The following is a 72,089-nucleotide window of genomic DNA, read 5'->3' as shown; positions in this document are numbered from 1 at the left end:
AGGATCCTTATATACATGCAATGTACTCTTAGAGCTTAACTCATCACTACACAAAACCAGCCACAGTTAATTTTTTTTAAATATTTAATAATAAATAATTAAAACCACAAGACAATACTTTCTACTACACAGTCAGTGCTAGTCAAGAGTTCAGAGATTACACAGAAATACTTAAAATAAATCAGTAGTACATTTCTGACATCACAGAAAAAAAACACTTGGTCTAATATTTATAGTCCGAGCTATTTCTACAAGAAAACACACTTCTAAGATAACTTATTTAAGACAACAGGCAGGGCTGTGAGTTGGATGTTCAGACAAAAATGCTTAATAATCTCCGGTTCTTACTGTTTAAATTAAAACTGCAGTTCTGATAAAACATTACATAATTTCACACTTTCCTGGTATTTCCAGGCTGACAGAAACTGCATTTAAATTTTTTTACACTTAAAGCAATAAAGGACATTCCACATGTAAATTCTGGTCATTAACTTTAGCATTAAAACAATAGGCAGGAAGCCTTCATCTGGCCGGACTGCAGCCGACTTTAGATCAAAGGGTCACAACATGCTTTTACTGGGTCAGTAGAGAGCACTGTTGCCACATTTTTGTAACAGCATTTTTTCATTTAAGACAACAAGCTTGTGATTCACATTCATATTTATAAATTATAGAATTATGTATAAAATTCTATCTGGCTAGGCTGACAGTCTTCACCCATCTCTACCAGTCTTCACACATATCATGTCTTACATTTCAAAAACAAAATAAAACAACTTTTTTGCAGGGGGACAAGCTCACCTGCATCCCCCATGTGGGAGTATTTGCCCTCTACATCCTCTGTTAATTATACATACTAACTCTGAGATCCCACAATCATGGGGTAAGGACAAATTTCTGAACCCTGAATTTGTGTAATCTCAGACACTGTCAATCAGTTGCACGGTTGACCATATGCGCTGGACTAGGCAGCTGTTGACCTAACAACCTAACAGTCATTTAACTGGATGACTAGAACCTATATATATATATATATATATATATATATATATATATATATATATATACACACACACACACACACACACACACACACACACACACACACACACACACACACACACACAAACTTTGAGAATAAATGCAAAGCAAGAATAGAAGCTTAAGAATGTTATGATGTTCAATCAATTATGTACAGTATTTATGGTGCCTTACATGTTCAGGTGTCTGTGTCTCCCCTATGCATTTCTTTTGTTGATTCCATTAACCTGTGCTACCTATAGTTGGATATCTAGCAGCAAGTCTGGTCTGATTGATAACTACATTTCCAGGAAGTGGACTGCTTCCCTGCCTTTCATTTCTTTACCTCGTCCAACAGGTCTTACATTGCCCCTTCTGTACCGATATTCTCTATCCTCCTAGTGGATTTTAATATATAACATTTTATTCCAAACTCTCATTTCAGTTAGTTAATTTTTGTGGGGGTTTTGTAGGATACTTACACACTTTCAATGGCAGGTTTGGTAAATTTTTACATCTGAAGCCAAATCAGAAAGAACACCCAGGCTGCCTCTGGGGTAGGCAACCTATTTTGTAAATCTTCTAATTTCACTAATATTAGGGCCAGCATGCCATCCACCTTGATTATCCTGGTTTTAAAATCATAATTTTTAAAAATTATACAAAAATTTATCCATTCATCCACAGATATTACAGTTAAGTAGAAGGTCTCATTTTCAATAACCATTCTTTATAGCTTCAGCAGTGGTCCTGCTTTTTTCTGTTAAACAATGCTTAAAACTTAATACTTTTGCATTGCTTATAAAAACTTGTATCTGCTTCCATTTTTTTTTTCAGAAAGCACCTGAAGCCTACTATTTATATTCTAATTTAAACTACTGTGGGTATTGTGGCATTCTATAGTGCTGGCCATAATGAAACCAGTTCACAGAAATATCTTAATCCTGCATTAGTTAACATTTATTTACAGAGACAATGAAAACATGCTTTCTTGTAGCAAAACTGAAAGAATAACAGAAATAAAATCAAGTTCATTCACAGCAGCCTTTCCAGAATCCATTTCATAGTTGCTGTATTCCTTCATACAAAGCTTCTCAAACCAAAATGGTACTTACAGTTTTAAATATTTTTATCAATGTTTTATCACACAGCTGTGGATATCTCTACTAGTTTCTCAATAACTTCTTTCCCTAAGGGACACCTATCAGATTTCAGGTTTCACGGACACCTTCTAAACTGGCTTCTTCCCACAGATGTAGGTCACTGGATGTGGTCTACATCATCAGCATAGATGGATACACCCCTTACTATGGCCCAGGAGACCCAAATTAGCAGTTTGGTACTTGATGTTGCAGGCAGGGAGGATGGTTGTGCTTATCCTAGGTTGCGAGGTAACTAGCTCAGGTCACATTTGTAGATCAGTGTGTATATTGAACCTAGTCAGCCACTGTAGCAAGATAGCACTTGCATATACTTTACTGATCACGTGCGAGATAAGTGCCATTTTGTGTACTCAGACAGTGTGGATTTAAGCTTGAATGGAGATGGACATGTGAGGGTGTTAGAAGTAATGAATCAGTCAGTAAGCATGTGAAGGTTGAAGTATATGTACAAATCACAGCTACTGATGTGTGTTTGTATAATAAGCAACTTAAACTCATTCCCTGCCTCAGTGTCTCATTTGAGTACATGAGACGTGCGACATGGTGTCAGAATAGGATCCAAAGATGAAGCAGCTCACACACCATGAGGCATGCGGTTATAAGTAGAAAAATATCCAGGAGTGAACTCGCAAGCAGGTCATCAGTTATTTGAAGGTACTTAAATTCATTTCAAATAATTTTCAGTTACGAAACATGTGGCATAGCATTCAGTGTTCAAAATAATTTCCAAGATACTAGAAATGTCCAAAATAGCAAAATAATGATTAAAGTATTTGAAGTAATCTGTGAAGTGTTTAAAAGGTTTGAAAAGGCTAAAATGTCAGAATCTTTTCACAAAGTATGACTTATTTTGCAGTAACTAAGATGTTTTGATGTGTCTGGTGTCTGAAATGTTTAAGATATTTGCAATGTTAAAATAAAGCATTTTCAGAGATATTGTTTAGCATCTAAACAAAATTATAAGTACCAGTTCTACACTTATGTTTAAAAGCAATTTGTTGATTTCGCAGAGGGATTTCACAGACCTGATCTGCTGGTATTTGATAATGATATTGCTTAGAATTGGTGAGTGTTTGAGCAAGAATATTGTGTTTTCATACAGGCTGCATTTTCTGATAAAGACGCACGTAGAAAAGCATGTATACTTCGCAATTTAGTTGGCTCAGAAGCAATTGAGCAAGAATTTTCATTTGTGTATGCACCTGCCATGTATGGAGAGTGAGAACTGCTATATTGTGATACAGGTTCAAAAACAGGAAGACCCCGAGTGCTTAAATGTAAATTTAGAGAAATATGTAGCACTCAAAACAAATATTACAATGGAAAGGCATACATTTTACGTAAGAAATCAAAAGCCTGGTAAAACTATTGCTGCATATATTACTGACTTGAGAAATAGAGCAAAAACTTGCATATTTGGTGAACTAAGAGATCAGTTGATAAAAGACTGGCTTGTATCTGGTGTTAATAACAATGCAGTGAAAAAAAATTTGCTTCGAGATAGTGAATTAACATTGAAAAAAGTCATTGAGATTTGTCAAATATATGAGATGACCGAAAAGCATACGAATATGCATACAAATGAGAAAAGCATGTCTGTAGTATCTGTTAGTGCAAATGTTGATAGTGTACAGCAGAATGATAAGATGAAAAAAAATACAAATTGAAGGCATCCATATCCAACCTCATTGCTATCTGTCACAATTGTGGAGGCAGTCATGAACCTAAATGGGAAAAGTGTTTAGCTTTTGGTCAGCAATGTCACAAATGTAAAAAGTGGAATCATTTCAAAGGGCTTTGCAAGTGTAAAGTGTTGTAGACTTATATTAAAAGGTAAACACCTTAACAATTATGCCAACATCCTGAGAGTATCCAAAGAAGCAAGTAAATCATATAGAGATTGTAGCAAACTCTGAGAGCTGTGAGCAAACTTTCTATGTTGATGGTGTCTCTGTGCTCGATGAAAATAATTGTTGTTGTCAGCAAAGAATTAAATATTTTGTACTGTGCAAATTAATGGGAAACCTGTAGAGCTTAAAGTAGACACTGGATCTAAGTGCAACATTATGTCCACAAAAATGTTTGCTAAAGTAAGAGCTAGTGAGAAACTTGATTCAGCAAATTGTACAGTACTAGTAACTTATGGTGGTGAAGACATTCAAACTGATGACACAGTAGTCCTTTTATGCCATTCTGCTGGAAACAGCTATGACTTGCAGTTTTATGTAGTCAAAAGACACGTGCAGTCACTGTTAGGCCTCACAGACAGTCTGAGAATGGGACTAATTTCATTTATTGAAGAGGTCCACCATATATGTATGAATACAATAATAGTTTTACACAGAATATTTTTAGTGAATATGCTGATATTTTCAAAGATGAGCTTGGTAAACTTCCAGTCACATATTCCATGAAATTAAACCATGAAGTAAGTCCAGTTGTCAGACCAGAACAGAAGATTCCAGTAGCAATAAAGAGTAAAGCAAAAGCAGAACTAGGCAAAATTATGCATTTAGGTGTCTTTACTCCAGTGGAAGACCCGACTGAAAGGGTATCCTCCATGGTACTTGTGTCCTTATCATCTGATGTGTACAGTAGAAGAGGTAACTGCACTCATACCAAATTCCACTGTTTTTTCCATCTTAGATGCATATTCATCTGGCAACTTTCTCTGGATTGTAAATCATCATTGCTAACTACATTCAGTACAACATTTGGTAGATACAGAGTTTTGAGAATGCCATTTGGAATTAATTCTGCCAGTGAAGTCTTTCAACATGCCACGGAACAAATTATTTCTGGTTATCCGTGTCTTATTATAGTAGATGGTATTATTGTTGGAGGCAATGGTGAAGACGAACATGATAAATATCTCAAGAAATTTCTAAACTGTGCACGTGAAGTAAATCTTAAACTGATCCTCAGCAATGTAAATTCAAACTGAAAAAGTTACTTGTGTGGGTCATTTGCTTCCTAGTCTAGCTTACAACCAGATCTATCCAAGCAAACAGCAATTGTGGAAATGCCAGTTCCAGAGAATGTCACATATTTGCAATGTTTTCTAGGTATGGTCAACTATTTAGGAAAGTTAATCCCAGACTTGAGTAAGCTTTCCGCACCATTATATGAGTTGACACTAAAAAATGTACACTGGTCCTGGTTGGAACAACACCAAAGAGCATTTGATATTCTGAAACAGAAAATTGCCAGTCCACCCACATAGAGATATTATGATATTCACAAACATCTTACTCTTTCTTGTGATGCTTTAAAGTATGGCCTTGGTGTAGCATGTCTTCAAGATGGCATACCAGTAGCCTATGCATCAAGAACTTTAACTCAAACAGGATGCACTATGCAGAAATAGAGAAAGAACTTTTGGCAGCAGTGTTTGCATGTTTGAAGTTGAATTATTATATTTATGGCAAACCTATCCAAATAGAGACCGATTACCAACCTCTGGTGACAACTTTAAAAAAGCCAATGCACACAAATCCAGCTTGATTGCAATGCATGATGTTAAAATTGCAAAAGTACAATTTCAATATTGTTTACAAAAAGGGCAAACATGTGTACCTTGCTGCTGCTTTGTCACGGCACCCAGACAATCGACAAAGTAGCATAAAAATGAAACAGCAGACTTTGAAGTTATGGAAGGCAGAACATTTTCATCATAACGGCTTGATGAACTAAGAAACTACACAGCTTCAGACCCAATGCTCCACAAGCTAAACACATTATCAGTCAAGGATGGCCGACATGACAAATCAGTTTATTACTTGACATTCAACAGTATTTCCCTTACAGAAATGAGCTCATCATGATGGAAGATGCAGTCATCATAAAAGGTTCAAATGTGGTAATTCCACATGCACAAACCAGTTATAAAAAGGAAAGGAAGAAGTCTTCAGAGTGTCACAAAAAGGCTTTATTTACAATAACACAAGTTCAGCGCTTTCGTCTGCAGGTAATAGGACTTCAGAAGAAGAAGTCCTAGTACCTGTGGATGAAAGCGCTTAACCCGTGTCATTGTGAATAAAGCCTTTTTGTGGCACTCAGTTCTGAATACTTCTTCCTTTCCTTTTTATTATGAAAAATGTTAATTCCTAAAAACTTACAACATGAATATATCAAAATCTCTCACTCTGGTCAACCAAGTACTGATTCAACCAAAACAAGTACAAGAGGCTTTGTATTTTCACCTTCTACATACAAATATATAGAGAAGGAAACTCTAGCATGTTCAAAACTGCATCAACAAAAAGAACCACTTCAGCTATATCAAATTCCTGAATTACCATGGTTGATAGTTGCCACAGCTATTTTCAAATGGTATGGTCCCATTACTTGATATTAGTAGACTCTTACTCAGATTGGTTTGAAATTGACCTACATCCTAACTTGACATCCAATACAGTCATTACAAAATTGAAGAGACATTTTTCTGTTCATGGTAGTCCGCACATGTCTGACAATTGTGCACAGTTTACTAGTCAGCAGTTCAAGTGATTAGCTGAGACGTGGGACTTTGCTCATATTACCAGTAGTTATGAGTATCCACAAGCCAGTGGTTTAGCTGAACAGAGTGCAAAGCAGTTGTTGGAGAAATCCAAGAGAGATGGTATCAATGGTTTTCTTAACTTACTCAATCTCACAAACATTCCTTGAGACAACTTACTTGGTTCACCTATTTACAGATTGATGTCCAGCCAGGCAAGAGCAACTCTTCCAATCAGCAAAGAATTGTTAGTACCAAACGCAAAAAACAACAGAGTAGTCAAAGCTCAATTTTTGAAAAAATGTCACTCACAAAAGTTGTACTATGATAAGACCAGTAAACCCCTTAGACCATTACTACAAGCAGAAGGTGTGAGAATGTAAACATCCAAAGGATATGACTGAGTAGGAATCGTGAAGAACATTTGTGAGGAACTGAGATCTTACATCATACAATCTGAAGAAATGGATTTCAGAAGGAATCGTAGACGTGTGTTACCTGTCGCCGAACCAGTAATGCAACAGATTGCTTGTGCTGATGGCTCTAATTCCCAGAATCACTCATTAACTGTTCAAATTCAAAAGAACAGTGTACTTTCTTCAAACAACTTTGATGTAAACCCTGATGTTCCAGTTTTGAAAGAATCCCCAGAGGCTATCCCTGTTGCTAAATCCAGTCAAAATTTCTATGTAACTAGGTTGGATAGAATTTCCAAAATGAATCTCAAATATGCAGTGACTTGTACTTGAAGTCAGTTTTGCTGAAATGTTGAAATAATGTCTTACTCTTAAATATGTCTTTGTTCTCATATTTGCAATGTTGAACAAAACCAAAGAAAGAGGATGTAGATCAGTGTATATATTGAACCTAGTCAGCCACTGTAGTTAGATAGCACTTGCATGTGAGTTACTGAGCATGTGTGAGATCAGTGTCATTTTGTGTACTCAGCCAGTGTGGATGTAAGCTTGAATGGGGCATGCACATGTGAGTGTATTACAAGTATTGAATCAGTCAGTAAGCATATGAAGTTTGATGTATATGTACAAATTACAACTCCTGATGTGTGATTGTATAATAAACAACTTAAATGCATTCAGTACCTCAATGTCTCATTTGAATACACAAGACATGTGACAACATTTGTGTTGTTAATTTCCCTTGTAGACATGAGGTAAACATTTTTTTGTGGAAAGGATAGTCCTGCTGACGGCAGCCCTTTGCAGAAGTGAAGAGTGAAGTGGTGCTGCTATTCAGTTGCCAACCTGATCCACAGAGTTTTCCTAGGCAGGCTGGTGGGGGGGATTCAGGATGAAAACACTCTTTGACATCAGTATGATATTTCTTCAGGGGCCTCAGTCATCTCACCATCCACAAACATGACTGGATTTAGTACAAGGATTTAAAGTTTAAGTCAGGATTAGTGGATAAGAAGATGCTCTGAGATTAGCTGATGGCCAGCTTTGGGTAGCAAAAATATGATAATGGGTGATTTCAACTACCCCACAATTAACTGGGAAAACTACTCATGTACCAACTTCTTCACTCAATGCTTTCTGGAATTCATAAATTCCAGTGCCCTGGATCAACCTATCCACACCCCCACCATGGGCAACAATATCCTAGACCTAGTCATTACCAACATGAGTGACACCTGAAGTCAACTCCTCATTGGTCAGATCCAACCATAAGCTAATCACCATAGATATCCGCATCCCACCCCACCCACCATTAAGAAAACCACGGTAAACAATTTCTCCAAAGCCAACCTCATGCTTCTAAAGACATAAGTGGTGAACTTCATGACACCCATGCAGATGGACAATACAGTTACAACTGCTCAATCCTACACAAATGCACTCTATAAGCACTTACACGAGTGCATGGATCGTGCTATCCCAAACAGAACCAAGATGCTATCCTCCAAAAATGGAAGCCAAATCTGGTGGTCCCCTGCCATAAACCAATTCTACAACAGAAGGAAGAAACTGTTGCAAAAGAGAGTAAAATCCCATGAGTGGAGGAGCTCCCTGGTCAGCCTCAGTAAGAAGCTGAGATCCCTTATAAATCCTCCAGAGCTAGCTATGAAAACAAAATCGCCACTGATTATAAGGGCAATCACAAAGCATTCTATAGCTATGTCAAGAATCTCAATGGGAACACACAGATCTGCTCTGAGTTACAGCACAACGGCATGAAAATTACAGAACCAACTGATATTGCCAACATCCTGGCAGATAGGTTCAGTGCTAACTTTACCCCCCCTCTCACCCCGTATAGGGCCTATATTTATACACGAAGAACGCAGAGTCCCTGTAGTCACATCTATGCAGGTAAAAGCTGAACTCTCTAAAACCAAAAACACAGCATCCATGGGATGGGACAACATCTGAGGCTGCATTTTACATGAACTTCAGAACTAACTGGCTCAGCACCTAAGCACCATGTGCAATCATAGTCTCACATCAGGCTTTGTGCCCACTGAGTGGTGCACAGCAACAGTTATCTCACTCCACAAAAGGAGAGCCACCACTGATCCTGGGAGCTATCGCCCTATTAGCCTGACAAGCCTGGTGTGCAAGGCCATGGAATGTATCATCATGGAACTCAGAAATAAAGGCATTGGTAACCTCTAAACTCTGGACCCCACCCAGTTCAGGTTTGTGAAAGGTAGATCATGCCTTCTGATCCTGATCGACTTCTTTGAGGTAGTCACCAAAGCCGTAGATGAGGGTAAGGTGGTTCACACAGCCTATCTTGACTTCACCAAGGCTTTCTACACCATCCCCCATTCTGGAATTAGAGCTAAACTCACTAAACTAGGTATAAATTCCTACATCACAAGATGGGTTTCCAACTGGCTCATTGACAGAAACCACATTGTAAAAGTTGCAGATTCCAAATCTGACTTCAAACCAGTGACAAGTGGAGTACCAGAGGGTTTAGTCCTGGGACCTCTCCTGTTTGGTATCTACTTCTCTGAAGTACAGGCTAATATAGAAGGCCTCTGGCTAATGAAGTTCGCAGATGACCGTAAACTAGGAGCCATAGTCGAGTCCCCAAATGATGAGGACATCCTACAGAAGGGCCTCACTGAGACAGATGCCTGGTGTCAGAGGCATGGCCTCAAGCTCAATGCCAAAAAGTGCATTGCCATCCTCTTTGGTAAAACCTCTGTACCCATGAGCTACCACATAAACAGCAGTCTACCTAACACTGAATGTGTGATAAGAGACCTTGGGACCCGGGTGGACAGTAGTCTCTCCTTTGATAATCACATCACCACAGTAGTCAGGAAATCATTCTATGTGGCACACCTCATCACAAAAGGCTTCTCATCCAGGAAAAAAGAGGTCATTGTTCCCCTCTACTTGGCAATCATTAGACCCATTATAGAGTACAACACCGCTTTTAGAATGTACCTCACAAGGCAGCTGCAGCAGCTGGAAAGAACACAGAAGTACCTCACAAAGAGGATTACTGGCCTCAAACAGATGCCCTAAACTGACCGTCTCAAAAAAATTCAGCTTTACTCTGTAGCATATTGCCTATTCAGAGGAGATCTCTGCCTAACATATAAAGCTAGGTCAAACCCAGAGCTGTTGGACATGCTACACCTTAAGAAATCTCAATCCTTCCGAGCTACATGCTCTAGGGACCTAAACCTTGTCACCACAATAAACAGGACATCCTGGAGGGATAGATTCCTATCCCTGAGACTTCCTATACTCTGGAACAAGCTACCCATCTATGTCAAGCAAAGTTCCTCATTAGTACTCTTCAAGAAAATCTTGATGAGTGGATGGGAAATAGGAAATACACCACTTCTGTGGCTCTGCTCGACAGGGGCACTGGAAATTAACTTTCTTGGGTGGCTTAAGCCAGGGTACCTTGTTGGCTAGGCTTACTTAGGCCCTAGTACCTACCTATGAACAAAAAAAAAAAAAAACAAGACTTAACCTACTGGATAGTCCTCTGTGTAGTTCTACTCTCACCACCCCCCTCCCCAATTCAGAAATCTGATTTCTTAATTGTCTGTTATATACCCAAATATTCACCTTCCCTCAATAGTTGCTGTGGAGTTTTGTCTCATTTCTGTTAGCCATCCTGTTCTGTACTTGTCTGTCATGATCACCCCCTGTTAAAGGCTAACCTAGCTGATGGAATCTTACAATGAGCACTAGATTATCCAGATTTAGCATTCACTATGCTACATGACCAGCATGGTATAGAAATTGCTTTTAGAAGTTGCTGTTGTTGTTTCCTACCCTGATATTCACCCTTACTCTGTGTTCAAGTTTTTGTCTCACAGATTTTGAAATATACATACTACAGATGTGTTTGACCCAGTTAAAAAGATTTATTTCTAAACAGATTGCTGCTGTTGCACCAGCTCAGGCACTTGTCTATATTCGACCCAAAGGACAAACCGTTATGAAAACCCAGCACTGCATAATATGGTGAAATGTAATGCCTCCTGACTTATTATTTCAGAAGGACATGCCAAACATTTTATCACTGTGCAATTTTGTTCAGCACAAACAGTAAAATTGTGTGAGGTTGTAGCGTCAGTACAAAATTGTATTCCATACTCAAGCACATCAAACGTCATAGGATACTATTAACAGATGATGTCTATAAAAATGCTGAAAGTGAAAACCACATCTTTGTATGTGATTTCTGATTCCAAAATGCAAATTTGCACTTGGGAAGTCTTTAAAGCACCTCTTATCATACAAAACAGTTTGGCCCACTTTACTGTCGATATAAAACATTGTTAGATCCAAATCGTTTTGGCTCAAAAGGCAAATACATTCTTTGTACTGAAAGATTTCATATTCTAGCTTTAAGATTGAGACTGTACATTCCTGCAATGGAAAATATTTGATGTACTGATTAATCACAGAAAATTAAATTCTGACCACAAATCAGTTAAGGGCATCCTATAATTAAACAGTACAAGCTTTAGCAACAAAATGGTGCAACTTCTGAGTAATTAGCACAGTCAGATGCATCACTCAAAAAAAAAAACAAAATATAACATTATAACTTCATACTACTCAAATTTGCACTGTGGGTTCATTGGACAAAATACATCATTGTTAAAAAAGTCAGATCCAAATGGTAAAAATGATAAATTTTACATGTTGTGCCATTAAGATAAAAATGCATACAATCAGTGTACAAAGATGAACCGTGTGCCCTGAGCATGTACCTCCTGGGAGAAACAACTTCCAAGTCCAAAATATATGTGCTGAAGAGCAACAGATGTCATTTTTTTATACTGGAAATCAAATAGAAATTCCAGAAATGCATTATCATGCTAGAAGGGAAAAAAATCCACCCTTGGACCATATATATTCTTTTTTTTTTTTTTCAATAATAAATCTTTATTATTTTACCAATTGTTCATACAATGAAAAAAAAAAAAAAAAAAAAACAAGCAAGAAAAACAAATAATACACAAATTAAACTACTAACACGCATACTACAAACTATGTACACTATTTACACGAATGCTTCCAACAGTTAAACAAAATCGATAAAGAAGAGAAAGGAACATCTAACAACGAGAATCAAAAGATCTAATATCGTTAACATGGATTGTTACTCCCAACGTTCAAATTAAGTATGCATGTCCTGGGGTTGAACTGAATTCCGTACATTAAGCTAATATAATATTGAAAATTTGTTCCCATACTTTTGGATTATTAATATTTCTTTTATTATCCTTAATTAAAAGTTTGTGTGCTAGAATACGTTTCATCGCTAAACTTTTAAAGTTTTCCCATGAAGTTTGAGATGGAGTCAGCCAATTTGTAGCTATATAGAGTTTCATTAATAAGAAAATACTTTTAAAGTTCCAATTTGCAGAGTAGGTTTTCATTTGCATAAAAGGACAATAGTCAAGGAGACAGCCTTTTTAGCATACATAGACAGGTGGAAAGACAGACTGAAAAGGAAAGGGGATATGATTTGTTTCTGACTTCATGCACAGAGAAATAAATACTTGAAAGGCAAAAGAAGGACATGCAGCCTAAGTAATAGGGTGAACTAGACAGGTAAGAAGTAGTTACGAAATCTGGTTATTGAAAGGTTAGTGCAGAATTTGCAGGTGAAACAGAATGAGGTCATATGTTTTAAGGACAATAGTAATCCATCTCAGAAATTCAGATGTACAAGAAGACCATGGACAAGGAGGATAAGGTAAAACGAAATGAGGGGAGACACTGTAAGCTAATAATAATAATAAACTTTAATGGTTTCACTTGCATTTCTTTCATCTGCAAAACTATAGAAAATAATTTTCTTATTATCAATACAGAAAATAGTTATAAAAACCATAAAGCAGTTATACATGTTCACATTTCTCTTTTTTTTAAAGTAATATCGTGATTTCAGATCTATTTTTATCCTTCTTAGGCATATTATAATCTAGTAAGAGAAATGGACCCGATTCCAAAATTAACAACTTACAGTGAGTGCAAGTTGAGGCCAGTTGTTTTGGAATCTGTTCCCCATAGTAATCGTGTTTATAAATAGGCCTTACAGTGAAGTAAGTCGCTTTCACTGAGAGCAGGTCTTTCAGAAACAGGGCAGACCTACACTGACGGTAACTCTTTTGGAATCTGGCCTGGAATTCTGTCGTATTTAGTTATACTTTGCAGAAGATTCTACTAACCTTTCTACCCTTCTTTGTTGTTGCTTGTGATTCTTCCTCAGCTGTGATGAAAATAAAGAAGACAATTTTAGTTTACCTGTACATTCACATGTTATATCTACATCTATATATTCTATATGCATATATGTGTGTGTTCCTGTCTAAGCGATAACTCCTTTTTGTTTTTATTTTTTTATTTTTTCCTTACATATCTGTAGTTATATGAATTTGGACAAGAAGGTGCCAATATTCCCTGTGCTGCAAAAGAAACATAAGTTTGAAATGTGTGTAGAATGTTGTTTTCAGAATAGTGTGCTGTCCATGTAACACTGTGTTCATGTATAACTCATTCACAAACACAGACATGGAGCAATTCGTGGAAGTTTGTTTTTCCTTTGCTGTACAAATGTATCTGATTTGATAGGTAATGTGGAAATAAAACAACATTTCTCAGTAAAGTTTGCGCTGGTCATTCACTTGGCACAGCAACCCCCCACGCCCTCCCCTTACCTCAACGCTAATTATGGTGGACTTCAGGCATTTTGTATGTGCAGGTAGAAATACTTCTGAGCAAACTTCAGCAACTGTATTACTTAATATATTTCTACGTCCTACGCAAAATTGTCTTCATATAATTTACTAGGAACTGAATTTGTCAGTGCATTTTTGTTTTGGTCAAATGCATTTTAGACAACAAATATAGACCAAATGAGAATTTTATTCTTAGCAGTACATAATAATTCATTTATCTTGGCATCAATAAATGCAAGAATAAGAACTTCGGTTTGGTATACTTTGAATATGCAAGAGCTAAGATTCTTTATCATAGTAGCACATTCCCATAGTTTGAAAAGATGATACGTCAGGTAATACTGTTTATAAAATAGCATTTATGGGAAAACACGGATTATACATCTATACTGTTTTGTCTTTTTTTTGTTACTTGTTTTAGGTACTATTTCCATTCAGTATGTTCAAATAAATTATTTGATGAAGTTAAATAAAATAACACTGCATTACTCTTGTACAATAAAATAAATGTTTGAACAAATTATTTCAATTAAATTATTAGCACCCTTATAAGTATTACTTAGGTGGAGGTCTTACCTATTTTTGAGATATTAACGCAATTTTATAAAAAAAAAACACTTGTATAAAAAATATATAAAAATGTGTAAAAGAGTTTGACTTGATCTACAGTTATAAGACAGGATTAAATGAAAGCTATACCCCAGGATTTACTAATCTTCAGTGTAAGACTAGATTAGACTTACACGGAAGCACCAGTCTAAGAGTATGATGGCAGCGCACCATGCATATTAAAGAGGGCTCGCTGCCTCAACTCTAAAGCTTACACGGAGTATGGACGAGTGTAGGGGACGTGTCAGACTGCTGAGCAGTTCAAAAATCCATGCCCCTGCAATGAAGAAATGCTGCAATGTCAAGTTACATAAGTGAGTCTGCTCACATGTGCACAATGTAACACTACACTCCCCCATATGTTAAACAACTGACAAAATTAAAAATAGAAAGATTTTTAATTTTTTAAAATTTCATCCGATATAACTGCCCGTATTTGCACGTGTTTGCGCGGGTTTGCCCATTGCTTAGCTACAGTTAGCAGTTTAGACACCAGAAGAGAATAATACGAAAAATAAATGCAAATTAAGCAAAATAGCGATAGTGTAGTGGTTAGAGCCTTTGCACAAAAACGAGGCATTCATGATTCAAGTCCCACTACTGCATGTTCCATTTTCTGTTGGAAATCTGTATACAAAAATATTTCCTGACATTTTTTATGTATAAGTTTTGTAAAAAGCATTGAAAAGGTAAATGTAGTAGTGAAGGAATTATATATATATATATATATATATATATATATATATATATATATATATATATATGAAGGTGAAATGGTTATGCGTTCTGAGACATGGGTACCCTATTTTAAGCAATATAAAGTACTGCTAAGCACATTTTACCAGTATTGAGCATATTTAAATACAATTCTCATAGCTGTGCACCGCGTTAACCAGCACAATGTCTGTGTACATAGCTGTGCACCGCACTAACAAGCGCAATCACAATGTAATTGTACATAGCTGTGCACCGCACTAACCAGCGCAATGTCGGGCAACGTCGAGCAATGTCGAGCAATGTTATGCAAAGTCAGGCAAAGTTGAGCAAAGTCAGTTAAACATGGCCACACCTCCTTTACTGTACCTTAAACAGTCAGGTCTGCCTAGTAGTAAAATAAAAAGCAGTGACAGGGCTCAAACTCAGGATACTGAGCATTATAGTCATAGTACTTAACCACTAAGCCATGACAGCATTTCATAAACATGCACTTTCAACAGACACATATCTATCAAAGGAATTTTAAACATTGCCAACATCAGCTAAGCAGGTGTGCCTACAGCTGAGTTTCTTCAAAACTGGCCAATCACAAATAAGTGCGAGAAATGAGGCATATTTAAGCTCCACAGGTGGGAATACTTGCTATAACTGGTTGTAGCTTCCTTCTGCAGTTAGCATGGCCGGTGTTGGAGAAGGCACTCGATTTAGAGCGCAACTCTGGGGCATTGAGGAGTCCAAAGTAATGGTTTGGCTCCTTGTCCACAATCATGAGGAAAGACTCCTGCGGGGCCAGTACCAGGGAATCCAATATAAAATGGAGACCTGCAACAGTCTTGCTCATGATCTCACCAGTGCCACTGGTGTTCCTCGGACTGGTGAGCAGGTCAGGTACCATTATTCTGACCTGAAGCGATGTAGGGAGGATCAACTGGAACCGTGGATCCAGGAATCCCGTGCGATGCCTAATGCCCCAGTACTGAGTAAGTAGCCATTGTATTAAGCAGTTACAAATTGCTATGCTTGTCTATACTACGGATAGGTATGTCTCAATATCACTGCATTTACTTCACAGCTGCAGGTGTCTGGGCTATGAATCAGCAAGCCCATGAAGAGAGGCTGCAAAGGTTGCATCATCAGACGGGTTAGTAATTATTCTGCATGTACTGTTATATAAAATAAATGAGAGAGCCTTTAAAAAGTGTTTTAACCCAATAAATAAAGGTGTAATAATCCTTTAATAAATGTATAATTCCTGGAGTGCGTCTGTGTCATTTTGTTTGATATGTTGTTGTACTGTTACATTCTACAAATAGTAGTGTTGTATTAAGCAGTGTCAACCCACACTTGGGTAGGCCCATATAACGTGGATGAAGGGAGTGCCAGTAGCTTTTATGCATATTTACAGCCCTCAACTGTTGGTTCATGCCCAGCATGTACATGTTAATCTGGCACATGAGTAGCTTGGTATTGTGTTCCCCAGAAATGTCAGTGTGCTGCCAGAAATGTAGGGAGCTGTTAACATATAACTGATACTTTCACCTGAACATATCTAGATAATTATATGAAAGCAGAGCTGTCTGTGTACAATCTTAGCAGTAGTGTGTGTGAGCAACTCTCAAAATATGTAGCAGTAACATCTGCATCTTGGACAGTTTGTATGTAAGATACAGCTTATGTATATAATTATCTAGCAAAATCCAATTGCACAATATAAGGACACTGGGTAGTGTAATAATACATGTAAGGGACATATAACTGCAGTTAATAGGAATGTAGTGAAAACTAGAAGGATATATAAGTTGTTAATTGAGCTATCTTTTTCCACCCTACTCTATGTGCATAAAAAATGCAATTCCACACCTCAATCGGTATCTCTAATCTCAAAACATTTGTTGGGACATATGTCCTATTGGTTTATAAATATTTGCATTTATTTCTATGCATGTGCCCTGTTAAAATGCTACAGTTTGGTGGCCTGTTGCCATCAATTCAACCTGCATGCTGTTTTAATGTCCACTTTTATATATATATATATATATATATATATATATATATATATATATATATGCATGTGTTATGCTTGCTTTTCAACTGTTGAAAATCTGGTGTATTGGGTTCATGGGAATACTTTTGCATGCTGTTATAACTAATTGGGAATGCTGTTGACTGTTACTAACCCATATCTTTATTAAACTCTTCAAAATATTGTTCGTATGGGAAGGCCGGTCCCAGCGGACCCACCTGTCTCACCTCAGCTGGCCATGGCACCTGGCACCAGCAGATCCAGTGACCAGCCTGGGACCTCCTCCTCCTCCACTGGCCCTGTGCTACCTTTGGGTGGAAGCACTGCAGGGGATAGGGCTCACCCCCCCGTGCAAGCGTGGGTGGACGAGGGCCACTTATTGCCCTTCCAACGGTCTGGGCTGTGGTGCGTAGAGAGATTGAACGTTCTGTTGCAGAACCTCTATGCCAGCTTGAGGCTTGAGTGACACAACTCCCAGGTCAGCCTGCCCCTCCTACACAGCCTCCAGCACAGCCACCCTCTGGGCCGTGAAGGTGCAGTGGTGACTGCCCATGGGTGGGGACCTCAGTGCCACTGTTTCCATCTCAGGACTCATGGGCTTGCTATTTCCAAACATCCCTCCCCGTCAAAGGTATTCACCCACCACATGTCATATACCGCCCCTGTATGCATCTTGGTTGTCTTGTCTGTTTACCTCCCCAACCTACCTCCACAAATATACCTACTTCCCCTACCCCACATTCCACTCACCTGAAAAAAGAAAAAGGGCAATCTGCTCCCAAAAAAAAAATTACGCCCCATACATAGCTGCCTATTTTGCACACATGTCCACTGGACACATGAAATGTTATTTAATTGGCATTACAACATACTTTGTTGTCCTCACCCCTCTCTCAGGGGTTGAAGGTTTCATATCTACCTCCAAATTTATTGCATATGCACAGCTGTTGCTGTTGACCCGTCCTGCACATCCCGAGCCATTTTCCATACTGTCTTTCCCTCTTTGTGCCTCTTTTTCACCATTTTCTTATCTCCCCATTTTTCTTTTCTTTCAAAGAAATGAGCGCAAGGGTTAGCGGGAGTAAGCACTATTAAGAGTAGTTAGCAGGTTTGTGCGAGTTTGCGCTTGGCTAAGTAATGTGCAAACCTGCTTACAACTGCTTTAAAGTGCCTTAGTCACTCTATATGTGAGGGCCCTTGTTCTGCTCAGGAGCAAAATAAAACACCGCTGTCAGTCTCGAACCACAGACCTTGCACATTGTACACAACATGAAGTACCACTAAGCCACAGTAGATATACAGCAAGCTGGTGCTTAAATAAATATATCATGCATCAGAATGAGTGAATGTAAAGGGAAAAATAGGAATACCATACCACACAACTTGTTCTGTAGATGTTGACCAACAGTTGTTGTAGCATTACATTACATGACTGTGATAAGAGAAGCAGCCATTCTACCAGGAAATAATGTTACACCATCATTTTACAACCCTACACAGTATCACAGCAGGACAAACACTGGCATATCTGTTTAGGGCAGAGGCCATACCTCCTAACTGTCCCTAATTTTCAGGGATGTCCCTGATTTTGAAACAAATTTTAGCTCTGTTCCTCTGAATCTCTTCGAAAACTACTGCTACACTTAATGAATAATGACAATAATTAAGAATCCGAAAAATATATATCACTGCTGAGACGGAAATCACTTGAATTTTTATTGACAAATTTACAAGTTAAAAAATAATAAAAAGCTAATAAAAGAATGACTGGATTGAGCGCTTTCTTCCCTCACATAGGGATTTCATCTGATGATTTCCATCTCAGCAGTGATATATATTTTTCGGATTATTGTGGACTTTTGCACTGTTGGGTTCATTCATTTGGTGACAATAATTAAGAGTTAGACACTTCTTTTACTTCAGAAAAGGTGTATTAATTCATATGCTCTGATTCTCTCAATGTCTCAACTTAATGGCACTGACTTTTTCTTTACTTTTCCCTGAGTCTGTTCAAATATGTACCTGAGTGGTTGAGAGGTCTGGTGGAGGCAGAAACACAGAGGCATATCAGCCTTTCTGCTGTTACACACTGTGCAAATAGCTTTGGAAGGAGTTTCGGAATTATACCCTTATGTAGGACTACAACACTGACATACAAATGGATGTAGCCATGTACTGGTAGCAACCAACTGTAAGAATGCCATTGCTCTATTGCTGAAAAGACCTGTGTGGTGCTCAGACAATAAATAACAGGCTATTCCCTGGCTATCATGTGGATAGGTCCACAGTTGGGAGTTACGCAGAGAGACTACTTGCCTTAATAAATTAACATGTATACAGCAACCCTGTAAGTCCAGCAAGATAAAATCCACACAATAGTACGCTCTCTGCACTTCTGCAATCCTACCCAAATGTAGAATATACCTGTGTGTGCAGGGTCGACCAAGGATGTAGGTAAGCATACTAACAGTACTGAAATGTGTCCAGTTTTTCTGAGCAGCTTGTGCTAATGTCAACACTAAAAAAGCACAAACTGTTTAGAACTGAGTAAATGAATATTCACAGTATAGCAGTTTACAAACAATTCTTATGCCAAAGGAATACATCTCAATAACTAGCTTTGTACGGCAGTTAATTGTAACAGTTGAAAAGAAAGTACATCTTTCCATGTATCTTGGGGTAGCATTTTGAGAGGTGAGTACATTTCTACACTGACAAGTGGGTACTGGAAGCAACAACATTAGGTCTGAGTACAAAACATAAATCTCTGGCTACACCCCTGGCTTCTGATATAAGAACTATACCAACCTTCTGTCTTAAACAATGATGTCCACAGCAAACAAGGATGATCTACATCTTGGAAAGCTGAAAGAGCCATGCCTACATGAGTTAGCAGTTTATATTACTGGGTTGCTATGACAGTGATTACTGCAATTACTACACAGCAGGCTGCATGCAATTAGCAAATGGTGGCCACTAATTGGTGCAGAGACCATCACATGCTTGTGTGCAAATTCCTACAAACTCACTCTATGAGAGAGAGAGAGAGAGAGAGAGAGAGAGAGAGAGAGAAGGAAATATTACCAAATCATACAAAGGAAAGAAAGGTATGTGACACATATGTATTTATTGGTATGTAGTAGATGTTATTGAAGATTATACCATGACCTCCCCAAAACGTGCACGCTGATTGGCCAGCGTGCACATTGTAAATCGAGTTATACTAATGGAAAAAGGTCCGGTCACCCGGACTTTTTTCCATTAGTATAACTCTACTTTTAAAACACTGTCTCGCTATGTTAAATGGGTTTAACATAGGCGAGACTTTAAAATAAGCAACTGAGATCTCCGTGCTTATTTTAAAGCTGTCTCACTATGCTAAACCCATTTAACATAGCGAGACAGGTTTAAAAAAAAAGCAACGGAGAAAGCAAGATCTCCGTTGCTTTTTTGCTATGTTAAATGGGTTTAACATAGCGAGACAGTTTAAAATAAGCAACAGACATCTCTGTTGCTTATTTTAAAGCTGTCTCGCATGTTAAACCCATTTAACATAGCGAAACAGTAAAAAAAGCAACGGAGATCTTGCTTTCTCCGTTGCTTTTGCTCAACTCTGATGTACTGCGCAGGCGCCAGTACATCAGAACTGCCGCGGATGCCAGACATCTGCGGAAGGGCAGTAAACAGGCATTATACTATGCCATTATTTAAGAAAAGTAATAGTTTCTTTTCTTAAATAATGTCATATAATAGCAATAACCACTTCTGGGTGTGGGTAATGCTGTATTTACCCACAGTTGGCTTTGTTTGGTCCCTCAGGCTTCCCCGGGACCAAACCATGCCAACCGTGGGTAAATCCAGCATTACCCACACCCAGGCGTGGGTTATTGCTATAATAGTCTACATAATGTGAACTATTCATATGTGGCAGCAGTACTTCTTTATGCACAGATGTTCTGCTTAACTACTGCTATGGACAATACTGTGTGTACCTGTGGGCAGTGGGACATACCTGTGAAATGTGTAGCTCAGCATTAAATGTCAAAGATCTGATCCATGTTATCTGTGTTCTGTACAGTAGTGTGGCCAATGGCTGTTGGGGAGATTAGCGCTGACATTATATAAACATGGGTGTGACATAACAACACATGCATGATAGTCATATTAAAGTGTAGCTTAGCATTGGCAACTGCTGTAGCAGTCTGGTATGCTTATCTAGCATCTGTAGCCATATATACCCCCTAATGTTAGTGTGTGTTCATATGTGACACCTGTTTATGTTGCAGCAAGGCCCAACAGTTCAGCTGTGAGGTCCAGGGACTTACAACAGTGTGGACCTTCTGTGTGTATGCCACACACTTATGGAGACGTATATATGTGTCATATATATTCACATCTGTATATGTGCATAGACCAGGGGACATATTGCAACTGTTTGTGACGGGTGGAGCCATATATGTTGGTGAAGGTTAGTATGTGCATATTTGTATGAAGGTTTTAGTGTGTGACAAATAAGACAGCATACAGTGCTGGAATATGACATGTGGTGGTTAAACACTGTGGGTAGTTTGTTCAGTATGCAATGTTGAAGCCAGTAAGGCCTGCTAAAGCTACCTGGGATGTGAACACCTTCAATGCATTTATCCCAAGACTGTGCAATTTTATTACATTACTGTACACCTTACATCATTTGTATAATTGATATTCTCACTATGAAAGGTGAAATGTATATGTGCCTACATATATATGTATATGTAGACCAATGGATGTGTATATGTATACATATATATATATATATATATATATATATATATATGGGTACATGTCAGTCGACCGACAAGTCGGAAGACCGACATTCACTCCACCGACACATGAAAACATCGAATGCGCAAACATGGACAGTTAACAAGTAAGACTTTTAAATTCGCTAATCATGCCTACCACACATGCATAACACTGCCACACTTACTAAACCATGGTAGGCATGATTAGCGAATTTAAAAGTCTTACCTGTTAACTGTCCGTGTTTGCGCTTTCGATGTTTTCATGTGTCGGTGGAGTGAATGTCGGTGTTCCGACTTGTCGGTCGACTGACATGTACCCATATATATATATATATATATATATATATATATAGAGAGAGAGAGAGAGAGAGAGAGAGTTATATATACTCATACATACCTACATCTACTTGTTGCAATATATTCTCTGTAATGTTGACTGACTGTGATGGTCAATATGTTTGTGAATACGTCAAAGATATGCATCTGTGGGATAGCTTAGTGGGAAACTGTTTATGTCATGGTATTATGGGTCCTTGCTTTGATCCTAGCAAAAGCTGTGTATTCTGTTGCTAGGCAGAACAAGTGCTATTGCATACAGTGTGATTAAGTCCCTTGGTTTTAACTAGGGTGTGTCATTGGAGGCTAAAGCATTACATCTATGATTATTGATTGGTAACGATGTTGAATCCAAATCCTGTGTGTACTGTAGTACTACTTGAATCTCTGGGCCTGTACAGAAAAGTATGGTGTATGTCCACACTGCTTGCATCCACTGTTTTGTGTGGTCCCTGTATTCATCACAGATTACATTTGTCAAGATTAAGGTTGTGTAAGTACTGACACATGGTACTGTATAGTACACACTGAAAGCTTATCTGGGTTGTCATACCTTTGTGTCCTGTAATTATGTCTGATGTGTGTGTGGGTATATCTGTAACATGTCCTTTGACATATGTGTGGTAAAACATATAACTGCGTATCTAGCAACATTCATAGTGTACTACAGCAGTATGCGACCTATATTCCCAATTGTGCACATATTTTGGCAGCTGGTTTGCCATTAACAAGTTGTGTGGTATAATAGTAATACATTTACTGGACCTTACACTGATTGTGATGGATGACATATTTCTTTACACATCAGCTTGATGCATATCTGCTGTGGCTGGGTGGTGCATCGTGTTGAATACAGTGTGCCAGAAACTCTTGTATAGTCTTATATAGTGATTTTATTTTGTTGCTGTGCAGAACATGGTTCATTAGATAGAGAGTGAGCAAGGCACTTTCAAGCAGTTGGGTGACCAGTGATAAGTGGAAGTTACAGTGTTTCACTCTTGGTTAACTTATAGGTTGCTATATATATATGGCAGTTCAGTGATATCTGTACTGTATAATGTTACATATGCCATATGACTTGCTCAGACATATTTTTGTATTTATGTCTTCCAGGGATCATGGCCCATCGCAGGAACCCCAGTTACAGTAGTGCTGAAGATGATATCATTACTAGCAGTATGATTCAGCACTACCATCTGATGTTCTCACGAATCAGCCAGGACCAGCAGGAGCGTACTGCAATGTGACAAGATGTTGTCCGCAGGGTAAATGAGGTAGGCCTGCATAACCGGACATATGAGCAGGTACGCCACCACTGCAGTGATCTTCTCAGACATGTCCGTCAGTGTGCTGCTGATGTGCGTAGACAACAGCTTGCAACAGGAGGTGGTGTTAATATCCATCCCCCCATCACCAGAGTGGAGGAGCTGATCCTGAGCCTGGTGGCACCTGCCCAACAACAACAGCAGCAGACATACACCATGATGGAGGTTGGAGCCACCCAGCAAGCACACATGGAGCATGCAGGTAACATTGCATATCTGTAGACTACTGTTATCTGTATTGGTAGAGCATGCATATGTGAGATGGGGAGTGTGTCGTTCAAAGATGTGGAACCTGTTGTTGTGCAATACTGATCATTTGGAATATAATCTGTAGCCCTGTGAATGTAAACTGTTGTTGTACTGTAAGATTGCAAACACACAGTAGCAATGCCACAGTTGTGGCCACTTACAAACTGTCTCATCTTTATGTAGTTCCCTCTGGAGTGACATCAAGGCAGTGGACAGATAAAATGTGCATGTCATAGTTAAGGTGTAGGCCATGTACACATGTAACACACCCACCCATAATGCATGCTGTGCATGTTTGGTGTAAGAGCACGCACATCTCATTAATGTGATTAGCTGCCTCAAACACATGCAATACCCAGACCATCTCAAACAAATGTGGCTAGACTGTAGTGGCCATTTGATAGGCACAGTTGATACTCAACATGCACATAACATATACATCTATGTCACAGAGAGCTACACATAAAGGATTCCCAAACCCTCTGTAAAGACACACTCCAGTATCCAAAATCTCATCCATACATTACACATAATATACCTGAGGGGTAGAGGCCTATCATGGGGCATTTAAACACTCTGCAACACACTACACATTCATGTCAGGAAATGCTCCTTATTGGTCTCCTTATAAACTCACGTAACAGCTGGTTGTGAAATGGTGAATTTAGCCAATGTAGTACAGTTCCAGCACAGCATGATTAGTGCTGGTTTGGGAAACATTTGTAGCCTTGAGTGACTACATGATGCTTCATGATGATGGCCTATGGTACTATACCCCATACAGTTATTGCAACCACAGTACTACACTAATCTTTCATTGCTATACACCTTAATGTTGCATGCGTGCACACATATGCACCTCCAAACAGTATGCATACCAATCACCATTTGCACAACTGACACATATATGTCTTGTGATGCTATTGAGTGGCTAGGTCATATGACACACATTGGGTATGTGTAGTGTTTAAATATGCAGTTGTGTTTTAGCATGCTATGTCATGGATGAGACTGGCATGTCCACAATATGATCTACACTCACCATAAGTACCGTACATTTGGTATGTGGCTGAATGGTATTCCATCAATTATCCATGCACAACTGATGATGTTGTGTGAATACTCATCATGCATTTGCTAAAAATGTGTCCACAATTATTTGCTAAAGACACAGAGGCTGTAATCAGCATTGGATACCTATCTGACACATAGATACACATCCAGCAATGGTATGTACACCTGTGAATTATGGTGCACAGTACATTACAGGGTAATGAATGCCTGCACCCCAATGTTGTGCCCATGTATGCATTGTGTTCCAGGGGGAGGGCCATCACTTAATAACAAAACACATGCATCAAAGCCATGTATACTGTTAGTAACAATGACTGACTACACTTGCACTGCATGCTGTTGAACAACACATGTCCTGCATGCTGACATGTGTGATATGACTGTTTTGCTTGTGATACAATACCCCACCATCACCTGGTATTATGTATGTTCTGAGATTGCTGGTGTTGTGTGTGTCTGCTTTAGGGAGGAGTGTATTTTTGTTTGTGTGCATGTGTGCATGTGTGGATGTGCGCATATGCACGTGTGCATGTGTGCATGTGTATATGTGGTCTGAAGTCTTGTTCACGTCTTAAAGTGTGTTTCCTGTTTCCCTCTCACAGGTGCCACAGTGGGGTTGGTTCAGTACAGCAGGGAACCTGATGTCACTGAGACAGACAATGATGAGGAGGGTTTGTCAGGGTCTGTTATTGGGCCACCCCATCCATGCACACAGTCATACTGCCTGTACATCCATCATCACCATTGCCCTTAGCTGAGAGACAGTGTATCGTTGGCACTGGCCAGGACAGTGTGGTATATATGGTACATGTATCAGGACACAGCAGCCATAGCCAGATGTCTGGAATGGTACCACATAGGCAGATGCCCAAGGGTTCTCGTCAGAGCACTGCTGGTCATCATGCCCCTGGCAGACGTGCCACACCTCTTTCTACCACACGCATGTTCCAGGCTGTCATGGAGGCACAGACATGAATGGAGCAGTACACCAGACAGGGACTAAGGGCACAGAGGGCTCATAACACCTCTGTAAATGACAGTATCCATGACCAGCAGTTGCCATACATAACTACACTGAGGTCATTGATAGATGTTGGGGTGAGACATTGGATGTCCTCCACAATGTCATGTCCATGTGTCAGGACAGTGCGGGATGGTTGAGAATTTGATGTGGATGTATGCCAGCAACACCACCAGCTGGAGGTTGCCATGGACTTCCAACAAGTCACAGCCACTCCTGTATTGCCAGTACCAGCCCCAGCAATGTTGGAGGAGGCTGTCCATAGACTGTCCTAGCAGACCACATGCACATGGCTCTGACCAGTCCCAGCAGGGACCTGAATCCAGTGGACATATGTCAACCTCTTCGGATAGTACCCAATCTGGATTAGTACCTGATATTGTCTGTAGCACCCCTGCCAGGCACAGGTTCCATATCCATGGTCAGAGATGGTGATCTGTAAAGCCTGCCAGGTACAGTCTGTAGCTGTCTCACAAATCCCCATATATGGCAGCCACATAGTAGAACTGTGTGCATGCAAACACACACACATAAACCAGAAACCTAGGGCAAACACATACTCGCACACATTACATCAACATTGGCCCATAACAGTATTCATAGCCTTCACACACACACTCACACACACATGTCGATTATATGGCTCAGTGTAGGCCTCTGGCAAGCCAACAACACACTCTGCACATATGATGAAACCTGTGCCACCTACTGTCATCTGTAACATTGATGCAGGAACAGGCTAACATGGTGCTGTTGCACAGGGTGACTTTAACAAAGTATAGCAATGGTTGGATGTGTAGCATGTTGTCAGCAGTAAAATGTAATGATATCCTTGAAGGTGTAGCTGAGCAGGCATGATGCATTAAAGCTGCAATTAGCAATGTTGTATTTATTTCACCAGTATTTATTCCAATTGTGTTTTGTTTGGCCATGTGCCACTTGGCTGATGTGTGTAGTTGTGTCAGCATGCGTTATACAGTGGACAGTAAGTGTGGGGTGTGTGCAACACAGGTTTACAGGTGTCCTTTTGTGAACATGGTGGAGGTGCTCTGTCTGCATGTACATGCATATTGGACACATGGGCAGGGTGACATGCTCTGTATTGGCCAGTGTTAACACTTCATAGTTTCTATTGGTAGGCAGTATGCATTGTACTGCACATTTTGGAACTTGAGTACGCATGTGTGTGTATGACACAGGTTGACACTGTGCTGTGGGTGATGCTGTTTTTGCTATCTGTCATTGGTTTGCATTACTAAGGTTAACACTGCCCCAGCTGCATAATCCTTTAGTAATGCACACTGTTCATCTACAGGGTTGCATGGACCGTGCTATCACAAACACAAGAAATTCTCACTTATACAGTAAAAGTGCATTAGTCTCATGGACCCCTGTCATAAACTAAATATATACTAGAAGGTGTGAAGTTGTACCAAAAAAGTGTTACATACCAAGAAGGGATAACTTCTCTGGTCAGTATCATTGGGAAAAGTCAATCCCTCAATAAACATACAAGGCAATCTTCAAAATACAAAATGGCAAGGATTCCAAAGACAACACTAAAGTTTTCTTTAGTGTTGTTTATAATCTACAGGGGAACTCTCAGATCAGGTCACAGTTAATGTAAATGGTCACAAATTACACTTATCTGACTGACATTACCAATTTCTTGTCAGACAGTTTGAATGCGGATTTCACCACCCTGTCATTACACAAAGGCCACATTTCCAGACCTGAAGAATGTTAAACCTGATGATTCACAGAGACTCTAGTTAAAACATCTCTTTACCAAAGTCCAAACCACAATGGCAATGGTACTGGACAGTGTCCCTGGCTGTGTCATACACAAGCTGACATATGAAGTCACCACTCACCTAAACACTCTGTCCAGATGCAGCCTCTATACAGGTTACATACTTGTGGAATGACACATGGTAATGGTGTTCACAGTTCACAAGGGTTGAGCTACAACATCTTCTTCTCCTTTTGGATGCTCCCATTAGGGGTCGCCACAGTAGATAATCTGTTTCCATTTCTTCTTGCCCTCTGCATCTTGCACCATCACACCATTCACCTACATGTCCTCTCTCACCGCAACCATAAACCTCATCTTAGGCATTCCTCTTTTCCTGTTACCTGGCGGCTTCATCCTTAGCATCTATTTCACAATATACTCAGCATCCCTCCTCAGCACATGTACAAACCAACTTAATCCTGCCTATCTGGCATGGTCTGCTACCCTTCAAACCTGGGCTGACCCTCTAATATACTTATTCCTAAACCTGTCCATCCTCATCACACCCATTGCAAATGTTAACATAAATTGATTAAGGGTAGAACTTCAACAAATCCTGGAAACTCTCACCCTATAAGCCAGACAAATGTTATCTGGAAGGCTATGGAGCACAGTATTATGGAACTCAACAGAAACAATATGAACCTGCAAACACTGCACCATACCCACTTAGGATCTCTAAAGGCCAGTTCATGGCTCCTACATCTAGTAGACTTCAAGCCAGTTAACAAGGTTATAAGTGAGGGAGGGGAGGTCCACACAGCCAAGCTATAGCTCACCAGCAATTCATACCCATCCCACATTCTGGTATTATACATAACCTCAACAGACTGACCATAAACGATAGTTAGATGATGGATTGACAACTGACACACAGATGTAGGATACACAGTAACATTTTCAGCCTCCATGTACTATTCTATACCAGTAACAAATGGTATTCACCTGCACTCAGTCCTGGGACCACTCTTGTTTGGCATATATCTTTCTTAGGTACAAGCAAACACAGTAGGGATATGTCTGGCCAAGTTTGATGAAAATACATACTGTGGGCTATAATTTATTCTCCAGATGACACACACATCCTCAAAAAGGGTATCATAGAGACAGATACCTGGTGTCAAACTTATGCTGTAAAGCTATAAGCCAAAGAAAGCATAGTTATCCACTTTTAGAAAACAAAGTATCCCCACAGTACCACATAGGTAGTAGCCCCCAAAATGTTGAACAGGTACTAATGTATACATAGAGCCATGTGTTTAGTCATCTCTCCTTTGATAATCACATTACCAAAGGGTTTTGGAAATCCCTCTGTGGAGCACATAAGCAATAAAGGGTTTGCATGCAGATCCACAGAGGTTGTTGCACACCTATAATTAGTCATCTTTGCCAGACTTTGCTTGCTTTGGGATATGATTAAAATATACCTCAAGCATAAACCCTCACTCACACTCTTCAATAGAAACCATGATGAGTGGATGTGTAACAGAAGACGTAGGCCAGGGATCACTGCAGTGGCTAAGCTTGTCACAAGCATATAGAAGTGACCTAAGGTCTGGAAAGTGCCAGCATGCTCTGGCAAAGATAACAGATGCATTCATGGAGAAAGCAGAGTACCCACCTATGAAATAATCGAGGTCACGTGTATGTATATGGCTTTGCCCCACAGCTACATTACATGTGTAATGCACATACAGTTGTGATTGTGATATGTCATACACTAGAAAAATCAAAACCCACTCCACATTAACCAATGGTGTCACACACTTGGAACGCACACAATGAGCAAGTGCAAGATTCAAACACCTTCCTAAATACATTATTGTATGACAGCAGTATGCATCTACACGACACACTATACACACTACTAGGATTTCACCTTTCCACAGGTATATTTGTAGGATGGTGACATCATCAGACTTGTCAAAGATGAGTATACCACTTTTAAGGGGTGTGAGTATTCTCCAAAAAGGTTGCTACTCCCCAGGAAAATGCACACACACAGTTGGCAAGTGCAAGATTCAAACCCCTATCTAACTACATTATGATATTATTACAGTACACATTTACACAACACACTACACACGTTACTGGGATTGCTCTTTTCCACAGGTATATTTGTAGGATGGTGACATCATCAGACTTGACAAAGATGAGTATACCACTTTTAAAGGGTGTGAGTATTCTCCAAAAAGGTTAGTCTTCCTCAGGAAGACACACACAGTTGGCAAGTGCAGGATTCAAACCCCTGTTTAATTACATTATGAAATTACTACAATACGCATTTAAACAACATGCTATATACATTAGTGGGATTACTGCTTTCCACAGGTATATTTGTAGGATGGTGACATTGTCAGACTTAACAAAGATGAGCCTACCACTTTTAAGGGGTGTTATTATTCTCCAAAAAGGCTGCTCTTCGCCAGTATGACAAACACACAGTTGGCAAGTACAGGATTCAAACACTTCCCTAACAACATTATGATACTATAGTAATACGCATTTACATGCCACGCTATACACATTACTGGAATTTCTTCTTTCCACAGGTATATTTGTAGGATGGTGACATCATCGGACTTGACAAAGATGAGTATACCAATTTTAAGGGGTGTGAGTAGTCTCCAAAACTGTTTTTTTTGCCCCAGGGAGACACACACACATTTGACAAATGCAGGATTCAAACCCCTAGCTAAATGCATTAGGATACTATAGCAGTACACATTTATACAACATGCTATACACATTACTCAAACTTCTCCTTTCCACAGGTATATTTGTAGGATGGTGACAACATCAAACTTGTCAAAGATGAGTATACCAATTTTAAGCAGTGTGAGTAGTCTCCAAAAAGGTTACTCGTCCTTAGGGGGGAATACACACACAATTGACAAGTGCAGGATTCCAACCCCTACCTAACTACATTATAATACTATAACAGCACACATTTACATGATGCGCTATGCACATTACTAAAATTTCTCTTTTCCGCAGGTATATTTGTAGGATGGTGACATCATCAGACTTGACAAAGATGAGTATATCACTTTTAAGGGGTGTGAGTAGTCTCCAAAAAGGTTGCTTTACCCCAAGGAGACACACACATACACTCATAATTGGCAAGCACAGGATTCAAACCCCTACCTAATTGCATTTTGATACTAGAGCAGTACACATTTACACAACCCATTATACATATTACTAGGATTTCTTTTTTCCACGGGTATATTTGTAGGATGGTGACATCATCAGACTTGAAAAAGATGAGAATACCACTTTTAAGGCGTGTGAGTAGTTTCCAAAAAGGTCGCTTTTTCGCAGGGAGACACACACAGTTGGCAAGTTCAAGATTCAAACCCCAACCTAACTATGTTATTACACTACAGCAGTAGGCATTTTCACAGCACACTATACATGTGACTGGGTTGCTTTTTTTTCCACAGGTATATTTGTAGGATGGTGACATCATCAGACTTGACAAAGATGAGTATACCACTTCTAAGGCATGCTAGTAGTCTCCAAAAAGGTTGCTTCTCTCCTGTTTGCCACACACAGCTGGCAAGGGCAGAATTCAAACCCCCACCTAACTACATTATGATACTACAGCAGTATGCATTTACATGACAAACTATACACATTACTGGGATGTCTCCTTTCAACAGGTATATTTGTAGGATGGTAACAACATCAGACTTGACAAAGATGAGTATACCACTTTTAAGGGGTGTGAGTAGTCTCCAAAAAGGTTGCTCTCTCCCCAGGGAGAGACAGACACACATTCACACACACAGACACACACACACACACACACACACACACACACACACACACACACACACACACACACACACACACACACAGTTGGCAAGTGCGGGGTTTTTATTCCAAATTAAGAACGTCTTTACACTTCAGCAAGCAATATGGAGTTACAGGGTGCAATACAGAAATTACTTTCTGACAGTTTGTCCAAAGGTTTTTTTCACATTTGCTAACCTCAGTAGGCTTATCATACTAGGTGTATTGTGAGTGTATTGTATGCATAGGCCATGACCATATCATATATGGGTTGATGCACCACATGCTGGCACACACAGGGTCAAACCAGCGGCTAAGCTCTGTCAACCCAATACTGGACAATACAGTCAGGCGGAGTAGGGTCATACAACCACAACACCAATTGTCTCACATAGACCTACAATATAAGCACCAGCAGAACACACACACATAAATACACATTAACATACTCGGAGAATACAGATATTAATCTGAAAAAGAGAGAGTGTCCTCCTAAGCAGACAAGCAAGCAACATACACCTCCAAGCACACGCCAGAAAACACATAATACACCAAAGCAGTGTGCCTCACAACAGGCCCTAAGGCAAAACAACATACCCAACACACTAGTAATAGGTGACTTCATAGTCAGACACACAGATATTCCACTCACTCGGCTAGACAAGGGGAAGGTTACTGTCAGTTGTCTGTCAGGTGCTATGATCCACCACATAACACAAGCACTTACATCACTCCAGAACAGGTACATATATGACGTGTTCTTTGTACATGTCAATGTGAATGATCTGAGACATACCTCCCAGGACAACATGACAAGAGATATATAGTAGCTCTATGATCATGTAGCCAAGGCTGGTATGACCCTGACCTTGAGTAGCATCTTACCTTCACCTACATGATACTGCAATATAACAGAAAGATGATAAACTTCAACAATTGGCTGAGCTTCTGGTGTCATTGAAAGGGGATCCAGTCTCTGTCTGCCTGTGATGACATGATAGACAAGCCTCGTTGCTTCACTACAGATGGTTTGCACCTGTCACCCCTATGCTTCTGAATACTGGCCAAGGCACTTGCTGTCCCCATATTACCTTTTTTAGGCAAGGCTCAAAGGTTCATAGGTTTATAGGTATGTACTGGGCTATCGGCCCTGAGGCCTATACAAGCCCAGCCAAAAAGGTACCCTGGCTTTTGCCACCCAAGAAATGTATTTTCCTGTGCCACTGTCGAGCAGAGACACAGAAGTGATCCCCAGGGTGAATTTCCTATTTCCCATCCAATCATCAAGATTTTTCTTGAAGAGTTCTAATGAGGCGCTTTGTTTGATATAGACAGGTAGTTTATTCCAGAGTATGGGAAGTCTCTGGGACAGGAATCTATCCCTCTGGCATATTCTGTTTATTGTGGTGACAAGGTTTAGGTCCCTAGAGCTTGTAGGTTCATAGGTTCATAGGTAAGTACTAGGCTATCTTCCCAAGGGCATTTATAAGCCTAGCCAGAATGTGTTGGCTTTCGCCTCCCTTTTTAATTAGTTTCCTGGGCCTCTGTCTAGCAGGGCCACTGAAGTGATCCCAGGGGTAAAGTTACAATTTCCCATCCACTCGTCAAGATTCCTCTTGAAGAGAGTCAGCGAGGGGCTCTGCCTAACATAAACTGGGATTCTATTACAAAGCGAGGGAAGTCGCTGGGACAGGAATCTATCCCTCCAGCATGTCCTGTTTATTGCTGTGCTGAGGTTTAATTCACTGGAGCATGTGGCTCTAAGAGATTTGGTTTTCTTGAGGTGGAGCATGTCCATTAATTCTGGGTTGGACATGACCTTATACGTCAGGCATAGATCACCTCTGAGCAGGCAGTAAGCAACCGAGTAGAGCTGGAGTTTCTTTAGTTGAGCTGCATAGGGCATCTCTTTGAGGCCCATGATCCTCTTGGTGAGGTACTTCTGTGGTCTTTACAGCTGTTGCTTGTGCCGATTAAGGAACATACCAAATGGGGCATTATACATGGGCCTAATGAGTGATGAGTAGAGGGGCACAATGACCTCTCTTGATCTAGAGGTGAACCCTTTCATGATTAGGTGGGCTACATAGAAGGAATTTCTAACCACTTTGGCAATGTGATTATCAAAGGAGAGGTTATCATCTACCTGGGTCCCTAGGTCCCTAATTACATTTCCGTACCTAGTGGATTACCATCTATGTAGTAATTTGTGGGCACTTTGTTTTTTCCAAAGGGGATTACTATACATTTTTTGGCATTCAGCTTGAGGCAATGGCTCGGCACCAGGTATCTGTCTCTGTAAGACCCTTCTGGAGGAAGTCTGTGTCAGCCAGAGAGCCGATTATGGCCCCCAGTTTGCAGTCATCTGTGAACTTGGTCAGCCATAGTCCTCCTGTGCTTGCCTGTACCTCAGAGAAGTATATACCGAACAGGCGGGGTCCCAGGACCGAGCCCTGTGGGATGCCACTTGTGACTGGTTTAGAGTCGGACATGACACCCGCAACTCTGACCATGTGTGTTCTATCGTGAGCCAGTTGGCCACCCATCTTGTGACATAGGGGTTAATGTTCAAGCTGGTAAGCTTGTCTATGATGCCAGAGTGAGGAATGGTTTTGAAGGCCTTAGCGAGGTCCAGGTAGGCTGTGTGGACTACCATTCCTTCATCTATGGCCTTGGTAACTGTTTCAAAGAAGTCAACTAGGTTTAGGAGGCAGGATCTGCATTTAACAAAGCCAAATTGGGTTGGGTCCAGTGTCTAGAGGTTCCCAATGTCTCTGTTTATGAGTTCCATGATAATTCACTCCATAGCTTTGCAGACAAGGCTGGTCAGACTTATAAGGCATTAGTTCCCAGGTTCTGTTGTGGCATCATCTTTGTGGAGTGGGATGACTGTTGCTGTATGCCATTCTTTGGGTACATAGCCTGTGGTAAGGCTGAGTCTGAACAGTGAATTTAGGTGAGGGTTTAGTTCCTTTTGGAGCTCATGTAAGATGCAGCCTGGGACACCATCCGGCCCCATTGATGCTGTGTTCTTAGCTTTGGAGAGGGCTGTTTTTACCTGCATGTCCATGATGTCTGGGGCTCTGCATTCTTCTCGGATGGACATGGGCCCTTTTGGGGGTGAGGGGGGGGGGTGAAGTTTGCACTCAACTTGTCCGCCAAGATGTTGACAATGTCAGTTGGTTCAGTGTATTTTTTGCCATTTTGCAGTAGCTCAGAGCATATCTGAGAGTTGCTACCTAAATATTTGATATAGCTAAAGAAGGCTTTGTGGTTATCTTTAGATTCCTTGGCAATTTTTTTTAGAAACTGGCCTTGGATGATTTTATGAGCAATCGTAGTTTCTTGCTAATAACGATCACTGATGCCTTTCCTTTTTGGAATTTTTATCTATCATTTAGCAGTTTCTTCCTACTGTTGTATAGCTTATTTATGGCCGGGGACCACCAGACTGGTTTCCACTTTTTGGATGAGTGAGTCTTGGTTTTACTTGGGATGGCTCAATCCATGCATCCCTGTAGATGCTCATAGAATACACTTGTAAAGGATTCTCCGGATTGCATTGCATTATCCTGTAGCAAGGGGGCTTTGAAACTTTCCACTTCGGTCTTGAGAAGTGTGAAGTTTGCTTTTGAAAAGTTTTTCATAGTGGTTTCCTTGACTGGGGGTGGGGTCGGGATGTGGATGTCCAGTGTGATTACTTTATGATCTGATCTTACCAGTGAGGGGTTTACCTCTGGTGTGGAACACTGATCCCCCATGTTGGTGATGATCAGGTCCAGTATGTTGTCACCTCTAGTGGGCATGGTGCCCAGCTGTTCCAGGGCGTTTGAGTTTATAGACTCTAGGAAGCATTGGGAAAAAGAGTTTGTACTTGAGTAATTCTCCCAGTCAATGTTTGTGTAGTTGAAATCTTCTAATATCATGGTGTTTGGCAGGACCTTTATATTTTCCAGTGTTCTCAGGAATGCTGAGTGAGGGTCCTGAGACAAGGTAGGTGATCTGTAGCAGCCTATGATCTGATAAGCAGCTTTTCCCACTGTTAGTTGCACTTGGATGGTCTCCGAGGCCTTGTGCTGTGCCACTAACCTGGAGGTGTGGGTATCCGTTATGAAAATGTATACACCCCCTCCTTTTGTATTTCGATCCTGGTTTTGGGGCTGAAGCTCAGAGGGATTGGGATGTCTTTAAGTGGAGCATGTCCAACAGCTCTGTCATTGACATAGCTTTGTATGTTAGGCAGAGATCACCTCTGAGTAGGCGATATGCGACAGAGTAAAGCTGGAGTGTTTTGAGACGGTCTGTGTAGGGCATGTATTTGAGGCTGGTAATCCTCTTTATGAGGTATTTCTGTGGGCTTTCCAGTTGTTGTAGATGTCTTGTGAGGTACATACCAAAAGGGGCATTGTACTCTATAATGGATCTAATGAGTGATGAGTAGAGGGGAACAATGACCTCTTTTTTTCTGCATGAGAAACCTTTTGTGATGAGGTGTGCCATGTAGAAGGATTTCCTGACTACTGTGGCAATGTGATTATCAAAGGAGAGACTACTGTCCACCTGTGTCCCAAGGTCTCATCACACTTTCAGTGTTAAGTATACTACCACCTATGTTGTAGTTCATGGCTACAGAGTTTTTACCAAAGGGGGTGACAATGCACTTTTTGGCATTGAGCTTGAGGCCATGGCTTTGACACCAGGCATCTGTCTCAGTGAGGCCCTTTTGTAGGATGTCCACATCGTTAGCAGTTTTTATTATGGCTCCTAGTTTACAGTCATCTGGGAACTTCATTAGCCAAAGACCTTCTGTGCTAGCCTGTACTTCAGGGAAGTAGATACCAAACAAGACAGGATACAGGACTGAACCCTGTGGTACTCCACTTGTCACTGGTCTGAAGTTGGATTTGGAGTCTGCTACTTTCACAGTATGGATTCTGTCAGTGAGCCAGTTGGCAACCCATCTTGTGATATAGGGATTTATAGTTTAGTGAGTTTATCTATAATTCCAGAGTGGGGGATGGTGTCAAAAGCCTTGGCAAGATCTAGATAGGCTGTGTGAACCACCTTACTCTTGTCTACGGCTTTGATGACTGCTTCAAAGAAGTCTATCAGGTTTAGGAGACATGATCTACCTTTTACAAACCCAAACTGGTTGTGGTCCAGAGTTTGGAGATTACCAATGTCTTTGCTTATAAGTTCCATGATGGTACATTCCATGGCCTTGCAGACCAGGCTCATCAGGCTAATGGGGTGCTAGTTCCCGGGGTCCGTGGTGGCTCCCCCCTTGTGTAGTGGGATAAACGTCGCTGTGCACCATTCAGCAGGCACAAAGCCTGAGGTGAGGCTATGATCGAACATGGTACTTAAGTATGGTGCCAGTTCATTCTGTAGTTCATGTAGAATGCAGCCTGGGATGCTATCTGGTCCCATGGATGCTGTGTTCCTGGCTTTGGAGAGTGTTTTTTTACCTGTGCAGCCATGATGACAGCAACTTTGCACTCTTCCAGTATAGAGATGGTCTCTCTCATGGGTGAGAGGGGGGTAAAATTAGCAGTGATCCTATCTGCCAGGATGTTGGCAATATCAGTTGGGTCTGTATATTTAGTGCCATTGTGCTGTAACTCAGAGCAGATCCATTGAGATTCTTGACATAGCTATAGAATGCTTTGTGGTTGTCTTTAGAATCAGTGGCGGTTTTGTTTTCATAACTAGCTTTGGAGGATTTTATCAGGGATCACAGCTTCTTACTGAGGCTGACCAGGGAGCTCCTCCACTCATGGAATTTTATCCTCTTTTGCAACAGTTTCTTCCTTCTGTTGAGCAGTGTGTTTATGGCAGGGGACCACCAGATTGTCTTCCTTTTCTTGGAGGATAGCATCTTGGTTCTGTTTTGGATAGCACGATCCATGCACTCATGTAAGTGCTTGTAAAGTGCAATTGTGTAGGATTTAGTAGTCGTAACTGTATTGTCCATCTGTATGGGTGTCCTGAAGTTCACCACTTCTGTCTTAATTAGCATGAAGTTGGCTTTGGAGAAATTTTTTAACATGCTTTCCTTAATGGGGGTGGGGGCATAATGTGGATATGTAGGGTTATAGTCAGATCGGACCAATGAAGTGTTGACTTCAGGTGTGGAACACCGGTCACACAGGACAAACCAAACCCTGTGACCAACACAAATAACCACAAAGTGAGCTAAATGCTACTCATTGCCAGAAGTCTCAGCCTCCAAATGCACACTCAAGGCACTTCTCAGTATAGAGAATATTGATATCTGTCCTGTAACAGAAACCTAGTTCAAGGCTCCAGAGAGCACACCAGCACTACCAGGATACTACTCATTCCATACCTTCCAGCATCAGAACCTGGGTCATAGCACATAGGGTGGGGATGTATCCATATTCATCAAGGATACCTACACCTCTCTCTACATCCTCTCTACAGGATATGTGCCCATAGAATGTTGCACAGCAACATTCTTCCCACTCCACAGGGGTGGGGCCACAAAAGACCATTGGCATTCACGCTCTATGAGCCTGACGAGTCTGATCTGCAAGGCAATGGAGCCAATCATAATGGAAGTCAACAATAAAGACATTGAGAACCTTCACACAGTTGAGCACACCCAGTTTGGCTTCATCAAATGCAGATCACACCTCCTAAACTGGGTGGATTTCTTTGAGACAGTTACCCAGGCTACAGATTGAAATGAGCTCCACACAGCCTACCTATACCTTGGTAAGGCCTTTGACACCATTCCCCAGTCAGGTATCATAGATGAACTCACCAACCTGGGCATGAATCCATACATCACAAGATGGATTGCAAACTGGCTCACAGATAGATCCCCCAAATTAAGAGTTGCTGACTACATGTCAGACTCTACACCGGTAACAACTGTTGTCCCCCAGGGTTCAGTCCTGGGGTCCCTCCTATTTGGTACAGACTTCTCAAAAGTACATGCCAACACAGGAGGGTTGTGGTTGACTAAGTTTGCTGGGAACTGTAAAGTGTTTGCCATAATAGATTCCCCGGATGATGCAAATATTCTCCAGAAGGGACTCTATGAGACAGATGTGTGGTGTCAGAATCATGGCCTCAAGCTCAGTGTGGAAGAATGCATAGTAATCCCCTTTGGTGAAAACAAAGTACCCACAAACTACCACATAGGTGTTTCCCCCCTAAAAACTGACAAGGTAATAAGGGATCTGGGGACACAGGTAGATAGTCATTTTTCATTTGACAACCATGTTGCCAAAGTGATTAGGAAATCCTATGTGGCCCATCTAATCAATAAAGGGTTTGCATCAGGATCAAAAGAGGTAGTGGTGGCCCTCTACTCTTAAGTCATCAGACCCATCATTGAGTACAATGCACCATTCTGGATGTACTCGACTAAGCATATCGAGCAGCTGTAGAGACCACAGAGGTACCTCACCAAGAGGATTAATGGCCTCAAATGCAACACAACTGGTAAAACTAAATCTGTTCTCCGCTGTGTACTGCTACTCAGAGGCACACTCTGCCTAACATACAGAGCCATGTCCAACACATAACTGTTGAACATGCTCGATCTAAGGATAACAAGATTGAGTCACACTACACACTCCGGGATATGAACCTCATCACAACAATGAATACAACATGCTGGTGGGATAGTGTACCATCCCAGACACTTGCCTTACTTTGGAACATACCATCCCAGACACTTGCCTTACTTTGGAACAGAGTCCCAATGTACATCAGACAGAGCCCCTTACTGACACTCTTCAATAGGAACCTTGATGGGTGGATGGGAAAGAGACAATTCACGCCAGACATCACATCAGCAGCCACACTAGAAAAAGGCTTAGGGTACTAACTATTAGAACTAGGGCTTTAGGAGACTACTCAATGGGGTGGTGAAAGCTGCACAACTTGCCTAGGCTAATATATGCCTTTGTGAAGATAGTCTACTACATACCTATGAACCTATGTTACAGGTACATGTCTACAGATAGTATATGTGTACTTCATTGTACAGTCATGATGTACAGCAGGCACATGGACCACATACACTGTAATGCTTACAGATACTGGTGGCTGTTATGTACAGTGGGTGAGATGTGCACCTCATGTCTTTTGTGCCATTGGGATGTGTGCTGGGTGGGACAGTCCTGGATAGCTCCCTGTCATGGTCACCCTCTTACACACATCTCTGCCCATCCATCTTTGGCTTATTATACTGTGTTCCCCCTACATATATATATAGGTACATAGGTAGGTAATAGGCTATCTGCCTGAAGACATATATTAGTATGGCCAGAGTGTGCAGCTATCACCATACATGGGGCTAGTTCCCTAGGCCACTGTGTAGTAGAGCTGATGAAGTGATCCATGGTGCGACAGTTCAGTTTCACATACATTCATCAAGGCTCCTCTGGAAGAGTGTGAGCGAGGGACACAGCTTAATGTAGGTTGGGAACCTGTTCCAAAGCAAGGGAAGTCTGTGAGTTAGTAATGTAGCCCTCCAACATGTTCTATTTATTGTTGTGATGATTATATCCCTAGAGCATGTGGCACAGTGAGCTTGGGTTTACTTCAGATAGTGCATGTACATCAGTTCTGCATTGGACATGGACCTGTCTGTTGGGCAGAGATCGCCTGAGCAGACAGTATGCAACAGAGTACAGACTGAGTTAACATCAGTCTTGTTGCTTGGGGCAACTGTTTGAGGCCAGTAATCCTCTTGTTGAGATACTTCAGTGGTCTTTCCAGCTGCTCAGGGTGCCTAGTCAGATTCATCACATGTGCCATGATACTCTGTGATGGGTCTGATGACTGATGAATAGAGGGAACCTCCTTTGACCTACATGCAAAGACCTTGGCAATTTGTGGGAACACATAGCATAATTTTCTAACCACTTTGTGAATGTGTTTCTGGAAGTAGAGATGACTATCCACATGTGTCCATAGGTCCCTTATTATTACCTCCATATTTAGGGTGTTGGCACCTATGTGGTATTTGTATGACTGTAGCTCGAGGCCATAATTTTGACAACACATCTGCCTGACTGAGACCCTTTTTAAGGATGTCTCTGTTGTCCCAAACATCGATTATGACAACCTTTTTGCAGTCATCCACAAACTTTGTTAACCATAGCCCTCGTGTGTTTGACTGTACTTCTGAAAAGTATACACCAGACAGGAGGGGTCCCAGGACTGAGTCATGGGGGACAGCAGTTGTTACCACCTTACAGTCCAACAGGGAGACCACAGTTCTTACCTTGTGGGATCTATTTGTGCCCCAGTTGGCAATCCATCAGATGACATAGGTGTTTATGCACAGGTTGTTGATTTTGTGGATATGACATGTGTGTGGGATGTTGTAAAAAGGCTTTTCGAGGTCTATGTAGGCCGTGCATAGCTCATTTCATTGATGTATGTCAAGGGTAACTGCCTTGAAAACTGTCTAGCAGGTTTAGGAACCATGATCTGCCCCTGACCAAACCAAAATGGGTAGGGTTGGGTGTTTGTAGGTTCCCAATAGCTCTGTTTATAGGTTCCATAATGATGGATTCCATGGTCTTGCAGATCAGGCTTATAAGACAATAGTTCCCATGGCCTGTTGTGCACCAACACTTGTGGAGTGTGCCAAACGTTGCTGTAACCCATTCAACAGTTTCATATCCTGTACAGAGGGTGAGTCTCAACAGACTGTTCAGGTGCAGGGTCTGTTTGTTTTGGAGTTCACATATGACACAGCCAGGGAAACCATGTCATCCCATAGACGCCATGTTTTTAGGTTTGGATAGAGCTGTTTAACCATTGTATATGTGATTTCTGGGTTTTCACAATCTCCAGGTATGGTAATGGGCTCTTTTGTCAGTGAGAGGGGGGTAAATATGTATGGACCTGTCTGACAAGATGTTGGCAATGTCAGTCATGTACTTGTATTAATTTACACTTTGCACTGACTCAGAACATATATGAGTTTACATTGATAATTATGACATAGCTAAAGAAAGCTTCATGGTTCTCTATGGACTCTTTGGCAATATTTTTGCCAGAACATGGCTTGGATAATGTTAGGAGTGCTCATTGTTTCTTGATGATACTGATCGGAGATTTATTGATCTTTGGATTTTCACTTTCTTTGATCAGCTTAAGTACTTGTAGTACATAGTTTGATTATGACAGGGGTCCAATATATTATATGGGTCTGTTTTCATATCATTGTGTGTACAAGGCAGGATTAGTGAATAGTGACAAGTGTCTGGAGAAAGAACTGCAACTGCCAGATATGTGTGGCCCACTGCTGTACTCAGACATGGCCTAAGTGTGTGAGCATGCCCAGTATGACCTTTCAGTATGTTGCTGACTGAAATTTGCTAAATTTGTTTTAAGTGTGTGAGCATGCCCACTATGTGCATATATACTATATGTGTGTGAAAAATCAAGTTGGTTTTTACTTCAGGGCTCACCTTTGTGTTGTACATTGACAGGAAACATGCTGTGCCTGCAGGGCTTCCATGAGTCAATTTGCATAGACTTATCAACATTTCTACACACAGGGGAGACAGCTATTATTTGTACATTTCTACCCGGGGGGACACCTGATTGTTACTATGGGTGTACATAGGATGAGGGGTACACCTGACACTTATACATATTTGCTAGGCCTGCACTGCTATGTCAGGTACTCCATTTCAGTCTGTACTGTTGCCTATCATACTGGCTTGAGCCATACCAGTGTACTACAGACCTTAGCTTCCAATTACACGCATATTAGTTTGTGACTTCATAGCCTACCCAACCCAAATCACACTACCTGGCCTGCTGTTATCTGTCTGCATAGGCCTGAGGGGAGGTTACTCATATGCCTCTTCAGAGGCCATGATACAGCATTTGTTTGTGTTTGCATTTGTCTACAATTATCCTGCTGGCTGTGACTGTTAGGTATGTGATCCACCCAACTTGTATGTGTGAGTGACTTAAGTTGTGTCTGCGCCAGTGAAATGCTGTCATGGTGTAATGGTTCAATTTTGTGACTATAGTGCATTGTATCCTGAGTTCGTGCCCTGTCACTGCTTTTTATTTTCTGGCTGGGCAGACCTGACTGGTTAAGGAACAGTAAAGCAGGTGTGAGCATCTTTACCCGACTTTGCTCAACTTTGCCCAATGTTGCCCAGCTTTGCCCGACGTTGCCCAATGTTGAGCTGGTCAGTGCAGTGCTCAGCTATGCCCAATTGTATTTAAATATGCTCAATACTGGTAACATGTGCTTAGCAGTGCTTTATATTGCTTAAAATAAGGCACTCATGCCTCAGGTGGTGCTGCAGGGCTGCCTGTGTCAGATGCACATAGTACACTCCCTGTACATATTTGAAAATAGGTAGTGTCAAGTTAGGCATCCCTTTTACTGTATGTGTGAGTCAGAGAGAGATGTCATTTCCAGGGTTCCTACTGAGTCAGTGTATGTGCTATGCATTGCCTCTTTGCCAAGGCCAGGGCATACTGGGCTCACCTCCTTCTGCCTACTTGGGCAGGCTCAGGTTGTTCCTCCTCTGAGTCATGCTGTGCCTTTGCAGGCCTTGGCAATGGTGGGGGGCTGTTTGGCCCTGCCCCATGCTTTTCCTGCTGCAGCTGTTTCCGCAGGATCATATTGTGTAGCATGGCACATACCATAACAATTTGGGTACATGTAGTTGGTGAGTACTGCAAGGTTCCACCAGATGTGTCCAGGCACTAGAACCATGACTTGAGCATCCCAAACACACACTCAGTTATGTTTCTTGTTTGTGTGTGTGCCACATTATGGAGTTCTTGTTCAGGTGTGTGTGCATTTCTGATGGGTGTCGTCAGCCACGGCTCCAGTGCGTATCCAGCATCCCCCACTAGGTGACCATCAGGGCTGTCCCCATTGGCAAATCTCTGGTACAGCTGTGTCGGATGCCAGATGTGGGAATCTCAATAGCTTCCAGGGCAGCCAGCACACACATTCATTATTATGCCCTGGGCATGGCACACAACCTGGCAGTTGATGGAGGGGAAGCCCTTGTGGTTGATGTAGACCCTACCCCGCTCACCTTGTGGTGCTTTGATGCATATGTGCATGCAGTCTATTGCACCCACTACCTCAGGGTATTCTGTTATTTGGTGGAAAAGATGCATATTGCTAGCCAATGCCTTACAGGAATTGGGGAAATGTACGTAGTCACCGACATGTGCTGACATGGCATCCAGGAACTGGTGGAGTACCCTGGATGCTGATGCCTGTGAAATCCACATCATATCACCAGTTGGTCTCTGGAAGGTACCTGTAGCTAGTATTCTTATGCCAACACATACCTTGGTATCCACTGGGATGGGTTCCCCTCTGTTGGTTCTGTGTGTAAGGTGTGGCCAGCACAGCTCAACAATTTGATGCAGGAGGTCTCTGTCCACCCTATAGCGCTCCACTATCTCCAGCTCATGTAGTCCCTAGTAGGTTACCCTGGGTCTGTACACTCTTCTCCGTCTCCTCACTGTGGTTTGCTAAGCAGCATTCACAACATCACCACCCTCAGCACCTTGCATATGTTGGTTTATGATAGCAAGAGCAGCCCCTAACATTTTGTCTGGCTTAAGCTTTTTAAGCTTTCTCTCTTTGTATACTGCAGTGTTGCAGAATTCTTGGGAAAAAACAGGGGGGAATGCTGTTTGCAGAGTTTAAAGTGCTGGGCTGGGATAGACTGCTGCCTGTGTAATTGGCTGATTCTGATATATTTCACTTGACAGCTCTTCTTTTTCTCCTTGGTTAACTTCCTACTGCTTCTTTTCCTTCCTTTTCCCTTTCTGTTTCCGCCCGGGGCAGTGCCACGCACACACGCGTACACGCGCGCACATGAGCGCCGCACACGCTGTGTGCATGTTTGCAAGAAATTTCCGATATTTTAACAGTGTGCACCTTTGGTTTCACGTTTTCAAATAGGACAAGTGTAGGCACGCCTCTTGCAATCCTGAGCAACTCAGGGCAAACACAAGCCACTGTGCTCCAATTAGCTTACAGCCTTTCTGACATACCCCCTCATGATGTCACCTATATTCTACTCTACTACTCACCTACTCCTACACTTACACTCTTGGGACATGGCTCATATGCTGGGGAAAATTGGGATTCACTATATTTATCCTCATTTGCATAGGATTGCCTACTAATGCATGGTTACATCTGTCACACTGATCTTCACCCCCTTAGCAACCACTACTCAGTGGCCATGTTGTCTTCAGCCTGCCATTCACCTGCATGGCAGGATAAGCTTTTTAGTGAAAATGCCTATTTTTGGCTATTTTTAAATTATTTTCTTGTTTTTTAAATCACCGCATGTTTGCGCGGTGCTGCGCTATGCTTAAACATTGGCGATCGGGGGAAAAAAAAGTTAGATTGTAATAATTTTAAACATTTATAAATGCCAATGGCTTTATATTTGGCCATTGGCATGCTTCCTCAACTGTACGCATCCTTTATTTGGAGCTGTCATAGCTCCTTTTAGCTATATGCAGAACGGTGCTCCGTTACCAACGGGGTACATTTCTGCAGATAACACTAATCTTCCAATGACAGGTTAGTGTTTCCTGGATTGCAAATTTACCGCATTTGCATATCTTTCAGCAACAAATGAGATAATTTGCATACCATGACGCTGTCCGTGCAAGAGTAGCTTTAGCAGCTCTCATGCACGCCCCTACCGGCTGTACCTGGATCACACGGCAGACATATTTCGTAAATCTGGCCCATAGTTGCCTCATCTGTACAGCTGCCATTTCTAATGCTTTTAAAATTATATAATTATCAGTTAGCAACATTTCTAAATGTTTTGCTCCTCCCACTCACTTTCAAATCTATGTGAAATTGTGCCATTGTTTAAGAAGCATTTCATATACAGTCTGAACAATGATCTCATAACAATGACTGCACAGTTATATAACTATGTTTACAAGAAGGTATACAATATACATAACTTTTCTGAGGCTAAACTCCATCAGTATCATTTTCACATCTCCATTTCTGTTTTGTTACTTGATTAAATACTCAATTTTAAAGCTTTTTTGTATTTAAAAAAAAAATGAAAACAAACTAGTATGTATTGAAGGTTACACTTCATAATCTCAAATTACTGAAATCCCAAATTTCAGTAACCCGAGACCATGAAGTCAAAAACCAGAATGCCAAAAGTGCATAAGAGCGAATTTGAATATCTCAAATCCGTGCTTATGCATTTCTGGTACATTGCGTGTAGTGTTATGGTGCCTGAAATTGCAGCTGAGTGAGTGTGAGTGTTTTTGTGCGTTGTATGTGTGGGTAAGGGTAGTGAGGTGTAAGTGTGAGTGTTGGATTTGTTGGTGTTTGCATGTGTGTGATGTGTATTTGTGTGTGAGCGAGTGGAGGATGCCGTGGTGTGAGTTTTTTTTTTTTTTATGTTATGTGCTTTTTCGGAGTTGGTATTTATAAGTAGGGGAGTGTGGGGGGTGCAGCCCCCCTGCTTATATGTTGTGCAGGGTTGTCTGGTTTCTGTGCTGTGGGTGGAATGGTGTGTGTGTGTGTTATATGGTATGTGGTGTATGTATGTTCGTGATTGTGTGATTCTGGATTGTGGGTTTCGGTATTGTGAATGGTTCGACTTTATAGTCTCGGGTTACTGAAATTTGGGATTTCAGTAATTTGAGATTATGAAGTGAAACCATATTGAACTACAAAATGATTCAGTGCTAAACTACAAAATTATATCTCTGACTTGAATGGTACCTTAAAGCTGCATTGTTTATGGACTTGAGTCAAGTATATATGCCAAACTCATATCTTTTTATTGGTTTGAATATATTTTCTCTTGCTTTTAAAATGAGAGCTTGTATAACAAGTATGTTTTATATTATTATTTATGCTTGATATATTTTAAATACATAGTTTGATGTTAAGTTCCAGTGGCTACAATGCAAGTTTAAGAATTTATATCATTGTTCACCTTAAAGGAATTCTGTTATTTTTTGTCATTGTTTTGTTTGGTTTTTTTTTGTTTGTTTCTTTGTTTTTTGGTGTAGTAAAAGTTAAATAGCAGGACTTTGGGAAACAGCAGGTGACATGTGGAGTACAGCTCCCCACATACAAAACAGTTTTAAGAATTGCTTTTTAAAATGAAAAAAAGTTACACTTTACCCTCTTGAATGGTTAAAAAAAAAGCAATAAAGCAGTAGTTTCATGTATTAACACCAATTATCTCGTAATTACTACATCTTGTGTACATATATAATAAGTTTGCTTTTGAAGTAGCAAGGTTTAGTATAAGGAGTTTTGTGGAGTTCTGTGGATAGGTTTACAGTAACAGGTATGTTGATAAAAATGTGCTCTCATCTTACAAAGATAGATAATATAGAAGTAAAACAAACATAATGTATTAAAGACACAAGACTCCTCGGGAATAAAAAAATGTGATACAGGCCAGAGTTCAATAGTTCCCCAAAGATATTTATTTTATTTTATATTATTTTGGAAGACACATGCCAACAGACTCTCCATGTTTGATTTTATTTCTAAAGAGCCCTATATTAAGTCCATCAAATGAAGGAAACCTTTCCTCAGTCACATCTGCTAGTGTAGGCATGTCACATCTGAATATGTCCTAGAAAAAAGAAGAACACTTTGGAAAGGAGACATTGTGATCTTCTATCACTGCAGAAAAATCAGTCTATTTTACACATATTTTTTATTGTTTTCAAAATATAGTACATATGGTATAAGAAGACTTTACCAGCAGATGACAGTAGTGACCGGAAAAATGTCTAAGATAGCCAGAAAAAAATGTTTGTAAAAACAGGACTGTATTTAAATAGCCACTGTATAAATATAAGCTGTGCCATAATTTTTTATCTTATCCTTTCATTTCATTATTGCTACCATTCATTTAGATGTCAATGAGAAAAAACTATTATTAAAATATATATTCTTTTATTCATCTTTCTACAACCCCTTTTTTCCCCATTTTTTGGTCATGGGGTTAGGGTGTCACTTCAGCTATGACAATAATCTAGAGCCAAGATTTACACCCCAGGGTGGCTAGCCCTGCTGTGAAAACTATATATACATTGATATGTTATTCTAAAACTTGCACGCAAAGAATGTCTATCTGTAGCATTATTTGGGCAGTGCATTGTTTATTTAACTGGTTTAATAGACGTATACAAGGTTAGCGCTTTCACAAACACTTCTTCAGACCTATTAAACCAGTTTTTTCTATAACAGAGACTGTTTTATCATTCTGAGTGGATTGCATTGCACATTCTCTTTGATATCAGGAGAACATATTTCTGTGGTCACCTTCTAGCCTGTTCATATATGTTTTGTGATTATTTATCTCATTTGAGGCTACGAGGTGTTTACTTCACCGGGAACTTCACATATTTTTGGATTGTTTATTTATGCATCGTGTTTGTTTTAAAGATAGTGTCATTTATACTTGAATACACAAGCTTACTGTTTAAAATGGATTTCCTAGTATTTTCCTGTCAAAGGGGTTCATCCCAGGGGAATGAATAAATAAATAAATAACGTAAGTAAAATAAAATGGCACATTCAGTTATATCAGGACAGCTGGCTTATTGCCACACCAGATGTCCTCAAGACATTTCAGTTAGAGAGTAAGACAATAGACCACTCTCTAGGACGGCATGGTATAGTCATTGTTGCCAAGTTTACTAACTGATAACTTTTTATAGGCACACTTGTTAAAGTCATGCTGCTACTTAGAAACATTAAAAATTTCTGAATAGTCTAGCCTGGAAAGTGATCAGAAAAATCTGAGCGCCAACAAGCAACACCCATTTGCTGTCATCTAAGTCATCCAGTGTAAGTACTTTATAAAGATATAAAAATAGCTGATGTCAGTCACAGAAAAGAAAAAATATAGCAGTTTCACTGTACTTAACCAGGGCAAAATATAGGTTTAAAATAATACTGTACAACTCAGATGCACAAGATGATCTTTGCATCTGTGTGTGTATGTATCTGGGAAAAAAATGTAGAAGTGGTCTAAACTCCATTTGGATGCTGATGTGTGTTTCAGGTTGATGCTCTGTAAAAACATGTACATTATTAAGTTACCCAGATCAGCTGTCAGCAGCAGCTGTTTTATGCATTTTTGTGGTCTAATGGTTCTTTATACTTAACAGTCTGACCTATGGTTGGTGTTACCATTTTGGCACCACTTCTCTTTTGATGGTTAGCCGATGTGTTCATCACAGCTGACTGTGTTTTGCTTACCTCTGCATGTATTTCTTTTAGTCAGGTGCTTTTGAGCTTTAGAGTCTTCATACCAGCAGGACCTCCTTATCCATATTTAGCCCGCCTTTCTGAAATTAACCACCTGTTCCCCATCGGTAAGTGTCTTACATCACATTATGTCTTCCTCTGCTCTTTTGAATCAGTATGGGAGGGGACAGGAGAGCTCTGAGGGCCAGTAGATATCATACAGTAAGTTGTGACATATTTCTAATTATGCTTTGCCATTATCACACCCCATCTAGGCTGAAAGTATGTGAAGTTACCTGGGCATGTAGGGTGCTGTACACCACCATGAAATTCAACAGTGCCAATGCAATCTGTTCCAACAACTTGAAGAAATGATGACTGCTGAACCTTTTCATAGTCCTGCCAGGGACTGCAGTACAAATGTTAAGTCACTCCTCTCACAAAGAAAAGGTAAAGCAGGCAATTTGTCTCCTCATTCTAGACCTACAACACTGTGCCAAAATCAAACTTAAGCATTTTATGGTGTGGGCAGATGTCCATTGTATTTGACTTTTAAAAATTTCTAATGAGATAACCAAATGAACAAGTTGACCGAGAGTGCACAATAACAGATATGCTCGACAAATGCCCTCATAGGCATGTGCAGTACATCACAAAACTAACTCCAGAGACTTGTCTTTGTAAACACCAAGTCAGAAATGAAGTAATCTTATATCATAAAAAGGCATACATTAAAAAGGTGTGGCATTTATTTTTCTAAATAATGCTAGTTTATAGATGTAATATATTATCACAATCTAGTACATAATACATGATTTACTTGAGGTGTGTGCGTGTGTGTGTGTGTGTGTGTGTGTGTGGGGGGGGGCTTATATTTCAATCATTGAGCCTTTGCTCTTATGATCAATCTGTACTCCTTCATGCGAACTGTATTAATTAGTCAAGTAACATCACGATAATTATATATGTAGATGAGACAGGGAGTGTCTGGGCTCCATTCAATTGATCACTACCTCTTCGATTCCTCTGAGATTGCTCAAGCTTCATTATTCAGTGCACTGATGTTGTAATAATATGGATGGGGGTCATACTGTATGCTTTGAATGGATTTGAAGATTATAGTATCTCAGACTGAGTGCATTAATTTGAAAAAATAAGACAATGTTTTTTTTTTTATATTTTTTTTTTCTGAAATGGAATGATCTCAGAGTGAGGCTATAAAAATAAGGATAGTGTGGAGGGAATACTGAGGATCACCCTCGTGTAAAATATGCTTATTATATTCTTTGGTTGGCGTGATTATACAAAAATGTCCTGAATTATGAGAATATATGCTTAGCTGATTTACATGCTCGAGTTTCTGGTTTCATTCAATTGAGGATGAGCAATTATTTATAGTTCAGTTGGGTGTTAACTGAAGTATGATAACCAAGGTCTTCTACCTGTGTGGGAGAGCAAAGGCAAAGTACATCACACAAAATATCTATGCAGTTTTACTTTGATTTTCAGCAAAACGTAACTGTATTCAACTAATCCCTATAGTAAGTCATACAGAATGAAATAAATTGCACAGATTTTCTGTTGAAGTGATATATTCAAGTTATATGTTGGCTGATAATAATAAAAGAGAGTAAATGATCGTATGTATGCTCTTACACTGATGTCGTTGGTGTGGAGAGGTCAAGAGAGGTCAAGGGAGGTCATATTACCATGTGCTTTATAATAAAGGAGGAAGCGAGGGTTGTTCCCCTCTTCCAGATTAATTGCCTTCACGTGTATTTATTTTCCTCTGTAAATGTATGTCTAACCCGATTTTCTTACCCTTAAGATGATACCGCCAACAGGTTATGGGCCCAGGAGGGAAGTAGGAAGCCGATGGCATAGACTTATGTTTTGACTGAGATGAAAAGAATGATGAGTTGTGGGAGACAAAGTTTCTGGGACACCTGCATTTGCTAGGGCTGAAAGACGCCATTTTACAAAATGTGCAGCAGGACACAGAAGACGACGAGAATGAGGAGGAAGGTGAGGACGATGCTGAGAAAAATGAGGAGGCATATGCAGAACTAATACAGTTCTTAGACAACAAAAGTTTGTCCCTCATCATGAGAGAAGCTGCAGACGAGGGTAGAAAGGCACTTCCAGATCCTGAGAGACCATTATGCCAGGAAAGGAAAGCCATAGGTAGTTAGCCTATACACCAATTTAACAAGCCTCCAGAAGGCCATCATTGAAAGTGACACAAACTATATTATTAGGGCTGAGACGGCCATTACGGCACTTAGAAATGCTGGGGAGAAGCTCAGTGATGGAGTACTAATTACGATGATTCTGAAAAGGTTGCCTGAAACTTTTAAACCATTTGCAGTCCACATCATGCAAGATGAGTTCAAAACAAGGTTGAAAAACTATGAACATACCAAGAAATATAATGCCAACGTAAGTAATGATAATGTGATGAAAGCAAATGGCCTTGGGGAAAGAGTAAAAGCAGAGATTATATGCTATAACTGTGGCCAAAAGAGGGACACATGGCACGAGAATACCGGAGAGAATATAAAGGCCAGAGACAGTGGTGTAGTTTGTGTAAAAACTCTAGCCACAGGGACAGTAATTGTAGACGAAAGAAGAAAGACAATGTGAAACAAGCAACTGACATGGATGATCACACATTTGTCTTCAGAATAAATGAGCATCAAATTTGTGAATTAAAACAGACAGGATTAATGGTGGATACTGGTGCCATGTCACACATAATTAATGACATGAAAAAGTTTAAATACTTTCATGCAACTTTTCAACCAGAGGAACATATTGTGGAATTAGCTGACTGAATGAGAACCTGTGGGGCCACACAGAAGAGAGGTACTGCAGAGGTATGGCTGCTAAACACAGAGGGGCACAAAGTAAAGGTGATGATGACTCGGGCACTGTATATCCCGATGTAAACACAAAAATTTTTTCTGTTAAGGCAGCAACGTCCAATGGGGCCTCAATCAATTTTAAAAAAGGCCAGGACCAACACATCTATAAAAACAGCACCAGGTTTGACATAATTGGGTGTGATAGACTCTATTATTTAGACACATATGATGAAAAAAAACGATAGTGAGACACATTATGGTGCATCTCAGAGCTGTTATGACATTCAAGCATGGCATAAAATGCTTGGTCACTGTAATTTCGAAGGTGTGTCAAAATTAGAAAAAGTGGTAAAAGGAATGAAAATTAAAGGTAAAGCTGAGAGACCCAACCTAGATTGTGAAACCTGTACGCAAGCGAAATTTGTCCAGAGCAGAAACAGAGAACAAGATGCAAGAGCAAAAGCTGTGTTTGAACTAGTCCATACTGATTTGGCAGGCCCAATTGAGCCAGTAGCAAAAGATGGCTTTAGGTATACTTTAGCATTTACTGATGACTACTCGGGTGAAATATTTGTCTACTTTCTGAAAGCCAAGATTGATACAGTCAAGGCGATTGAAAAGTTTATTGCAGATTCAGCCCCTTATGGGAAGGTAAAGTGTATCAGATCAGTTAATGGCACTGAGTTCATGTCGAGAGACTTTCAGTCACTATTGAGTAAAAATGTTATAAGACACAAAACTTCCGCACCTTACTCATCCCATCAGAATGGGATAGCAGAGAAAACCTGGAGAACACTGCTCGAAATGGCAAGGTGTATGTTGATAGAGAGTGACTTACCTAAAGAGTTGTGGACATATGCAGTAATGACTGCTGCTTTTATTCGCAACAGATGTTATGACAGGCGTGTGGGGCAGACCCCATTCTTTATGTTAACAGGAAAGAAACCTGATCTTTCAAGGATGAGAGAATTTGGATCAGTGTGTTATGCATACAGACAAGATAAAAAAAAAGTTAGACCCAAAATGTGATAAGGGGATTTTTGTCGGATATGATAAAAATAACCCATCATATTTGGTCTATTATCCTGACACAGGAAAGGTCCTTAGACACAGGTTAGTCAAGTTCTTTACTAAGAATGAAGCTGAATGCCAGATTCAGACAGACCCAGAAGTGAGGGATGAAGATCTTAATACCAGAAGAAGTGTGCATGTTAAGTCAGAATCAAAAGCTGATAGTCAAATCGCAAAAGAAATACAAGTGAATCACACTGAATCTATAATGAGTGAAGGATACACAAAAACTAGGCAAGAAGAGGAAAGGCAGGATACATGCTACTCTAAGAGAGAGAGAAAACCACCTGCATACTTGAAGGACTATGAGTGTAAAGTTGAAAACAATGATTATGTGACAGTTATTGTTGACTATTGTTACTAATTAATATGCAACACACCGCAGAGGTTTAAAGAAGCCATGACTTCGTCTAACTTGGAAAAGTGGGTCAAAGCCATGAAGGAGGAACTTAAGTCTTTAAAGGAAAACAACACATTTACACTCACCACACTACTGGAAGATAAAAATGCAGTGGGTGGTAGATGGATTTTCACTGTAAAAGAGAATGCAGATAATATAGAGACTTACAAAGCTAGATATGTAGCTATAGGCTACAGTCAAGTCGCTGGTATAGATTATAATGAAACATTTGCACCAACTGTGAGTATGACATCTGTACACAGTCTAATGCAGATGGCAGCTCAGTATGATTTAGAATTGCACCAGATGGATGTACAAACGGCTTATTTACATGCTCCTGTTGACTGTGAGGTATATATGGAGCAACCTCAAAGTTTTGAAAAGAAATAAAATAATGATGAAAAATTGGTTTGTAAATGGAATAAGTCATTATACGGATTGAAACAATCAAGGTGTAACTGGAACAAAATGTTGCATGATAATCTTTGTGAAAACACTTTTATCCAAAACCCCGCAGACCACTGTGTATACACTAGACAATCTGAAAAATGAGAAAACAGTCCTAATTATATGGGTTGACGATCTCATTACAGCAGCTAGTGACAATGAATCACTAAACGATGTAAAGGAAACACTCAAAGCTAAATTTAAAATGAAAGATCTGGGAAAGCTAAGACATTTTCTAGGCGTTGACTTTACCCAGAATAGTGATGAAGTAAAGATGAACCAAAAGAGGTACATCACAAAAATTCTTGAGAAATGTGGTATGTCTAATTGTAAAGTAAGAAGTACCCCTTCCGAACAAAAAAAAAACTTTGAATGTGGCAGTGAATCTACAGATCCAAGAAAATATTGTGAGCTTGTGGGTAGTTTGATATATGTTATGACAAGCACGAGACCTGACCTTAGCTGGATTGTAAGTAAACTTTCACAATATTTGTCACAACTGAGTGAATCTCATTTAATGGTAGCCAAACATGTGTTAAGATACTTAAAAGGTACATTGGATAGAGAGCTGTGTTACAAGAAAAGTAAAGGGAAACATCAGCTTGTAGCATACAGTGATGTAGAATGGGCAATGGATCAAAACGATAGACGTAGTACAACAGGTTATTGCTTTAGCCTCAATAGAGATGGGCCTATTATTTCATGGAAATCAAAGAAGCAACAAACGGTGGCTTTATCTACATGTCAGGCAGAGTACATGGCACTAGCAGCAACAACACGGGAGAGTTTGTACCTTGTGCAGCTGTTGAGCGGAATGGACGGAGAGTGCAAGTATGTGCCAGTAACAATATTTGAGGACAATCAAGGAGCAATCGCTTTGTCGAAGAATCCAGTAAGCCGACAGAGATGTAAACATGTTGACATTAAGTATCATTTTGTCAGGTCAGCACTTAATGATGACAAAATAAGCATTGAATATTGCCCGACAACGGACATGGTTGCAGATATCTTTACTAAACCTGATATGGAATCGAAGATTGAAAAGTTCATGTATTATGTATTTGGAATATGAAGGAAAAGTTATCTAAAGATGTTCTTAAAATGGGGTCTATATTAGATGCACGAAAAGACTTTAGCGTGAACACTCACATGAGCGAAAATGCCAGGAATTGAAACTGTGATTGTGGGGTCGTGTGATAGTGAGGAGTGGGATATTTGCCCTTCCCTCACTGTAGTACGACCTCAGAGTTAGAATATATATTTAGCGGGGGGTGTGGCGGGCACAGCCCCCCACAATAGCAATTTCGATTACCAGCATTTTCGCTCATGTGAGCGTTCGCTGTAAAGTCTTTTCGATTTTATAATATAGACCCCTTAAAATGTATCTGTATACAGTGTAAAAGAAAATGGGGGTGTTGGCTGATAATAATGAAAGAGAGTGAATGATCGTATGTGAGCTCTTACACTGCCGTCGTTGGTGTGGAGAGGTCAATAGAGGTCACATGACCATGTACTTTATAATAAAGGAGGAAGCGAGGGTTGTTCCCCTCTTCCGTTTTTAACCAGCTTGTTTGCCTTCATGTGTGTTTATTTTCCTCTGTAAATGTATATCTAACCCGACTTTCTTACTCTTAAGATGATACCACCAACATTATATAAAAGAAAATAGAAGACATAAGAGAAAATAGCAAAATAGAGAAATAACTGGAATCTTTAAAAGCAGTCTCCTTGCCCATCAAAAATGACCTAAGCAATTGCTTTAATGACATTGCTAGAAAAGAAACATGCAAAACTAGAGCTCTGATTTTGTTTTAATGACTACTGTGTCTTACACTTAACACTTTATAACTTGATATTGAAGAAAAAAACTTTAATAAATAACATTTGATATATATATATAATTTTTCCAGCTGTGAGCACAGATGTGACAATACGACATATGTAATGCTTAAGAAAATATAAGGCACAGTGAAGTTCTTATTACCAGACTACATCTGTGGTAATATCAAACCTTTTTCATTGTGTAAGAAGAGGAACTAGAAGAGAAACTTCAAAAGAAGAACTGTATTGCGTGTAATAGAAATGAAAGTTATGAGTACTCATTAAAACCTTGGATCCGGGAGTTTACATCCAGCTGTCAGAACGGAGAGAATTTATGATGCAGGCATTAAAAAGAAACCACATAACATTTCCAGGGTGCTAACCCCCCCCCCCCCTCCACAACACACAATTTCTTCCTGCCTGGAAATTACTGGAACAAGTAATATTTATACAACAGTCAAAATCTGGAGACTAAGAGAAGGAGTACAGATGTAGAGATTGTTATCATAGTCAGAGTTGTATTTACAGATCTAATATTCTGGAAAGTAACCCTATTTTTTCTACCTGATATCATAGAACTCAGAATAAAAGAAAGGCTGTAGAAGTCCTAACTTATAATTCTATATTACTGCCCTAAAGGAACATATCCCTGTTATCTGTGGCCTGGCAACCTAGAAGACATTTCTCCCCGGGCCTCCACTGAAAACAGGCTCTGTGGAACCTAGTCGGACTTTCCCGGTCAACAAATGTTAAATAAATAAAAAAATAAATAAGACATGCAAAATGTGTAATGCTTGTTATGTTTTGCATGAAAGTTAAAATAACCAAACAGCAGTTACACGTAGAATGTACTTTCAGACAACTTTAGAAAACATTACAACATACCTCTCAACTGCCCAGATGTTTGCAGAATGTCAGATTTTTGGCTCATATTTTTGGTCTGTTCCTCATAAAATTCATATTTTTTTGGTAAATCACTGGAATGATCTGAGGATTTATGTCAGTAAATAATGACATACATTTCAGTTTCAGACCTCATAACATTCAGAAAATGTATGCTAAAACAAACTCTGTTACGCTAGAGATTTTCTAAGTTTATAAGAGCATTATTTAAAATATGTCCCTATTTTTGGTCCATTGTCCCCCATTTTGATAGGCTTTGCCCAGATTTTTTGCACTAAGAGGTTGAGAGGTATATGTTACAACACTTATCATAACAATACTTAGTGCAAAATGAATGAGAAATATAAAGCTACTACTTTGTATTTTTTATTATCTTTGTATCGTTTTGGTAAAGAAAGTAAAGTGATGGGTTTTTGTCTAAATAATAACTAAATTGCGTATGTATATCCATTAAGTGACTTGATTAGAGTGCTGTGAGTAAAAAAAAACAGCAAATAGTCTCTGTGGCCACCATAGTTCTCAATCTATAGACATTGAAAATATGTATAACGTCTCTTGAAAACTATCAGGTGAAAAGTTATATACCTAATTAACATACAATACTGAACAACAGATAACTTTCCTACTTCCTGTAGGGATCGTGAGATATTACTCAGATAGAAATGCAAATAGTGGACTTTTTCTTTAAATTATTGGTGCCATTGGTATACTGATCTTGTAGTATGGTTTCCTGTGTACTAAATAACATTACTTGATGAGTGGTAAGAGTGAGAAACTCATGTGAGGGGATAAATCAAGTCTGAAAAAAGATGCACCCCAGGATTCACTAATCCTCCATGTAAGACTAAATAAGTCTTACACGGAAACTGCAGCCTAAGAGGAAGACGTCAGTGCGCCATGCATATTCATGAGGGCGCGCTGACTCAACTCAAAGGTTAACACGGAGCATGCACGAGTGCAGGGGGCATGTTGGACTGCCGAGCAGTCCAAAAATCCATGACCCTGCAAGTCCCTCAATTGGCAAATGTCAACTGACATGAGCAAGTCTGCTGAAATGTGTACATACCCAACACTACACTCCTCCACATTCTAAACCCCTGTACAATTATAAAATGTAAAACTTTTATTTTTTTTTATTATTCCCAAAATAGCTGCCCATATTTGCTCGTGTTTGCACAGGTTTGCCTATTGCTTAGCTACAGTTAGCAGTTTAGAGATCGAAGAGGATAATAAGAAACTTATATGCAAATTAAGCCAAATAGCAATAGCGTAGTGGTAGACCTTTCGCACAAAGAGGAGGTATTCCCAGTTCAAGTCCCACCACTCCCCTTTCTATTTTCTGTATGAAATCTGTATAGAAAAATAATTCCTGACATTTATCTTTTAAATTTTAGTAAAAAGCATTGAAATGGCCTATGTAGTAGTGAATGATATTTTATATATATATATATATATATATATATATATATATATATATATATATATATATAAGAAGGTGAAATGGTTATGCATACTGATGAATGCATAAGTAACGTATCTTAAGCAATGTGAAGCACTGCTAAGCAAAAGTTTACCAGTATTAAGCACATTTAAGTATAATTGCTCATAGCTTAGCACTGCTTTAACTAGCACAATGGCTTTGCGCGGAGCTGCGCATCGCACCAACTAGCAAAAACAAAACATGTTTGCGCGTAGCTGCGCACCGCACTAACTAGCGCAACGTCGGGCAACATAGAGCAACATTGGGCAAAGTTGAGCAAAGTCGGCTAAACACAGCCACACCTCCTAGCTGGTCTGGCCAGTAGTAAAATAAAAAGCAATTACAGGCCTCGAACCCGGGATACTGTGCACCATAATCACAGTACTGAACCACTAAGCTATGACATGCATGCACTTTCAACACACACATACATATTAATGAAAGTTTACCCAGTGCTAAGCAGGTGTGCTTTCAGCTGAGATATTTCAAAATCGGCCAATCACAAATAAGTGTGGGAAATGATGCATATTTAAGCCCCATAGGTGGGAATACTTGCCATAACTGGTTGTAGCTCCCATCTGCAGGCAGCATGGCTGGTGTTGGAGAGGGCTCTCACTTTTGAGTGCAACGGTGGGGCATTGAGGAGTCAAAAGTGATGGTTTAGTTCCTCGTCCATAATCATGATGACAGACTCCTGCAGGGCCAGTTCCAGGTCACTGCATACAAAGCGGAAGCCTGGAACCGTCTAGCACATGATCTCACCAGTACCACAGGCATCCCTCGGACTGGTGAGCAGGTCAGACACCACTACTCAGACCTGAAGAGACGCAAAGAGGATCGACTGAACCAGTGGATACAGGAGCCCCGTGGGATGGGAAATGCCCCACTACTGAGTAGGTAGCCATGGAATGAAGTATGTAAGAATTGCTATTGTAGTCTATATTATGGATAGGTATATGTCTCAATATCACTTCATTTACTTCACAGCTGCAGGTGTCCGTGCTGCGAATAAGCAAGGCCTATGCCTATTCCACCAGGCAGGTTAGTAATTATTCTGCATGTATTGTTATATAAAATAAGTGAGAGAGCCTGAAAAAAAGTGTTGTAGCCCAATAATAAAGGATATAATAAGTCTTGAATAACTTCTCTGCCTGTACTGTTATGTAAAATAAGTGAGAGAGCCTGAAAAGGAGTGTTGTAACCCATTAATAAAGGTATAATATGTCTTTAATAATTTCTCTACATGTACTGTTATATAAAAAAAGTGAGAGAGCCTGAAAGAGTGTTGTAACCCATTAATAAAGGTATAATACATCTTGAATAAGTCTTCTGCATGCAGTGTAATATCAAATAAATGAGAGAGCCTCTAGAAAAGTGTGTAATGTAATTAATAAAGGTATAATTCCTGGAGTGTATCTGTGTCACTTTCTTCGATATGTTGTTGTACTCTTGCATTATAGAAATAGTACTGTTGTATTAAGCGCTGTCAACCCACACTTGGGTAGGCCCATATAAAGTGGATGAAGGGAGTGCCAGTAGCTGTTAAGCATATATACAGTCCTCAACTGTTGGTTAATGGCTGGCATGTATAGGTTAATCTGGCACATGAGTAGCTTGTTATTGTGTTCCCCAGAAATGTCAGTGTGCTGCTAGAAATGTAGGGGGCTGTTAAAATATAATTGATAATGTCACCTGAACACATCCAGGTATGTAAATATAAATAAAATATATAAATACGTAGCAGTAACATCTGCATCCTGGACAGTTTGTATGCCAGATACAGGTCACGTATATAAAGCAAAACCCATTTCACAATTTAACAGACATTGCCTAGTGTAATAATACATGTAGGGGATATATACCTGCAGTCAATAGGAATGTAGTGTAAACCATAAGTACATATAAGTTGCTAATGGAGGTATCTTTTTACACCCTACTGTATGTGCATAAACAATGCAATTCCATACCTCAGTGGGTATGTCTAATCTCAAAACATTTGTAGGGACATATGTCCTATTGGTTTATAAATATCTGCATTTACTTTGATGTATGTACCCTGTTCAAATACCACAATCTTGGTGGCCTGTTGCCACCAATCAATCCTGCATGATGTTGGAATGTCCACTGTTGTTCTATATATGCATGTGTTATGCTTACTGTTCAACTGTTGGAACTCTGGTGTGTTGGGTTAATGGGAATACTACTGCATGCTGTTACAACTAATTTGGAATGCTGTTGGCTGTTACCAACCCATATTGTCATTAAATCCTCCTAAACATAGAACGTATGGGAAGGCCGGTCCCAGCGGACCCACCTGTCCCACCTCAGTTGGCGATGGCACCTGGCACCAGCAAGTCCAATGCCCAGCCCAGGACCTCCTCCTCTGTTGGCCCTGTGCCACCTTCCGGTGGAAGCGCTGCAGGGGATGGGGCTTGTCCCCCCATGCAAGCGTGGCTGGAGGAGGGCCACCTATCACCCTCCGAATGGTCCGGGCTGTGGTGCATAGGGAGATTGAGCATTCAGTCGCTGACCCTCTACGCCAGCTTGAGATACGTGTGGCAAAACTCACGGGTGAGCCTGCCCCACCTACGCAGCCCCCAGCACAGCCACCCTCTGGGTTGTGAAGGTGTGGTGGTGACTACCCATGGGTGGGGATCTCAGTTCCACTGTTGCCATCTGTGGGCTCAAGGACTTGCAATTTCCAAACATTCTTCCCTGTCAAGGGTGTTCACCCACCACATGTGTCATATTCCGCCCCTGTATGCATCTTGTTTGTCCTGTCTACCTCCCCACCCTACCTCCCCAAATATACCCACCTCCCCTACCCCACATTCCACTCTCACCTGAAAAAAAAAAGGGCACTCTGCTTCCAAAAAAAAATTACGCCCCATACATAGCTGCCCATTTTGCACACATGTCCACTGGACACATAAACTGATATTTAATTGGCAGTACAACATACTTTGTTGTCCTCACCCCTCTCTCAGAGGTGGAAGGTTTCATATTTCCTTCCAAATTTCTAGCATATGCACAGCTGTTGCTGTTAAAGAAATGGGCAGCTATGGACCTTCCCTACAGCTGTGCTGCACATCCCGAGCTGTTTTCCCTACTGTCTTTCCCTCTGTGCCCCTTTTTCACCACTTTCCTATCTCCCCATTTTCTTTTCTTTCAAAGAAATGAGCGCGGGGGTTAGCGGGAGTAAGCACTTTTAAGCAGTAGTTAGTGGGTTTGCGCGAGGGTGCGCTTGTGTGCACTTAGCTAAGTATTGCTAAGCTTTGTGCAAACCCATGCAAACCCGCTTACAACTGCTTAAAAGTGCCTTAGTCACCCTGCATGTGAGGGCCCTTGTTCTGCTCAGCAGCAAAATACAACACCTCTATCAGTCTCGAACGCCGGACCTTGGACACACTAGACTGCATGAAGCACCACTAAGCCACAGTAGATATACAGCAGGTTGTTGCTGAAATAGATATATCATACATCAGAATGAGTGAATGTAAAGGAAAGATAGGAATGCCATAACACAAAACCTGTTCTGTGGAACTTTACCAGCAGTTGTTGTGGAATTGCATTACATGACTGTGATAACAGAACCAGCCATTCTAGCAGTAAATAATGTTACAGCAGCACTTTACAACTCCCACACAGTATCATAGTAGGACAATCCCCACCCAAATGTACAAAATACCTGTGTGTTCAGGGTCCACCAAGGATGTAGGTAGGCATACTCAGTACTGGAATTGTCCAGTTTTCTTGAGCATCCTATGTTAATGTCAACAATAAAAAAGCAAAAACTGTGCAGAAGTGAGTACATTAATATTCACAGTATAGCAGTTCACAAACAGTTCATGTGCCAAATGAAAACATCTCAATAACTACTTATGTATGGCAGCTAATTGTATAAGTAGAAAAGAAACAACATACTCCCATGTATCTTGTGTTAGCATTTGTAGGGGTGACTGACAACTGTGTACTGGAAGTGGCAACATTCAGGTCTGAGTACAACATTCAAATCACTGGCTACACCCCTAGCTTCAGATATAAGAAGTATACCAACCTTCTGACTTACACAACGGTGTCCACAGCAAACAAGCATGGGCCCCACTTTGGCAAGCTGAAAGGGCTACGCCTACCTGACTTAGCAATTTATAACATTGGGTTGCTATGACAGTGAGTACTGCAATCACCACACAGCAGGATGCATGCAATTACCAAATGGTGGCCACCAACTGGTGCAGAGGCCATCACATGCACATGTGCAGATATCTATAAAAGCAGGCTGTACTTGCTGTCCACACATGCAATCATTCCATTGCTGTTATGGAGAGAGAGAGAGAAAGAGACAGACAGACAGACACCGACATCTACATCATCATCAACATCAACAGCAACTGAAAAAAAAAAGACACACGTAACTGAAAAATACAAACACATACAAAGGAAAGGTATGTAACAGATATGTATTTACTGGCATGTAGTAGATGTTTTTGAAGAGTACTCTACATAATTTGGATCATCCATATGTGGCAGCAGTACATATCTATGCAGAGATGCCCTGCATAACTACTGCCATGGACCAATCAGTGTGTAGCTGTGTGCAGTGGGATGTAACTGTGACATATATTGCTCAGCATTAAATGTCAAACATCTGATCCATGTTATCTGTGTTCTGTACAGTAGTGTGTACAATGGCTGTTTGGGGGAGTAGCGCATACAGCTATATAAACATGGATGTGACAGAGTAACAAATGCATGATAGTCATATTAACGTGTAGCTTAGCATTGGCAACTGCTGTACCAGGCTAGTATGCTATATATCTATATATACCCTCTAATATTACTGTGTGCTCACATGTCACACCTGTTCATGTTGCAGCAAGGCCCAGCAGCTCAGCCGTGAGGTCCACGGACATACAACAGTGTGGACCTTGTGTGTGTATGGCACACACATACGGAGAGATCTTTCTGTGTCAGATATATTAGCATCTGTACATGTGCATAGAGCAAGGGACATACTGCAACTGTTTGTGAAGGGTGGACATATATATGTTGGTGAAGATTGTTATGTGCATATTTCTATGTAGGTTGTAGTGTGTGGCAAACAAGACAGCATACAGTGCTGGTATATGACATGTGGCGGTTAAATGCTGTGGGTATGATTTGTCAGGTTTGCAGTGTTGCAGCCAGTGAGGCCTGATAAAGCTACATGGGCTGAGAACACCTTCAATGCATTCCGCACAAGACTGTGCAATATTATTACATAACTGTATACCTCACAACCTTCGCATAATTGATATTCCCACCATGAAAGGTGGACTGTATATGTGCCTATATGTATATCTATATGTACACCAATGGATGTTTATATGTATGTGTGTGTGTGTGTATATATATATATATATATATATATATATATATATACATAGAGAGAGAGAGGGTCATATTTATTGCGACAGATGCCTGGTGACAAAGCCATGGACTCAGGCTCAATGTTGACACTGCATTGGCATCCCTTCTGGCAAAAACTCTGTACCCATAAACTACCACATAGGTGGTAGTCTACTTAACACAGAAAGTGTGATAAGAGACCATGGGACACAGGTGGACAGTAGTCTCCCCTGTGATAATCACAGTGCCACACTAGTCATGTATTCTGTCTACGTGGCACACCTCATCACAAAAGGTGTGTAATCCAGGGAAATATAGGTCAGTGTTGCCCTCTACTCATCACTCATAAAACCCATTATAGAGTACAATGCCCCATTTGGTATGTACCTCACAAGACATCTACAGCAACTGGAAATGCCACAGACATACCTCACAAAGAGTAATATCGACCTCAAACAGATGCCTTATACAGACTGTCACACAAAACCACAGCTGGACTGTGTCACATACCACCTACCCAGAGGTGACCTCTGCCTAACATACAAAGCTATGTCAAAACCAGAGCTGTTGGACATGCTCCAAGTAAACAGCTCACAACCCCTACAAGCTACATGCTCTAGGGACCTAAACCTTGTCACCTCAATAAACAGAAAATGCTAGAGGGATAGATTGCTATCTCAGAGACATCTCATACTCTGGAACAAGCCACCTATCAATAGCAAACAAAGCTCCTCATTAGCAGTTGTCATGAATAATCCTGATGATTGGATGGGAGATAGGAAGTACACTCCGGGAATCACCTCTGTGGCTCTGATTGACAGGGGCCCGTGAAATTAAATTACATGTGTGTCAAAGGCCAGGGTAGTGTATAGCTAGGCTTCTATAGGCCCTAGGGCCAATAGCTTATTACCTACCTATGAACCGATACACACCCACATGTACCTATTGCAATAATTGCTATGTGAGGTTGACTGAGGGTGATGGTGAATGTATTGGTGAATGTGTCAAAGTTCTGTATATGTGTGATAGCTTAGTGGGAAACTGTTTCTGTCATGCTATTTTGTGTCCTAGCTCTGATCCCAGCAAAAGATGTGTATGCTATTGCTAGGCAGAAAAAGCAGTATGGCATATGGTCTGAGGTAGTCCCTTGGTGTCAGCTGGGGTGTGCCATTGTAGGTTAAAGCAGTACATGTATGCTTATTGATTAGTGAGCCAAATCCCATATGAACTGTAGTACTACCTAGAGCTGTAGGCCTAAACAGCACAGTATGGTGTATGTCCACATTACTTGGAATCACTGTTTTGTGTGTTCCCTGTAGTCCTTACAGATTACATACCTCAGGCATAAGGTTTTGTAAGTACTGACTTACAGTACTGTATGGTACACAGGTAAAGCTCATCTGGATTGCCATACCTTTGTGTCTTGTATGTATGTCTGATGTGTGTGTGGGTATGCCTGTAACATGCCCACGGTCATATGTGTGTTACAGGATATAAGTGCGTATCTAGCAACATGTATAGTCTAGTACAGCAGTATGCCACGTATATTAATGAATGTGCACATATGTTAGGCAGGGGTTTGCCATCAACAACTAGTGTGGTATACTGGTAATACTGTAACTGGAAGTTACAATAATTGCAATGGATGACATATTTCTTTATGCATTAGCTTGATATATACCTCCTGTGGCTAGTTGGTGTATTGTGTCGCATACAGTGTGCCATGTACTGTTGTATAGTCTTACATACTGGTTTCTCTTTGTTGCTGTGCAGAACATGGTTTGATATATAGAGTGTGCCAGGCACTGTCAGGCAGTTGTGGGTTGAGCACTGATATGTGGTATTGAAAGTGTGTATCCTCTGACAGCCAATAGGTTGCTATATATGGCAGTTCAGTGATATCTGTACTTTAGAATAAGTGTGCCACATGACTTGCTCACACATATTGTTGGATTGTCTTCCAGGGTCATGGCCCACCATCACAATCCTACCTATAGCCTAGCAGAGGATGAACAAATAACAACCAGCCTGGGTCAGCACTACACCCTGCCGTTCTCAAGAACCAGCCAGGACCAGCATGAGCAGACTGCACTGTGGAAAGATGTTGTCTTTAGGGTAAATGACATAGGCATGCATAACCGGACATATGAGCAGGTACGCCGTAACTGCAGTGATTTACTTAGACTTGTCCGGCAGCGTGCTTCTGATGTCCATAGACAACAGCTTGCCACAGGTGGTGGGGTAGCCATCCACCCCCCCCTCACCAGAGTGGAGGAGCTGCTCCTGAGCCTGGTGGCTCCTGGCCAACAACAACAACAACAAACATGTATCATCATGGAGGCCGGAGCCACGCAGCGAGTTGACACGGAGTGTACAGGTAACATGGCATATCTGTAGACTACTGTTACCTCTATTGGTAAATCATGCATATGTGAGATGTACACTGTGTAGTTAGAAGATGTGGAGCCTGGTGTTGTGCAATACTGATCATTTGGAACATAATCTGTAGGCCTGTGACTGTCAACCCTTGTACTACTGTAAGATTGCAAACCCACAGTAGCAATGCCACAGTTGCTGCCACTGACAAACTGTCTCATATCCTTGTATGTCCCTCTGGTGTGACAGCAAGGCAGCAGACCCATGCTGGTGAGTGTGTTCTACATTTAATATTGCTAATTAAATGTGCATGTCATAGGTGAGGTGTAGGCCATGTACACGTAACACACCTACGCATAATGCATGCTGTGCATGTTTGCTGTGAGACTATGCACATCCCAGTAACGTGAGTAGCTGCCTCAAACACATGCAATACACAGAGCATCCCACACAACTGTGGCAACACTGTAGTGGACATTGGATAGGCAAAGTCGATACACATGCACACAACATACACAACTTTGTCATATGCAGTACACGTTAATATGCTACACATGGCGTATTCAGACATCCGCTGTAAGGTCACACTCCAGTATCCCAAATGTCATCCACACAGCACACATAATATACCTGAGGGGTAGAGGCCTATCATGGGGCTGTACGACACTCTTCAATGCATAACACATTCATGTTAGGCAATGCTCCCTATTGGGCACCTTTCAAACCCATGTAACAACTGGCTGTGAAATGGTGAATGTAGCCATGGTACTGCAGTTCAGGTACAGCATGCTAGGTGCCAGTCTGGCACACATTAGTAGCCTTGAGTGACCACATGATGCTGCATGATGATGGCTCAAGGTACTACACCCCATTCAGTTACAGTAACCACAATACTACACACAGCATTCATTGCTATGCACCTCAATGTTGTGTGTGTGCAAACATATACACCTATACACAATATGCATAGCAATCACCATTTGTACAAAGTGACACATATATGTCTTGTAATGCTATTGAATATATAGGTCACATGACAAACACTGGGTATGTGTGATGTTTAAAGTTGCAGTTGTGTTGTAGCATGCCATGTCATGGCTGGCACTGGCATGTCCACAATATGTCCTACACTCACCATAACCACTGTACAATGGCTATGTTGAGCAATGGTATTCCATCAGGTATACATGCATCACTCATCCTGTGTGTATACATAGCATGCATGTGCTAAACCTGTGTCCACAATTATCTGCTAAAGACACAGATGCTCTAATCAGAAATGGATATCTATGTGCCACACAGATACACATCCAGCCATGGTATGTATACGTGTGAGTGATGGTGCACAGGACATTGCAGAGCTTTTAATACTTGCACAGCAATGTTGTGGCCATGTACACACTGCGTTCCAGGGTGAGGCCACTCACTGAACAACAACACACATGCATCAAAGCCATGTATACTGTTATTAGCAAGGGCTGTCTACACTCACACTGCATGCTGTTGAGCAACACACGTCCTGCATGCTGACACGTGTGATATGACTGTTTGGCTTGTGATACTGTACCCCACCATCAACCGCTATTGAGTATGTTCTGGATTACTGGTGGTGTGTGTGTGTGTGTGTGTGTGTGTGTGTGTGCATGTGTTCATGTGTTCATGTGTTCATGTGTTCATATGTGCATGTGTTCATATGTATATGTGTTCATGTGTGCAAGTGTGCATGTGTTCCGACATCATGTACAGGTTGTAAAGTGTGTTTCCTGTCTTCCTCTCACAGGTGCTTAGGTTGGGCTGGTTCACTGCAGCAGGGAACCTGATGTCACTGAGCCAAATAGTGATAATGAGGATAGGTGTGTGAGGCACAGGCATGTTTGCCAGGGTCTGTCATTGGGCCACCAATCGACAGTACACAAGTGTCCACCCCATCCATGCACACAGTCATACTGTCAATACATCCATCACCAATGCCCTTAGCTGAGGGACAAAGTACAGTCACTATTGGCCAGGACAGTGTGGTATCTATGGCACATGCATCCCAACACAGCAGCCATACCCAGATGTCTGGAATGGTACCACATAGGCAGATGTCCAGGGGTTCTCGTCGGAGCACTACTGCTCATCATGCTCCTGGCAGACATGCCACAGGTCTTACAACCTCACACATGTTTCAGGCGGTCATGGAGGCACAGGCACGTATGGAACAGTACACCAGACAGGGACTAAAGGCCACAGAGGGCACATAACACCGCTGTAATTGACAGTATCCGTGACCTAGCAGGTGCCATCCATAATTACACTGAGGTCACTGATAGACGTTGGGGTGAGACATTAGATGTCCTCCGCAATGTCATGCCCATGTGTCAGGACAGTGCGGGATGGTTGAGACGTCAAAGTGGATGTATGCCAGCAACATCAGCAGCTGGCAGTTGCCGCAGACATCCCTCAAGTCACAGCCACTCCTGTAGTGCCAGTACCAGCCCCAGCAATATTGGGGTGGGCTGTCCATAGACCATCCTAGAAGACCACGTGCACGTGGCTCTGGACAGTCCCATCAGGGACCTGGGTCCAGTGTACATCTGTCCACCTCTGCGGATAGTACCCAGTCTGGCTTAATACCTGATACTGTCAGTAGCACACCTGCCAGGCACAGGTACTATATCCATGGCCAGAGATGGTGATCTGTAAAGCCTGGCAGGTACAGTCTGTGGCTGTCCCACAAATCCCGTATATGGCAGCCACATGGTGGAACTGTGTGCATGCAGACACACACACACATAACCCAGACACCTAGGGCTAACACATACCCACACACATTACATCAACATTGGCCCATAGCAGTACTCTTGCCCCCCCCCCACACAAACACACACACACACACACACACATACATGTCGATTGTATGGCTCAATGTAGGCCTCTGGCAAACCAACAACACACCCTGTGCATATGATGAAACCTGTGCCACCTCCTGTCATCTGTAACATTGATGCAGGAACAGGCTACCATGGTGCTGATGCAAAGGGTGACTTTATAGCAGTATAGCAATGTTAGCATGTTGTCAGCAGTAAAGTGTAATGATATCCTTGAAGGTGTAGCTGTGCAGGCATGATGCATTAAATCTATGATTGTCAATGTAGTATTGTTTACACCAGTGTTAATTCCAATAGTGTATCGCCCGCCCACATGCCACTTGGTTGATGTGTGTAGTATTGGCAGCATGTGTTAGAGAGTGGACAGTACGTGTGGGATGTGTGTAGCACAGATTTGCAGGTGTACATTTGTGAACATGGTGGAGGTGCACTGACTGCATGTATGTGCATAGTGGACACATGGGCAGGGTGACATGCCCTGTATTACACAGTAACACTCCATAGTTTCTGTTGGTGGCCAGTATGCATTGTACTACACACAGTTTGAAACTTGAGTATACATGTGTGTATGACATGGTTTGACACTGTGCTGTGGGTGATACTGTTACTATCTGTCATTGTTTTGCATTCCGGTAGTATACATAACCTCAACAGCCTGACCATAAACAATTGTTAGATGATGTCTTGATAACTGACACACAGATGTAGGACACACAGTAACATTTGGATCCTTCAGGTACTATACTATGCCAGTAACCAGTAGTATTCACCTGCACCCATTCCTGAGACCACTCCTGTTTGGCATATAGCTCTCTTAGGTACAAGCAATCACAGTAGGGATATGTCCGTCCACATCTGGAAATGCATACTGTGGCCTATAATGCATTCTCCAGATGACACACACATCCTCCACAAGGGTACATACAGACAGATACCTGTTGTCAAACCCATGCTGTAAAACTATAAGCCAACCAAAGCATAGTCATCCACCTTTGCAAAACATAGTATCCCCACAGTACCACATAGATAGTAGCCACCAACATGTTGAACATGTACCGATGTGTACATGCAGCCAAGTGTTACATCATCTCTCCTTTGGTAATCACATTTCCAAAGGTATTTTGAAATCTCTTGGTGGATCACATAAGCAATAAGGGGTCTGCATGCATATCCACAAAAATTGTTGTACACCTATAATGAATAGCCATCATTGACAGACTTTGCTGTGTTTGAACAGGTCTGAAATATACCTCAGTCATAAACCCTCACTCACAATATTCAATAGAAACCGTAATGAGTGTGTGTGACACGGATGACCTAGGCCAGGGATCACTGCAGTGGCTGGGCTTGTCACAAGCATACAGATGTGACCTAAGGTCTGGAAAGCGGCAGCACACTCTGGCAAAGATGACAGATGTGTTCATGGAGAAAGCATGGTTCCCACCTATGAAATAATTGAGGTCACATTTACGTATATGTATTTGCCACTCAGCTACCTGACATGTGCAATGCACATACTGTTGTCATACTGATATGCCATACAGTAGTAAAAGCAAAACCCACAACACATTGACCAACAGTGTCACACACATAGAAAACACACACACCAAGTGCAGGATTCAAGCCCCTACCTAACTACTTTATGATAATAAAGCAGTACACATTAACACGACGTGCTATACATATTACTGGAAAGTTTCCTTTCCACAGGTATAGTTGTAGGATGGTGACATCATCAGACTTGACAAAGATAAGTATACCACTTTTAAGGTATTTTACTACTCTCTGAAAAGGCTGCGCTCCAAGGAGATCACACACAAACACAGTTGTCAAGTGTAGGATTCAAACTCCTACCTAACTACTTTATGATATTAGAGAAGTACGCATTTACACCATGCGCTATACTCATTACTGTGAGTTCTCTTTTCCACAGGTATATTTGTTGGATGGTGACATCATCAGACTTGACAAAGATAAGTATACCACTTTTAAGGTGTTTTACTACTCTCCAAAAAGGTTGCTCCTCTCCAAGGAGATCACAGACAAACTCAGACAGTTGTCAAGTGCAGGATTCAAACCCCTACCTAAATACTTTATGATACTAGAGGAGTATGAATTAACACGACATCATATACACATTACTGGGCATTGTTTTTTCCACAGGTATATTTGTAGCATGGTGACATCATCAGACTAGACAAAGTGGGTTACATTAGGTGACATTAGGTGGACTACATAGAAGGAATTTCTAAACACTTTGGCCATGTGATCATCAAAGGAGAGTTTACTATCTACCTGTGTCGCCAAGGCCATAATGACTTTCTCCGTACATACTGGATTACCACTTATGTGGTAATTTGTGTGCACTTTGTTTTATCCAAAGGGGATGACTATGCATTCTTTGGCATTCTGCTTGAGGGCATTGTTTTGACACCAGGTATCTGTCTCTGTAAGACCCTTTTGGAGGATGTCTGTGTCAGCTGTAGAGTCAATTATGGACCACAGTTAGCAGTCATCTGCAAACCTGTTCAGCCATACTCCTCCCATGCTTTCCTGTACCTCTGAGCAGTATCTACTGAACAGGTGGAGTCCCAGGACCAAGACCTGTGGGATGCCATTTGTGACTGGTTTAGAGTCAGACATGGCATCAACAACTCTGAACATGTGTGTTTGATCTGTGAGCCACTTGGCCACACATCCTGTGACATAGCTGTTAATGTTCCAGCTGGTAAGCTTGTCCATGATGACAGAGTGGGGAATGGTATAGAAAGTCCTTAGTGAGGTCCAGGTGGGCTGTGTGGACTACTGTCACCTCCATCTATGTCCTTGGTAACTGTTTCAAATAAGTCAACTAGGTGTAGGAGGCAGGATCTGCCTTTAACAAGGCCAAGTTGGGTAGAGTCCAGTGTCTGGAGACCCCAATGTCTCTGTTTATGGGTTCCATGATAATTTGCTCCATAGCTTTGCAGACCAGGCTGAGTAGACCTATAGGGCAATGGTTTCCAGGTTCTGTTGTGGCACCCCCTTTGTGGAGCTGGATGACTGTTGGTGTATGACATTCTTTCGGTACATAGCCTGTGGTATGATTGTGTCTGGCCAATGAATGTATGTGAGGGTGTAGTTCATTTTGGGGCTGGTGTAAGATGCAGCCTGGGACACCATCCAGTCCCATTGATGCTGTGTTCTTAGCTTTGGAGAGGGCTGTCTTTACCTGCATGTTCATGAAGTCTGGGGATCTGCATTCTTCTGGGATGGACACAGGACCTTTTGGGGGTGATGGGGGGGAGTTTGCACTGAACTTGTCCCCCAGGAAGTGGGCAATGTAAGTTGGTTCCATGTATTTCTTGCCAGTTTTCAGTAGCTGACAGCATATTTGGAAGTTTCCACCTACATGTTTGGTATAGCTAATGAAGGCTTTGTGGTTGTTATTCTTACATTCCTTGGCAATTTGTTTTTAGAAACTGGCCTTGGATTATTTTATGAGCGATCATTGTTTCTTCCTAATAATGATCAGTGATGCCTTTCCTTTTGTGAAGTTTGCTCTATCATGTGTTTGTTTTCTCCTTCTGATGTCTAGCTTATTTATGGGCGATGACCACCAG

This window comes from Protopterus annectens, chromosome 16.part0, assembly GCF_019279795.1.
Source record: "Protopterus annectens isolate FY-2018-M chromosome 16.part0, PAN1.0, whole genome shotgun sequence".
NCBI classification, from domain to species: domain Eukaryota; kingdom Metazoa; phylum Chordata; order Ceratodontiformes; family Protopteridae; genus Protopterus; species Protopterus annectens.
The sequence above is the reverse complement of the archived record's forward strand: the minus strand, read 5'-3'. Positions refer to the sequence as shown.